A 69,786-nucleotide genomic window follows, 5' to 3' on the forward strand; every position below is an offset into this window, starting at 1 on the left:
AGCAGAAAATGGATTTTTCTCTTCAGGGTAATGGTTGTGGGGTGGGAAGTAGAAAGGCTGTCTGCATTGAGGGTATCCTAGGTCTGTGGTATCTGGCCTACGATGGGCATCATTCATCCATTCATTTAACAAATCTCCAGCTAGTTATCTGTTGGGTGCCCAGCACTGAATCAGATCGCCTTATTCAGCCTTGGATCCACAGGAAAGGAAGGAGAGAGAAAAGGGGGGAGGGGAATGAAGAAGGAGTAATCAATTGGAGGTAGGGAGAATAAGATTCTTCAGATGTTTTGGGACTTCCCAGGATGGACAGAAAGGGAACCGAGGTGTCAACGGATGGCACAACCCCCCACCGCGGCCTGGCATTTCTCCCAACACCTCCCACTGCTGCCCGGCACGTTCTCCTGTGAGAAGTCAGTCCTTTGAGGGTCAGGGGGGGAAGGGACCTAGCAGGAAATGGGCCTGGGATGGGGTGGGGTTTATTATTTTTTAAATTTATGTTTTAATTTTACATATTGAAAAATGAAACCTTTTTTGGTGTAAGTTCTTTGAGTTTTGGCAAACGCAGAGTCGCGGAACCACCATCATTGCCAAGATACTGAACAGTTCCGGGGAGTGGGAGAAGGAGGGTTAATAAGCTCCTCGCTTGTTAGCTGCTGTGGTCGTCCGCGATCCTACCGGCCGCCCTAATACAGTCCTTGCGCACCGCCGAGATAAATAACGGCGACAGGTGGAGCAGGTGAGATTAGCAGGACCCGGGTGGGGGGACGCGATCGGAGGCGCAGGGGAGGCCGCCCGCCTGGCTTCCCAGCCTACGCCCCCTCCCCGCTGGCGTTTGGGAGGAGCGCTCTCCCTACCCCTGCTCCGGGAGCCGGGGTGAGGTAGCGGAGTTCCGGAGTGCCTGACCCCCGCAGCTGGAACGGGCCGCGGGGCTTGGCTACCGGAAGAGAGTGCGCCCCTGGGGCGCTTGGGGGCGCCTGAGGTCCTAAGGAGAGGCAGGATGGGGGGAGAGACAGGGGCAAGCCGGGGAGAATGTGGGTGGCCTAGGGGAGCTCCGGCAGCGGGGTCCTGCGGACAAACCTGTTGGCAACCTGTGGGCCGAGGCAAGGGCAGGAGCTCCAAGCGCGCGCTCTCCTGCCCCGGCTCCACCAGCTGCCGTGCGGGTGGCCCCCACGCCCTAAGCAGGGAGAGGCCGCGGCTTCCTGGAAAGGGGCGGGGGCTCGGCCGGGGGCGGAGGGACTCCAGGGCCGCGCAGACAGCCCTGCAGACCGACAGCTGGCGGCCGGCTCGCGCGCCTGCAGGACCCCAAAAGACGCCGGCCCGTGGCCTTTACCTCCGAACCCCGCTTTAGTTCCGACCATCAAAAGTGCAAAACATTTACTAAGTGTGCACTGCCCCGCAGGCTTCGGTCCCCGGGGCGAACGGCCGTGCCTGCCCCGCGAGCATACTGGAATCCGTGCACCCGGCTCGGCAGCCAGTCTGTGTGTGCAAGGGCGGGCGAAGAGCGAGCGTGCGAGCGCGCGGCTGCAGAGCCCGCGCCGAAACCCACGTCCCTCCGCCACTGTCCTCGGGATAGATGGATCCATTTCTGCTTTCTGACATTTTCCTGCCGGGGGGGGGGGTGGGGGGCGGGAGAGAGGGAGAGAAGGGGGAGGGGCAGAGAGAGAGAGAGAGAGAGAAGAAAGCAGGCAGTCTGCTTCCCCAACCCTGTTTTGTTTTCTCTAATTGGTCCTGGGGGAGGCGAGGAAATTGGACAGAGGCTGGGCCGGGCGAGCTGGGCTGCCTTTAATTGGCTCCTTTTTTTAACTGGAGGGGAATCAAACGGGAGAGCGAGCGACAAAGGGTGGGAGAGCGAGAGACCGAACGAGGAGACGCGAGGAGGAGGGAGGAGGAAGGGAGGGAGGGAGGTGGGGGGAGCGCGGAATGAAAAGCTCCGAGGGGGGAAAAAGCAGCACAGCGAAGCCCAAGTTGCCGAGCGAACGGAGCGCTCCCGCGGCCCCGAGCCCAGCGGCCGCCGCGCCCGGGAGCCCGGCCCGGCCCCGCCCGCTCGGGGCCCCCGCCGGCCGAGGCCGCCGGGCGGGGGCGGGGACGACCAACTTGGGGCGCGGCGCAGCCCCGCTCTCCGGAGAGCATCGAGCCTGGGAGCGCCACGGCCGCGGCCAGACGACGGGAGCGAAGCGCGGCGAGCGGAGGCGGCGAGCGGCGCCCGCGCCGCAGCCCCGGCCTCGCCGAGAGCGCGAATATTTTTCAAACGACTCAAACTTTCCTCCTTTCCCCGCTTTCTGGGGTCTCTCTTGGCTGGAATTGCTCTCCTGATTCCCGCGGGGGCGCCGGGGTGCGATTCCTCCCCGGGGTTCCTCGGTGGCTCGGTTAACTTCGCGGACCTGGGGACCCGTGGCTCTCGCCCCTCGGCCGAACCCAGCCAGCGCTGCTCCCCCGCTCAGGAGGGCCGGGGGCCGGGGCTCCTTCGCCTCCGGGAGGGCGCCCAACCCGGCCCCCTTGGATCGGGCTACTGAGACCCCAGCACCCGCCGCAGGACTGGTGACAGCGGATTAACCCCGAGCGAAGCCCGGGCCTTCCCGTCCCCGCTCCGCGGAGGGGCGTCCCCTGGGCGAGGAAACGACAAGTTTGTCAGTCGTCGGTGGTCTGTTGGATCAAAGCGCCCCCGCCGCCGCAGAGGGGTCCCTGGCGCCCAGCACACGGAGCAGACAGCCCTGGGGGCCCCGGGCGCAGCGGCGGCGGGGCTCCTCGGGCCGGGGCGCTGGCTGCTGCGCCTGGCGCGCCAAGGCACCCGGGGCCGGGCCAGCGCCCCCTGCGTCCCCACGCGGGCAGCGGCCCCGCCAGAGGAGAAGCCCGGGTCGCCGCCGCCGCCTCCTCAGTCTCCTGGTCTCGGTCGCCGCCGCCGCCGTCCCCTCCGTCGCCTCTCGGGGGAAGGGGGGACGCAGGGGGCATCGCGGGGCCCCGGCGGATGCGCCCCCCGCCACCTCTCGGGCTGCGCCGCCTCGCGGGGATGAAGCACCGGCCGTGAAGATGGAGGTGACCTGCCTTCTACTTCTGGCGCTGATCCCCTTCCACTGCCGGGGACAAGGAGTCTACGGTAAGAGCCCGCGTCCCGCTCCACGCTGGCTTAGCACCGCGCGGAAACTTTGCAAGAGGCGCAAAGTGCGCGCTGCCGGGGTTTGGTGGGGGACCCCGGCTCGGACTCTGGAGAGGATGCCCGGGTCCCCGCCCTTTTCAGGGCGCGAGGAGATCGAGCTAGCTGTTTCGAAGCACGGAGACGGGTCGTAGGGTCTAGCGTGAAGCCGGGGATGCCAGGGGGAGGGACCCACTTCCTCAAACCTTGCCAGGGGCAGGAGTGACTCGGAACCCTTGAGAACACCCAGTCGGCTCGGGAGATCCCGACAGATCCAAACCTGGGCCTGGGGCAGCGACTTGCACGGAAACCTGGTCCTACCCTGGCTCGGCCGAAGTAGAAGCCGAGCGATGCACGATCCGGAGTTGCGCGTGGCTGGCGGGTGAGCTGGCTGCCGGCACCGCGGCCGGGCGGCGGGCTCGCCTTCCCGGCTCTCGCTGAAGCTTCGCTTTTTACTCGCTTCTTGACGGCCAGAGCGGATGCCAGCATCCCCCGGATTGGGTGCCTAAAACCCCGGCATCCGTTTTCGAACCTAGCCTGAGCCAGTTCCTCCTGTCCCCGGTTCTCAGCTACAAAACCCCAGCCCCACCTTCCTTCTCCCTGAGCGCACACACGGACACATTCAGCCACCGTCCCCAGGAAACGCGAACACGGCACGCACCCATCGGGCTACGTGTTCAAACTCTGCCTCCTGCCACGCAGCTCTGCTCCTGCGTCCCTACGCCGTGTTCTCCGGCGCTCAGGGGACTCTGGCCGGGTGTCCCTTCTCCTCACTCTCCAGAGGGTGTTCCCCGGGGAAAGGTCCCGAGAGCAGGTATCATCTGTGCACGATCGTCCAGAGCTCCCCCCTCTCAGGGACCCTCTCTCTGAGTTCTCACAGGCTTCAGTACCCTGCTCTGAGGGCGCGCAAAAGTCCGTCTGGGGGTCCAGTGGTCCTTACTCTGCCTTCTCCTGCCTGCAGGGTGGTCTGTGTGGGTCACTTTGTAATCGTGTGTAGCTGGGGTGGGGAGAGGTCCCTGTTCCTCTTGCCCTGGGCCCAGGGTCTGATTGTTCATCTTTAGATCAGAGGAGAGTTTGACCCGTTCTAGTGGGTGGGGAGGCAGAGGCATTGGCCCCCAGCTGCCCCCCACCATGGCGCCGGGCGTACAGCTGCCAGCCTCAAGTACAGATGCTAAATGCTCCCTTCTGGGGGTGGCTGGCCTTGCTGTGCCTCCCAAGAGGCAGGGATGTCCTGAGGGGGTGTCTGGGAGGTGACATGCTCCCCGCCCTACACAGTTAGCTGGCTTTGGCTTAATTCCCTGGGGAGGCAGGCCCAGGCATCTGGCCAAACTCTGCTTCTTAATTAGTTTGTGTGTCTCTTACTGCCTGGCCCTTTACAGAGGCCAGAAGAGGGAGGGGGAGGAGGAGCGCAGCAGAGACTGAGGGGGCGGGGCTTGTAGGGAGGAGGCCGCTGAGCCGGCCCCGAAGGCCTCCCCAGGGCAGAGGAAGACACGGGGCCGGGGGGCGGGGGGGGGGGGTTAGGGGACAGGGGTCCTCTTCTTTCTCCCCAAGGTTTCCTCGTAGCCTCACTGCCTCAAGAGCTGACCTAAGGGATGTCACTGAGGTCTTTGCCCCCTGCTCCCCACACCCCAGGGGCTCTGAGGGTGACAGAGACCTCGCATTATTCCCTGCTGTCTGTCCTCTCCCCTGCCCGTCCCTCCAAGTGTCCTTGGGAGATCTGGCCAACCCGTTTCCTGGCCATCTCTCTCCTCTATCCCCTGCAGCGTTTCCAGCCTTCTCCAGGGCTACACAGGGCACTCTGAGCCTAGCCTGGAAGCCCCAGCAATGAGGGCAGTGGGGGGGCGGGGTGGGGGAGATAGGGGCAGTGATGTCTGCGGGCTCTGATCTCAGAGGACTTGGGGCCAGGATTTAGCCATTGGCTTATCTGCCCCCTATTTTCTGTAGTTTCTCCTCCCTCGTGTGCCTGGGTCTCCCTTTTCGTTGCTCTCCATTTGGAGCAAATCAAGGTGAGCTGGGTGTCCTGGGGCCAGCCCCGGGCCCTGGGGTGACAGCGCCTTTGGGGTGTTGGCTCCAAAGAAGCCTGGGGCCTCAGAGGAATTGCAGAGTGGAGCGTCTTCGTTGAGGTTGATGGAGAGAAGTGACAATCTAGTAGGAGAAGGAGGATGGCAAGAGGCTGCTGAGTTCTTTGTGATGCTAGAAGCTTTGGCCAGAGACAGCAGAAGGGGGAACAATTGTAGGACTGTAGTCCTTCTGCCCTCCCAGTTTCCCTCTCCGTCCAAAGCGGATGAAGCAGCTCGAGAAAGAGTAGAGTGTAGGGGTGAGGGATGGTCACTTGTGTCCATCATTGTATCCTGGCATCCGACGTGGTACGGGGCACACAGCAGAAGCTGGGCAAACATTTGTTGTAGGAATGAAGGGCCATGGTTGGGGGGAGGTTGAGGAAATGTTTTTTGAAATTCTTTTCCTCCAATAAGTAGGTCTAGGATGTTTTCCAGCAAGGTAATGGGGCATACTCTGAGGGTCTCTGCTTAGGGAGAGTCACAGAGCCCTAGGCTGGCAGCCTAGGGGCCCTCAGGGAGAACAGAGAAGAGGCTCAAAGCCCAGGCACAAAAGAAAACAGTGTGTCCTGGGGAGGCAACTCCAGCCCCTTCCCCCTCTATCCCAGGCCTGTGTGGCTGAAGGAGTGGCAGATTAACCTGGAAGCTAAATTGAGGAGAGGGAGGAAGAACAGGAGGACGAGGAGGGCAAAGCCGGCGGGATCTAGCCTGGGCTGTGGGTCTCTATTAAGGCTGGTGGGAGGCAAGTACCCAGAACCCTATACGCCGCTTCCCTATGAGGGTCCTCTTGCCGGCCCTGAGCTCTGCTTGTCTGCAGTAGGGCTGGGGAGGTGTGCTCAGTCTGGCCAGGTGGCCTCCCTTCTTCTTTGGGGGCACAGATGCTATAGCAGCCGAGTACTGGACCAGATGGTCCATTTGGAGCCGATCCCCTCCTCCCTCCCTGCTTCCCAATCTCCTGGCCCAGTTTGTTGTGCTCCGTGGTGGATCCTGTAATTTGTTTTCTGGCTGGCAAGGGAGGTGGGCTGGCCCCAGAGTGATGGAGGAAGAGTCTCCTGCGTGTGGAGAGCATCAGAAAGCACCCCCTCCTCCATCCCGGCTTCCTTTCCTCCCCTAGCTGCTGGACTTCCAGCCAGGGCAGGTCTGTGGGATTCCTCTCCCTTACAAAACCACAGCAAACCCCTGGATTATTTAATATGCAGGAGTAGGAATTGACATTATCCTTAAGACAGGTTGTTTGCAACTTACTGGTGGAAGTCAAAATATTTCACCAAAGGTGTCATCAGAAACTACTATCCTATGCTAATTTTTGTGGGAACATGAAGACAGATGTTGAATAATTTGACAAGAGCAACATAGCTTACAGAATTATCACCAAGTCAGGTTTTTTTCCCTTCCTCTGAGGGGTGCAGAGAAGGAATTTCAGGAAGTGTGTCTCCCAGTGCCATCTTCTGGGTGTTGATCTGGGGGTGGGTACTCGGGATTTTTCACTGGAGTTTCTACCACGTGCCTTGAGACTGACTGTCCGTATCTAACTCTCCCCCTGGAGAAGGCATGGCATCAGAAAATTCTGGTGCCCTAGGGCTAACAGAAGGCTTGGGGTTTTCTAAATGTCCTCAAGAAGGTTCAAACCTCTGTTCCTTCTTCCTTCCCAGTTACAGAAACAGCATGAGGGAGAGACGGGGCCTTGTTCCACCAAAGCCGGCTGGTTTGTTTGCCTTGCCAGCACTGTATCCCTGCCCGCCCCCCCCCCCCACATTTTCCCGCTGAAGTTGATGTTGGCTGCTGAGCCAGCCGAGGGCTCCCCAGGCCCAGCAGCAGGCTGGAGAGCCCCACTTTGGGTCAAGATCGGCATGATGTCCCATCCTACACTGCAGGCTGGGAATCTGTTTCCTGGCTGGGTGGGGGCCCTGGTGAGGGGGTGGTTAGAATGTTATTAGCCAGGAAAGCACCCTTGAGTGGGTGTGCTGGGGCCACGCCAAGGGCCCACTTGTAATTTGCCAGGCTTGGCTGTGAGTTGCCAGGGCCGGGTGGCAAAGCCTCATTTAAAGCCTGGTATTAGCTCTGCTTTGCTAGAACAGGGAAGAACAGGCGGGTGGGTGGGGGTGGAGGTTGCTCCGGAGGGAGAATGGAGGGAGCTAATCACCGCCGCCAAGGCCCGGCAAATGAATGATGCAGGAAATCAATATCTGGGGGCGGGAGTGGAAATCTGGGCAGTGGGAGCAGCCCCAGCTTCTCCAGCTGCCCAGGAGGCATGGGTGGGCCTGGGAAGAGTGGAACAGGCCGAAGTATGGAGGACCCCTCTCGGCCACCTCCTCCTCCCCACCCCCCATGACTACTCTGCATCTCGCCCCCCCACCCTCGCCTACCTGCCACCTGCCTTCCATCTCCATGTTGGGTTAGGAGATGCCCCTGCAACACAGCGGGACTGGGAGATGAGACCTCCTGGCAGAGCCTTGCCCTGCCCTGCCCCCTATGTGCCTCTGGACACCTGAGCCTGACTTGGCCCCAGGTGCATGGAGTGTGTGTGTAGCAGCCTGGGGACGCTGCCCCCTGCTGCTGGCACTGCCACTCCAGATGTGGCCAGCAGGGGGAGGGCTTGGCCACCACATTGTCTTTCCTGGGCTCCCTGGGCCTCAAGCCTCCTGGTGGGCTGAGAGTTAGTCTAATTCCTCAGCCTGGGGCCCCATGGGGGCTCCCTAGGGCCGGCTGAAGCTCTGGGCCCCCTCCACCTCCCACGTACTCACCCCAGTGTCCCACGGCACTTGCCTGTGGCCAAAGCCACGCTTCCTGCACCCAGTGCCGCAGGAGAGCTCTGTGGTGGGTCTCAGCTCTGTGGGATCCTGCCCAGGTGGGGCTGTGTGCAGAGCAGGGACTGTTGCCCTTGCAGAGCTGCCTCTTTGTGAACCTGGGGTGTGGCCCTTGTTCTTCGTCTTCCTCCCCTTCTCAGAAGACTTTGCTTTGCAGGCACACATCTGCCCATGGCAGGAACTGGGTATGAAGGGGCCCGATTACATTTCAGTGCTGATACAGGAGGCAAGAGCAGTGCTTAACCCAGAGGAATCCTTTTTTAAACAATGAAATCTCTCTTTTCCCCAAGTCAATGAGTAACATGTAACAATTGGAGAATATATTAAATTATAAGGAGGAAAGTAAAACTCGACACCCCGCCATGCATTTAGTGAGGGTTCTTTCAGGCATCCTTTTGTGCAAAGAGGAATGAATCTTTCAGGGAGCCTCATTGGTTTTAACAACAATCCCTTATAGGCGTGTAAGTGTCGTGTGCCTTCCTCACTGTTTCAATGCCTCTGCCCCCACTCAGTCAGGCTGGAGGACAGGCTGAAAAGGAATGGGCAGTTAGAGTTGGAACCGCTAAGGAATGATAACAACCGTTCACGTTTCCTACAGAGGCTGAGATCACAAACGTGTATTGTCTTTAATCCTCACCACTGCCCCTTGAGTGAGTCATTGTCAGCCCCTCCTACCAAAAAGTAAACCGAGGGCTCAGGAAGATGAAGTCACTTGTCCGAGCGACAGAGCTGGGCTCAAACCCAGAGCTGACTACATAGCCTGTGATTGGGGGGAGTAGGCTGGAATCCTGGGTGTGGGAGAAGCTGCCAGGAAGTTCTCGAGCAGAGAAATGGGCTGACGTGAGCCATCTTTCAGGTCGCTGTGCAGCTGCGTGTTTTAAAAAGGATATGGCCAGGAGGAGGGAAACTGGGCAGGAGGTCCTGGAGTTGTCCAGGGAAGCCATAGGGAGAACTTGATCCAGGGTGGTGGCTGGGAGGATGGACAGGAGGGAGTGGGTACAAGGACTGTGGTCATTGAACAAACACCTAAGTGAAGGCTCTGGATGGAACACTGGAGATATCTGACGAGAGAAACAAGCTCTTACTCTTGGAGATTTTGCATTCAAACCGAGGAGAGATAGGCAGTAAACGATGAACAATATGATCATTAGCTTCCACAAGTGCTTCAGGAAGAGTGTAGGCAAGAGTTAGGCCTGCCAATGGCTCTGAGGTTTAGCATGCAATGGCGGTGAGGTACAGCAAAGGCCACGGAAGTCGGGCAGGTGTGGGGCAGTGGAGTGACGGAGTTAAGAGCCGGGACTTCTGGGTAAGAAACCGGGTCCGAACCCCAGCTCTGCCCTGCACCAGCCACGAGAGCCTGAGAAGTTACCTCAGCTGTGGAAGGCACGGCTTCTCTGCTTGTCGGATAGAGACAGTCGAATGCACAGCGTGGGTTTGTGATAAGCAGGCAGTGAGACAGCCTGGGAGGCCCTGAGCCCCGTGCTCGGCTCTCAGCCAGGGCTCAATGCATCGTTTTCTTTTAACAACAATGCCGGTGCAGTTTTGAAGTTCACGGGATCCCGGTGTAGGATGTCTGGGAGAGATGTTGGCGGGGTAAATGGACATAAGTGTTCATGCACAGGAGAGCGATCATAGTGAGAGGCAGATTTGCACACCTGGATTTATGTGCACAGAACGATGTGGGTTGAAATCGTGAATGGACTAAAACTGCCAGGGAGGAGAGAGTAGAATGAGGGGCACTGGACTGAGACCAGCACCCTGGGAGTGGGAGGCATGAAAAGAGACAGAGTAGGTGGCATCAGGGGGTTGGGAGGAGACCCAAGACGGGACAGGGACCAGAAACGAGGAGAAGGGACGGAGTCGGTGGGAGCTGAGGTGGAGGAGGAGACAGAGTAAGGGCCGTCTAGGGGCTGGGGGGTTGGCAGGGAGGCAGCTGCAGCCCCGAGCAGGGCTCCTCGAGAGCCAACAGGACTCCCCTGGGGCTTTTGTGAAAGCGCAGATGCTGATTCAGTGGGTCTGGGGCTAGGCAGAGATTCTGCATTTCTGACACACTCCTGGGTGCTGCCCGGGCTGCTGGTCTGCATCACTCTTCGAATACCAAGGGCACGCAGGAGAGACGCAGGACTCAAATGGCCGACTTGGGTTGGAGGGCCAAGTGGGTAACTTGCTGCCTGTGCGGGGCTCTGGCCCCAGAGCCTCGCTTCTGAGCCTCAGTTTCCCTCTCTGGAAGGCTGGTTCAGGCATGCCTGCCTCTTGGGATTACAGAGAAGCCCAGCAGTGATAACGCTTTGTAAACTCTCAGGTGAACTCTGGGGACTGTGTTTCCCGAGAGCAGAGGGGGTGGCAGGCAGATGGTAGGGAGCCCCAGGTGTGTGTGGGTGGCGTGTGGAGGCAGGAGGTGCAGGCTGCGCTTTTGAGAAACGTGGCCGGCTGGGGAGGGGCTGAACAGCAGTCCTTGCTCCCTGGACCCTGCCTCCTGCCCGTGGGAAGCTGGGGCCGCAGGGGCGGTGGTCTCCGTCAGTGGGTAGTGACTTGGGCGGGCAGGAGGGCGCTGCTTGGCCAGCTTTGCAGATTCCACCCCAGGCTCTTGTTGGTTCCTTTCCAGTGCCAGAAACTCAGCTGAAAAAGACTTTGATTATCTGGAGGGTTGGAAGCTGTGTAGAGAAGTGGTTCTCAACCCCAGGGGCATCTCAGAACCACCTGGAGAGCTTTTCCAACGAGAGATGCCTGGCTCCACCCCCAGACCTCCCGAATCAGAAGCTCTGCAGGTGGCATCAAGGCAGCTGTGTTCGTAAAGAGCTCTCCATTTGATTCTTGGGCACAGCTGGTGTAGACCATGCATCCGAATGAGTCAGGCCCAAACAGATGTCTTCTTCCCTTGGGCTTTCTGAGGGCATTTCTGGGTTTTCCAGGTCACCGCCCAAGCTTTGATTCAGCCAAGCTCATCTGGACCCTGGGGTCTTAAAAAAAAAAAAACCCACACTTATTATTTTGTAAATGATGAGCAGGGAGGCTTTCTAGTTTAATAGTTCTAACTGGCAAGTCCAGGTCACGGGCTTGGGAGACCAGCCCCTCCCCCTGCTTGGAACGGGGGGATTTCCAGTCCTGAACCTCAAGAGCCGGAAAGACACTGCCCCAGAAACTCTTTTCATTGATTTTCAGTAGGTAAATTCTGTTACCATTTTGAAATGTTGCCCTGTTGTTTATTCTTTTCTCTTTTTGGTTTAGAGAAAATGAAAATTTCAGAGCTGGGCCACGTCCCAGCCATTCAGCATAAACCAAGCAAATATTTAATAAGTATATGCTAAGTGTCTGAAAGGGTGGTGGGTGCTGTGGCTGCAGAGGGGGAGGGCACCTGCCTCCAAGGAGCTCACAAGGAAACGGGAGAATGCAGTCTTTTCCACAGCCCTCATTTTCCAGGTGGAGAAGCTTGCCTAAGTGACTTGCCTAAGGCTGTACGATTAATAGGTAGTGGAGTAAGGATTTGAACTCAAGCCGGCTCGTGCTAAGTCTAGGGTCTGCCTGCTGCCCCACGTGTGAGGTTCCTGAGGGTGGTATCTGGCCATTTTTTGTGGCCTGTGTTGTGGAGGATGGGCTGGCTGATGGGAGCAGCGTGAGGACCCTCGGTCCTATATCAGATAGACATCACATTCTGTTGCCAGAAACAAAGACCCAACTACAGAGCCTCCAATAAGTTAAAGTTGACCTTCTTAAGTCAAGAGGTAGGCTCTCCATGACTGCTATGGTGACTCCTTAGCCTTAGATCCAGACTCCTTAGATCCAGACTCCCTTCCATCTTATTGCTGTGCTCTCCTTAGAGTGGTGCTTCTCAAACTCTGCCACATGTTAGAATTACCTGGTGAATGTTTAAAAATCCCAATGCCTAGGTCATACCCCGTAGCAATTAAATCAGAATGTCTGGGAATAAGAACCAGGCATTGGGATATAAATGTATTTTTAAAGAACTCCAGCCATAGAGTGTTTTGCCTCAAAGTCTCCAAAGGGTTGCTGGGGCTCAGCCATCATGACACATTCCAGGCAGGAGGAAGGGAGGAACATCCAAAAGCGTGGACCTACCAGCTGAGTCAGCTTCTCTTAAAGAACTTTTCCAGGAGCCCCCTTCCAATGACTTCTGCGTACATCACACTGGCTAGTCTTAGCTGCAAGGGAGGCTGAGAAATGAAGTCTTTTATTTTATTTTATTTTATTTTATTATTTATTTATTTATTTATTTATTTATTTATTTATTTATTTATTTTTAAGAAGTCTTTTAGATGGGCACATTCTCACCTAAGAAAACATGAGGTTTGGTTAGAATAGGAGAATAGATATTGGGTAGGTAATGAGTAGTCTTAACCACAAATCCCCACCTCAGGGCCCGTTGGCATCTCTTAAAATGAGAAAGGATTTAGATGGATGTGAATGCTGTTATCACCCCTCCCTGCCAGGCTAGCTCAGGTGGGCTGGGCGGCTCTGAGCGCTCTGAGGATGCCCAGAGAGAAGACCGAGAGGCACAAGGAAGAGACAGACGTTCATGAGGGGTCCCACTTCTCATCTGCTCTTGCTCCCTCCCCCTCCTCCCACCACTCACGCTTGCCCAAATTTGTTCATTTCTGTTGCTTGGTACCTCTTTCCACTAGCCGGTGGCTCCTTTGAGTCATAGCCACAGGAGCGTTCTGAGGACCCTCCTGATTTTTAGACCAGAAACTGAGGGTCCATACTGGAATTCAGGGACTGCACTGTGGAAGTGATCTAGCTTATCTTTCTCCCTGTCAGACCCACAACCCACCCGAGACCAGGCTACTCCACTGCTGTTTGCTCAGTGTCTCTGGTCCTTGTTGCTGGGAACTTCTCATTGTCTGACCTTGTTTCAACTTGCCATAACATCATCTCTAATCAGTAAGATTCAGGAGCTGAGGCCTCTGAGCTGAACTTGAACATCTGTTTGGCCCTGAGATTTTTCCCCTATATGGTTCTTAAGAAACTCTGAGAGGGACATCAGGAGGTAGGAGGCTGGATTCCAGTGGCCTCATCTACCTGTGTTTGGTTCTGGGGTTTCAGTGAAATGCAGGGAGACCTTGGGGAGGTCAGTTTAACTTCCAGTAAAATACAGAGGCCCACAAGGCAGGTTGGAGGTGGCAAGGCCTGGCTCTTCTCTCCTTTTTGGAATAAGGCCACAGGGTAGGCAGAAGGAAGCCCATGAGTTGGCGCCAGAGGGTGTGGCAAGGAGTGAGCTCAGCTGCTAGACAGTAGCCTTAAGTGACCCAGAAGCAGATCCTTGAGATTCAGGGCAGGAAGAAACTGAGACCAGTGAAGGCAAGTGGCTTGTTGAGGTCACACAGCAATTGGGTACCAAGGCTGGAGTTAAAAGCCGTGCCAAGGGACTCTATAACTAGATCTTGCTCATTCTCCAGTATCACCTTATAGGTTCAGGAGAAGCCAGGACATGTCCGCATGGCATTTATAAGCTCTTTTATGTCCATAATTCCCCCTCACCCCCCTCTGAACCCTATTTCTTATTCCCAGGCCTCTTTGTATCTGGACTGTAGGATCTGGGGCTCGCTCCCAGTTCAAGACTCTGGCTTAGATTTTAGCAGCTGTTAATGAAAATCTCAAGGAGGTCCCCCTTGTGGGTAGAGGAGGCAGCTAGCTGGTTTGGCAGTGAGAACTGGAGGTTGCTGCCAGGCCCCACCAGGTCCAACATCTCTGTCATACTGCCTAAGCCCCACCTTAGAGTTATTAACAAGTGAGCCAGCAGAACCATAGACACTGTTACCAGAAGGTTGCTCTGGGAATACCTGGCAGCCCTCAGGCCTTTTGGTCTGTTGATCAGATGAGTTGGATCTTGAAGTGTTGGTACTCAGACAAGGAAGATTCTGAGGAAGTAATGGGTCGAGGTTGGGGACCATGGTCAGTTATGTGATGTTTGTGGGTGTGATGGTTAAGCAATATGAGGGTTCTGGGTCATAGCCATGTGAGAGATTTAATAGTGGACATCATGATGATCAGAACTGGCTTGGACTCTCAGTCTTCATTTGGGTGCCCCAGAAGCAGACCTTGAGATAAGAAGCCAAGTGAGGTAATTTATTTGGCAGGTGAGCCTGGGAAACTCTGGTAGGGAAATGGAGACGTAAGACAGGCAAGCAAAGGGAACCAAGAAAAGGTTGGCTTTTGTCAAGCCAGTCACCATGTCCCATTGGGGACCTCTGGGACACTGTAAACACACCAGAGTTCTCCCACTGTGGTGAGGGAGCTGGGGCATGTATATGCCAGCTCCAATCTGTCATTGGTTGAGGGCTGCTCCGGGGGTATTAATTTCCTGGTACTTATAGCCCCGTCCACATGCCGTGTAAGCTCCAGTGGCCAGAGACAGCCTCAGGCAGAGAGAAGCAGCTTCTGGCCAGTGTGCAATCAAGTGGTTAGGGGAAGGGGGTGGCGGCAGGCACCGACAGCTTGTACTACATCCTGTCTAAGCCATCCCCCTTGTTTTTTCAGATCCAGCCTGTTTTGCTGAGCTCTTTGTTCTTAGGTCTTGTCTTCTGGATGCACATGTAAGCCCTGACTCCAGGCTGAACACTCTCCCCTGCGGCCATCAGACCTGTGAGCTGCTCATTTACTTCCTTGGATTCTGTGAACAGAACCCCAGCACATCGATTTCCCCAAGACCTTCCTGATAGAATCCAGGCTGTCACTGAAGGATGGAGGGAGACTCACACTTGGGGAGGGCAGGGTTGGGGAATCATTGAGGACAAACTCAGAGTCTACAGGTCTTTTAGGCATTGCCATGAGAGGCATGATCTTTAGCTCCCCACCTGCTGAATTCAAAACTAAGAAAGAGGTGGGGACAACCTCTGAGACTAGCTCTCTGCAGGCAGAATTCCACGTGAGTAATAGAGTTGATTGTATTCTGTCTATTTCCTTCTCCAGGAACCAAACCTCCTCCCGTGGGCAATGACTAGGCTAGCCCGCACCCCTGAATATCCCTGGGACTTATAGATCCAGATCAGAGCACCTCCATCCTGTTGTGAATTTTTGTATCAGTTCATTATCCACCTGAGATTAATTAATTCATCAAATATTTATTGAGTACTTCCTATGTGCCAGACACTGTTCTAGGTGCTGAAGATACAGCAGAGAGCAAGACAAAGAGATGACCTAGAATTACCAGCTCCTGGAGTCAGAGCCAGGGGGGTTCTTAGGACAGAACCAGTCATTTGTCCGAAGAGAAGCCTGAGGCAGCGAAGGGGCAAGAGAAGCCCTCAGGCCACACAGCAAATAGGGAGCCCAGCTTGGAATCAAGGAAGCTAAGAGGTCAGCTGTCCCTAACTGGTCAGTTTTTAGAGGCAGAAACCAGTGGCCAGAGGCAGAGTCACACCAGACTAATGTGTGTGTGTGTGTGTGTGTGTGTGTGTGGCTTCCCATGGGCTAGGGCAGCCAGCAGGAGACATGAGTGGCTTTCTCGTGATCAAGCCATCCCACATCCTTCCAGGGCATTCAGAGGCTGCAGTGAGCTCTCCCCTCCCCTCTTGTCTCCCCTAGCTCCCCCATATGGCCATGGCCTCTGGCACTGCCTGTTGCCACAGTGGCCTCGGGCAGTGCCGGGAGGGTGCAGTACTGAGGGATGCCCTTATGTGCCTGAAGCATTCACACCCCTGTCTGACTCACTCCCTCACTTTCTCGGGCTGAAGGAGCGGGGGCTATGAGGCTGTCCGGGGCTCAGTGGGCTGCATCCCTCACAGTCTCCTTCCCCTCACTCTGTGGGAGTTGGGACAGGTGTAAGGAGTGGCTCTAGAGAGCCAGGCTGAGAGGCAAAAGGTGGTAATTGGGTGGGGAGCTCTGGTGATCAGTGTGTGTGTGTGTGTGTGTGTGTGCGTGCGCGCGTGCGTGTGTGACCACTGGCATGAGATAAACTGCTCCCACTGGGTACCTCGATAGGAGCTGAAATACATCCCCTTGGGTTCTCTCTATCCTGTGCATGTGTACTCAGTTTGTATTTTTGTGTGTACCTTAAATATACGAAGGCATACATGTGCTGAAGGTGTGTATATGCATGGTGATACACCCAAGAACGTGCATCTATGTGCAGGGGGCCAAGCGTGTACATGTTGGGAGACTGCAGACCTCTTTGGGGGACCTTCTCGGGGTCCACCTTTATCCCCCTGCCCCTCCAGACAGCCCTTGGTTCCCAGGCGGGGAGCAGGAATGGACATTCACCACTCTGGGCTGTCAGACAGTGCTTATGTCCAGCCTGGGTTATGGCTGGTCCCCGCCACCCCCCACTTCTAGGAGACCTGAAGTGGGGGCCAGGGGCAGGCCGAGGCTGGCCTGGAGCTCCCGGCTAATTTTCCCCGGCCTCCATCGATCCAGCAGCTTCTCCTGAGTCTATTAGCAGTCGGCGAGTGAAAATATCCCCCATTGCGAGGCCTGACCTGAGACAGGGAGGAATCCATAGCAATTTGTTCAAACAGAGGAAAGCGTTTCCCTCTGATTTGTATTCCAATTTATTCTAGGCAGGAAGGGGGTCAGGGTGGGGGGGGGACGGGCCCAGGCCTGTCTCCCTCGGCCCCCCATGCCAGCCAGGGTGGCAGCTGGTGCTCCCCATGGTTCCTGGGGTGGGGGCTGAGGCGGGGAGGGCGGGCCCCAGCAGGGGGACGGGAAGAGAGGCCCGTCAGCCTTCCCAGCAGGCCCGGCTTGGCTGGAGAGCTCAGTTGTGGATTTGGTTTTCACAAAATACAAAGCCGCCTGCTCGGAGCCTCTCTCCCGGGCACTGGGGCCTGTGCCAGGCGTGCGCTCACCCACTGCACCCATGCCAGGATGGGGGCTGGGCCGGGCCCATGGACAGTGGCCCCAGCTGGGCTGAGTGGCAGGAGGATCTATTCTTCTCCTGAAGCCCCCGCCAGCCGGCCTTGCAGGAGCAGAGCTGCTCAGGCTTGGAGGGGAGCTGACACTTTGGAAAAGCTGCTGTGCAGGGTGGAGAGCCCCTCGCCACAGGAGCCCCGAGTGCATCTTACTGGTGTTGTGCTCAGGCTTCGTTCCTGGTCTGGGCAAATGGGGGGCTCACCGCTCTCCGACCCAGGAAGTCTCTCTTGAGCACTTACAATAATGACAGCTCTGACTGACATTCATTAAGGACACACTATTTGCCAGGCACTGGGCTCATGCTATCAAGTATCCAGTCCTTGCAGGGTCCAGGCGTCCTTGGGTGCCTCAGTTTCCCCACCCTTCCAGATCCTTCTTGTCACCTCCCTGACACACCTCTGCCGATCTTTCTCACTTCCTCCTGAGAATCACTTCTCCCTTCTACCTGAGGGTGGCCCTAGTGACTGAGGGTCTCAGGACTGACGCCTCTGCGGCCCCCTTTTCCAGAGGGACCCCATGAACAGGCTAGCTCCTTTTTTTCCAGGTAGCTTCCTTTGGCCCCACCTCACCCTCACCGCCAGGGCGCAGGCCTCTGCAGAGGTGACGCCATGGCAACGGGAGAGGAGGATTCTGGGAAGGGTCAGCCAAATGGTCCTACAGCTACACCAGCCCCCTCCCCCCCCACTGTTTCTTTCTTTCTTGCGCCAGTCCCCGCAGGGAGGGAAGTAACCAGAGACGTTCTTCACACTCAGGTGTCAGTGACTAGCAGCTCTGAGGTCAGCTGTTGCACATGATTTGCCAGGCTCCATGACACCACCAAGGTCTAATTTCAGAAGCCAGCAACTAAATATATCAAAGTGGATGAATAATCATCTCTCCCAGGTGGGAGAATGTGGCGTGAAGGAGCAGAGGCTTTGGACACAGATTTGGGTTCAGGTTCTGCCTCAGCCACTCCCTGGCTGTGTGATCTCGGGCAGGTTATACCCTGTGCCTCACGCATAAGCTTCAAGATGGCGGTCACAGCGCCTTCCCCGGGGGCTGTGGTGAATGGGCAGTGGGAGCGCGTGGAAAGCCATTCTTAGCCCGATGCCTGGCACACGGGGGGTCAGTGATGGCGGCTGTTCAGAGGTGGCCCTGCTAAGTGAGTGATGCCCATGCCTGGGCCTGGCTCGGGAAGCTAGTGAGTCACAGAGACTGCCACCAGGGAAGCTGCACGTGAGGCTCTATGTACCAGCGTGTGACACATTATTAGGGGGAAGAGGGAGCAAGACAGAGACCCTGGTCGGGGAGAAAGGGTGGCAGAATTCCAGCCCTCCTCCCATCTTCCTCTTGGGGAAATTTATAGCCAGAATGTTCCCTTAGAGCCACTTTGTAGGTTGGGAGACAGGTGTGTTTTGCACCCAGGCCTTTACTGCACCACTGCCTCCCCCAGACCTCATTTTCCTCCTAAGAGGCAGCCCCTCCCGCCCCCACCTCCTCAGCCCCTAGGAGCTTCCTAAGGGCAATGACTTTTCTGTCTCTGGCTGTGATTGAACTCTGGTCCAATTGGCCTCCCCCCTCCCCAAGTCCTTCACTTTTCTCCCCCCGAACTACTGGGTTCCAAATCATTTATAGGTTGTTCGGAGGCTCAGCATTATAATCAGATCCTACGGTGCATGCCACTTATGTGGTTTCTAAAGTTTTAGCCAAAAAAGGAGTGAAACTGTTCAGTGATGTAGAAAAAAATAATGAGAATACTTAACAGGAGGGCAGGTATGGCATTTCTTGATTTATAAATGTACCCAATGCTAAAGAAAATGTGTTCCCCAACTTGATGCTTCCTGCATTGACTCTTGGAAAGAAAAGATTGCTCATCCTTTTCAGGGATTTAACATGCTTTCCCTCCCAGGGATGTTTACCTTTTGAAAGGGACACAGGTAAAGAATGAACAAGTGACTGTTTAATATGCAGGTGTTGATGAGTGTTAGGAGGAACACACAAAGTAGGGAAAGGGATTGAAAGTAGTAGAAGTGGGGGCACGCAAGCTGTCTGAAATAGGGTGGTCAGGGAAGGCCTCCCTGAAAACACAGCTGAAGGAGGTGAGGGAGTGAGCTCTGGAAATCTGGGGAAGAATAATCCGGCAGCGGAAGCTGCAAGTGCAAAGGCCCTGAGGTAGGAGTGGTTTTGGCCTGCTTGAAGAACAACAGATCTGAGAGCAGTGTGACCACAGTGCCAGGGGGCAGTAAAACATAAGTGGGGATGGGAGCAGATGACAGGGGATGTGACAGCCTATTAAAAAAGTGTTGCCTTTCGACTGCATGTGAGGTGGGAGCCGTGGCAGGGTTTTGAGCAGAGGAAGGACAGGGCCTGACTTAGTGCTATAAAGGGATCCCTTTGGTTTCTTGTGGAGAACAGACTGTACTGGGCAAAGGAGGAAGCAGAGTAGACCTATCAGGAGGCTGCTGTCGAAATCCAGGCAGAAGATGGTAATGGCTAAAAGTAGGGTGGTATAGCAGGGGTCAGACTGGGGATCCGTTTTGAAGGCAGCTGAGAGGGCTTGCTGGTGGGTTGGGTGTGGGGTGTAAGAGAAGGGGCGAGGACTGTTTCCAGCTGATGGCAGGGGATAGTGTGTTTTCACTAATGGGAATGGGGTGAGGAATGGCTCAGGCCGTGGGGTGCTGGGGGATGGTAACTGCTGTCCTCCTGAGGTCACTGGATGCAGAGAGAGGCATACAGCAAATCAGGCCCTTACATCTCTGCTCCCTGATTTTTAAACCTCAGAGCTAATCCTCCTGCCACCTCCTGAGCTGGGTGGGGTGAAGGCCAGTCTGGAGAACTGTGGGGAGGTGGCTTTAAGACGTTTCACGCAGGCAGGTCATGGCACCTCTAACTCCACCCCACCCTGGGGTAGGGGACAAGTCCCCGAAACCCACAGTGCCTGGGGGTGGGACCCTTGGAGGCTCTCCAGAAACTCTGTCCTCCCCTCCCCTGCCCTTCCGTCCTGGGGTCTAAGGCCCCACGTGCTCTCAAGCCACAGGATTGATTTTGCTTTCAGGGTTGTATTGTTATTATTACCCACTTAAACAACCTCATGGAAAAAAAAAAAGAAAAAAAAGGAACCCAATGACCATCAAACAACCGTTCTTTCTAAATTCCCTGCCCATACCTGTCAATACATTTTTACATAGCGGTAAACAGTCGTCCGTTCTGCGCTGTCGGCTGACTTTATCTCCCACGCATGTCTCGCAGTATTGACTGAGCTCTCAGCCCTGTCACTTTAATGGCTGCAGGGCACCCCCTGCATCGATGTGCTGGAGTTGGGTCACCATTTCTCTGTGGCGGAGAGTTTGGGCAGGTGCTAGTTTCCCCTGCTTCTAGAGAGCTCTGCCGTGAATATCCTTATGTGAATTACTTTTTCCTTTTAAATTATTTCCTTGGGGCCTATTCCCCAAAGTGAGATTGCCTAATAGGTCATAGGATAGGCATAGTTTTATGGTTCTCATTTTGCTCTGCTGGGTCGCACTACAAAAACTAAGCCAGCTTTGTGCACAGCCCAGCCACAGTGGTTTTATCCTCCGAATTTATTTCCCCGGGTTTAATAGATGCATTATGGCTTGTTTCTTAACTTCCAGTGTTTGCTTCCCGAAGCCACATTTGGGTCTCTCGGCGCCTAATAAGTACCTGATCTGGGCAAAACTTTACAGTTTACGTGGAGCTTTCTGGTATGCCGTCTCAGTGAGGCACTGTGAGCATAATATTATTGGCCTCTTTTATACAGCAGAATGGGAGTTTAGTCACGTTAAGTGCTGGAGTGAGGACTCCAACCAGTTCTTACAGGTTTGGTTAGAAAGGATTCCCATCCACCTGCCACCATCCCATTCTCTCTGTGGGCCCAGGGTCCCCAGATGCCCAGTTCAGCCCCAATTCAGTGCCCTTAGCCCTGTTGTCTCCCCTCTGCTCCCACAGCCAGCTGGTGCCAGGCCCCGGCCGGTGCCCTATCCTCCCAGGTTGGGCCTCAGCTCTGTGGGGCTCGGAGGAAGCCACTGGGCTTGGGGGTCAGGTGGGGCTTTGGGGGTTCTTTGCTTTAGCAAAGCCATGACACTTTCCATTTCCTGGCCTAGGACTGGCCCAGGCTCTATGTCCTGGGTGGGGAGCCCAGACCTAGCAGGTTTTATTCTGCTCCCTTCGAACCACACTTCTTCTTTTTTTTTTTTTAAGATTTTATTTATTTGACAGAAAGAGAGAGACACAGTGAGAGAGGGAACACAAGCAGGGGGAGTGGGAGAGGGAGAAGCAGGCTTCCTGTGGAGCAGGGAGCCCGATGCGGGGCTCGATCCCAGGACCCCAGGATCATGACCTGAGCCGAAGGCAGACGCTTAACGACTGAGCCACCCAGGCGCCCCTTGAACCATACTTCTTGAGTATCACCTAGGCAGTGTGCACTGTGCTTGGTGGATTTGGTTTTTACTGTATTTAACATTCACAATAGGGAGCGCACGTATGCCCATTTTATAGTCAGGAGACTGAGGCTCTGGGCTAGAGAGTTAAAAGATTTGCCCCAGGCCACCAGAGCAATTGCTGCAACTTCCTGGACAAGAACCCCATGCCCAGGCTGTGTCTACACTAGACCTGTGCCTCCCATGGGTTTGGGTCAATAGTTACGCTTTAGCATGTGGGTGTAGGCTGGGGGCTTGGTCATATCTAGTGTCTGGGCTGCTGCCAGGGTGCAGGGCCAAGGGAATGGCAGTGACTGGTCCCCAGGACTGGTAGAGCTTGGCAGGGCTAGGCAAATGGGATCCAAGCAGGAAAATCTACATGAGTGACCCCATGTCCATGGACTTCACATCCCTGGGCCAGGCAGGCTCAGGTCCTACGTTCTAGAAGCCATTCTCTGCCCTGATGGGTGGCAGCCTCTTCTTCCACCATCATCCAGTGTGTTCTCTTGGGGAGATCTTTCCTTCCCACGACTACCTCCTTTAGCCCACCTTGCTGTTCTGGTCTCTCAAGATTACGGCTCGTGGCGTTCCCCCCAAAATAGACCTCCGCATCCAGTGTTACATTTTCTCCTTGCAGGACCTTTGAACAGGTTCCCACAGGGTCCCAGCCTATATTATCAAATGGAAAAGGGTCTAGAATTTATTAAGTACCTACTTTGATACCAGTCCTTGTGTTATGTACCCGATGCGTGTGATCTCATTTAATTCTCACAACCCAGAAGTTACTTCCCCTACTGTCTGAGATGTCTTTTCTCCATTTGCAGATTGAGGAAACTGAGGCTTCAGGAGGCTGAAGGACTTGCCCAATAGTAAGGAGATGAGTGGTAGAGTCCTGCCTCCTGCCTCTTGTCCCACAACATCTGGGCAGCTCCTCAGGCTTACATGTACAGCCTCAGGTCAAGCGGTGCCGGATTTAGGGCATGTGACTCTCTGCTTTCTTTCCTGAGTGTCCTGCCTGCATTTATTAGAGCTGCCCTAGGTCCCCTCACTGTTGAGACTTTTGATCTTGGTCTTCTGCGACCCAGGGAGAAAGTCCCTTACAGCTTCTCCCAGGGCACCTCAGAGTCCCCATATAGGGGGCTTTCCCGGTGGCCTGTCCCGACATCCTGGAGTTCCATTAGTGGGGTGCCCATTAGACTTCCATTGATCCACAGTCCATGAGTATCACCTGGCACTCTCAACCCCCTGTGTGCCTTCCAGTGAGGCCAGGATGTGGGTGCAAGGGTGCTGGACATTCCCTGGGACTGGGGCACAGTTGGACCGGCCACCACTTCCAGCAGAGGAAATTTGTCAAGAGGGCCAGGGTCTGCCCAAAGTGTCGGGTTCTGCTCACGGTACTAGGCAGTGCAAACAGTATCCGCTCCTGCAGATAGGAGCAGGCTCTGCAGGCAGTAGCAGGCCCTGCCTCCGAGCGTGGAAGCAGAGATTTTATGCTCGGTCGTGGTGATAAGGTGGCAGGCTGAGCACTCATCCCTTCTGCTGTGGCTGCTCTCATATTCAGTGACAGCACCTTGTACTTGGAGGTCAGAGACATACGCGCTCAGGTTGGGGAGAGATTCTTGTGGCCCAAAAGGAAGATGGCTGAAGACGGGTTAGGTTGTGATGAGCCAAAAAAGGACCCTGGGGTGGAGAGCAAACTCTAGTGGGATCTGCAGCCAAGTGAGGACAGAGGTTCTTCACTGAGGATGGCTCTGCCTTTATGGCTCTGCATCCCAGTGCTGAGGGCAGGACAGTTCACACAATAGGAGCTTAGAACGAATCGATGAATCAATGGCAAATAAACAGGCAATTGTGTGTGTCCTCTGAAGGGTTGGGAGCCCAGGAGCGAGAGGGAGGATGGAGAGGAAATCAGCTTGCACTGAGGTCTAATGACCCAAGAGAATGTCCAGAGGGGTGCAGGGCAGAGTGTGATGGCGCTTCCCCTCAAGATGACTGGCATTTTTTTTTAATTTGTTTATTTATTTGAGAGAGAGATAGTGTGCGCACATGTGAGCAGGGGGAGGGGCAGAAGGAGAGAGAGAATCCCAAGCAGGTTTCCCACTAAGTGCGGAGCCTGGTGCAGGACTTGATCCTGCAATCCTGAGATCATGACCCAAGCCAAAACCAAGAGTCAAATGATCAACTGGCTAAGCCAGGCCAGACGCCCCTCAAGATGACCAGCATTAAGGTGAAATCAGAGGCGATGGTGTGGGCTGGGCGAGACTGTTTCAGGCTGGTTTTCCTAGCATTGAATTGGAGACTCCCCTAGACTTGGAGAAGTCCCCTGGTCCATCCTGGGTGGTGAACAGAGGATAGGTGTTAGCCAGCTCCGCAACCAGCCAAGGCCAAGGGGGAGCTAGGGCAAAGCCTTGCTGTAGACAGCATAGAAGGGTGAATTTTCCCAAGAGGTCTATGTTTGATGGCCCACGGTTTGTTGGAGAGGTGTGTAGCATCATTCCTGGCAGAAGGATGCCCAGGTGGAGCTGGCCAGGTGCCTGCCCCATGAACCTCCTCCCAGACCCTGGCCGCCATTCTCTCAGCAGCTAATTAAAAGAGAAAAGCCTGTTAATATTTCAGCACTGTTAACTCTGCTAAATTATTAAGTGTCCATTTGCATTACATGTATAAAAGGATCAATAAACATGTGTGTACCAGGAGCTGGGAGGGCCACGGCAAGATGGTTTCTAAGGATGCTGCATGGGACTGGCCTAACTAGCGACTTGGAGACTATGTCGTGCATCCTGAGCCCTGAGTCCTCAGCACTGTTGCCAGGCACTCGGGAGCTGGAAATGCACAGGGCTTAGCCTAAGTCAGAGAGTCAGACTCTAAATCAGCAGGGCATCCTTGGGCAACTTAATAACCTTGCTGAGCCTCAGCTTCCTGATCTGACAAATGGGAGTAATAGGCTTGTTATGAGCAATACATGAGATAATGGACATAAAACACTTGACACAATGCTGGCACAGAGTAAATTGTTATTGTTATGTATAAATCGTGGTGTTATTGTTATGTTAGGGGGGTGGGTCAGGGGACACAGGAGCCTTAACTCCAGCTCATGGCCAGTCTCTCCCTGCCGCTCAGCAGGCCTTTATAGACATTGTCGTTATCCCAGCTCTTCCGGACTGCACACTTCTCTAGTACCCCTCAGCACCAAGCTCAGCACCTCATGCTCATAAGGATGTGTTGACTGATGGAAGTCAGGACTAGAACACAGATCCTGATTCCATATTGCCTGGCCCAGAACACTCAGTGATACTTGTGGGAGGCTGTGAGGATGGTGGCACTTGCCCTGCTGTCTGCTAATGGGGCAGATTAGAACTGACTTCAGGTGGAGAAGTCTGCAGCCCCCTTCTCTTCCCCCTCCCCAGAAGTTTCCCAGCCACACACACCTTCCCAGAAAGAATCAGGAGTTGGAAGCAGGACAACAGCCCCCAGTTGACGGTGATTAACTTTTTTTTTCCTCAAAGATTTTATTTATTTATTTGACAGAGAGAGACACAGCGAGAGAGGGAACACAAGCAGGGGGAGTGGGAGAGGGAGAAGCAGGCTTCCCGCGGAGCAGGGAGCCCGATGCGGGGCTCGATCCCAGGACCCCCAGGACCCTGGCATCATGACCTGAGCCGAAAGCAGACACCTTAACGAGCCACCCATGTGCCCTTATGATTAACCTTTTTAAATGCAGCGTGGCGAAGAAACCTGAAGGAAAGCTGATGGAGCTTCAAACTAAGGGTTTCCATTCATTACACTGCCTGCCTGCCTGCCTTATTTGGTTCTACATCTTACTGCCGCATCCTTGTGCATTTAACAGCACCTCCTACACTTTGGCTAGTGCCCGGGAGGAGATTCTCTTATGAGGGATGGGGGTCTTTGAGGAAATTTCCCCCCCAGGTTCCAGTGAGAATTCTCTTCTGAAGCCTGGTGGGCGAGTTGAATTTGCTTTAACATGAATCCTTGAGAGTTTGTGGCTTCCTTACTGGGCTTGCTGGGTGCTGGCTGTCCCGACCCCCACCTATAATTTGGGGTGTGTGCTTTCTGGAGGAAAAAGGAGTGAGCCGGTAGGCCAGAAGCATTCTACCAGGGACCCACTATTTCTGCCTCAGCTGTACTCCTTATGATGCTGCCCTGTGGGTGACATCTCTCATGCCGTTTGGCTATGCTCAGCCACAGGGCTGGGGAAGGCCGTGATGCTTGACTCGACAGCCATTAGTTTTATAATGAGCTTTGGATCAGCATTTCTCCACTTGTTTTCCACAACACTTCTCTCTCTCAAGATGCTAAGAGTTCCTCTGTGAAGAAGGGGCTTTATGGTCAAATACATTTGGAAAGCACTGGCTTAAACTAAGTTACATAGGTGTGTTTACTGCAGGACTTTTCAGAGCCTTTAATAATCTACCTTTGGGTGCCGAGACACTCTGTGAAGGAGAGAGAAGACACAGCATCAGCATCCTGACTTGGCAGAGGACTATCAATGAACACTTTATGGCACCACGGGTTGGGAGATACCGTTTTCCTTTTCCACGGGGCTTCATTGAAAGATCTCAGGAGAGTGAAATCGGAAAAGTCTCATAGACCAGAGGCAGGGAAACATACACGGTTCCAAACTCCTGTCGTATCTTCTATCCACCAATGTGGTGTCAAGCAGAGATGATCAAATCCAGCCTCCAGAATTCCCAGGGAGCTTGTTACAAATACAAACTCTGACAGCCTTGGGGTTGGCATGGCAACAGCCTCCCTGGTGACACAAGGAGGGGGTAGGGGAGTCGTGGTGGACTGGGACAGCGACCAGAGTTCCAAGCTAGCAGGTGAAAGGCCTGGGTTCAAGCCCCCACTCTGCTCCTGTCCTGTGTCAGTGAGTGACACGGACAGGGCATTACCTTCTCTGGGCTTCTGTCTTCTCTGCCAAAAGAGGCTAAATCAGACTTACTCTTTTTGCCTCTCAGAACAAGGCAAGGAGCTGGGAAATATATACAGTGGACCCCAGGAAGGTATCATTCATCACCATCTGTGGCAGATAAGGCCCTGCAGGTCCTTTCATGCAAAGGACTTGCAGCCGCCCAGGGAGGTGGGTTCTTGAGAGGAGCGCGGGATCGTTTATAGAATAATGACGCTAGCTACCATGTTTAGATGGCTTACCGTGTACCAGGCACTGTTTTCAGCGCTTGACGTGCATTTACTTACGTATTCCTCACAACAAGCCCATTTTACAAGCGAGCAAATGAAGGCTTAAGTAACTTGCTAAAGTCACGAAGTAACTTGCTGAGAGCTGAGTGTGCTGGAAAGTTGAGAGGGATGCTCAGAAGGGGCCCCATCCCTCCCTCCTGTTCCCAGATCCTCTGAAGCCTTGTACCGCCCTCAACATGAATTTTAACATGTCCCTACTGGCTTAATGTCCACTTTGAGCATCTCTGACGCTGGGATTTTGAGGGGGCCCCAGGGGGCGCTCTCCTGCCCCCATCTCTTGTTTCTACTTAATCATCTCAGGAACTGTTACTTATTGAGAGAGCACATATTGTTTGGCCAGATGTTTTGTTTTTTTGTTTTGTTTTGTTTTTTTAAGATTTTATTTATTTATCTGACAGAGACACAGCGAGAGAGGGAACACAAGCAGGGGGAGTGGGAGAGGGAGAAGGAGGCTTCCCGCGGAGCAGGGAGCCCGATGCACGGCTCAATCCCAGGACCCTGGGATCATGACCTGAGCCGAAGGCAGACGCTTAACGACTGAGCAACCCAGGTGCCCCTGGCCAGATGTTTTATAGATGTTGTCTTAAACCCTCATGCCAGCCCCGGGAGAAGGCATTATTGTTCCCATTTTACGAAGGAAGAGGCTGAGGCTCAGAGAAGTTAAGTAACTTGCCTAATGTCTCCCAGCTAGTGGGTAGCAGAGCCAGGCATTAGTCCCAGATTGTCTGCTTTTCCCATTTCTCTAAGGCATATCTCTCCTCTGTTCGCTGTTCCTTGACGAATCCCCTGCCCTAGAGTAGTCTTAGCACTTAGAGCACTCTGAAGCCATCCTGTTCATTTCTGTTCCCTTGTTTGCTATCCATCTCCCCAACAGTGCTCCTTTGTTGTTTGCTTTTCCTGATAGTCTCTCCAGCACCCACGCAGCAGCGGCCGGCTCGAAGCATTTGTTGTTTGACAGACTGAATGAAGGGATTATGATGTCATGGTGCCTCTTGACACAGGTCCTGGCCTGGTTGCCTTTGGAACAGAAGATGCTGCGGCTGGCCTTGCCTTCCCAGGGCGTGTGGAACAGGAGGCTGAGGTTAAGTGAGGCAGAGCCTTTGGGGGCCTGCGACTTGGTGGGGACTCTGTTGGTTCAGGGTCCAAAACACAGTTCTAGCCATTCCAGGGGTGAGCAGAGTGGAGGAGGCTGATTCACGTTAGCAAAGCTCAGTGGGAAGCCATGGGCATTTTCCCTTTGTTCCAGAGGGAAAATCTACACCTCAAAGAAGTCAGCCGTGAGAAGCAGCAAATCAAATAGGAATCAGAGTAAAGGGAGTAGGTAGTTGTAATGGTTAGTGTCAACCAAAGAAACCTGATAACCTCAATGGGCAATTTTTAAAAATTGAAGTGTAGCTTAGGTATAGCCAAATCTTAAGCAAATAACCCGATGCATTTTTGCATATATGTCCACTCATATAACTACCACTCAGATTAAGATGTAGACATTTCCACCGCACCAGATGGGATCCCACCTTCTCCCCAGAAACTTCTGGTGTGCTCTTCCCAGTAAATAATCCCTATCCCCACCCAAGGGCAACCACTGTTACTTTAAAATCGGTTTTTCCAGTTTTGAATTTCAGACACATGAAATCACATACTATTTACTCTTTTGTGTCTGAGTTCTTCCACCCAGATTGTCCATGTGAGATTCAACAGTGCCATTGTATCTGTTAGGAGTTCTTTTTATTTTATTTTATTTTATTTTTTATTTTTGTGTAATATTCCATTATATGAATATACCAAAATTTATTTACCCACGCTAGTCTTGATGGACATATGGGTGGTTTCTTGTTTTTAGCCAAAATGAGTAAAGCTGCTGTGAATATTCTTGGACTTACTGTTTTGTTGTCATAAGCACTCATTTCCACTGGGTACTACCCAGGAGTGGAATTGCTGTGTCATGAGCTATACCCTCGTCTAGCTCAAGTAGGTACTGCCAAAATCTCTTCCACAGTGGTTCTATCATTTTAGAGTTTGATACTCTTAAGAGTTAATGTCATCAAAGGGAGTTAGATCATCTTAATGATGTCATCATTCATGATGCCTGGTCTCCAGTGAGGAAACATGGCTGGTGGCCAGAGGCCTTGTGTCTGCTGGCCAGGTCCTGTGTTTTCTGGCCTGTGCTGGCCAGACCCTGAGAATGTCAGGCTCTCCAGCTCCTTTTCAGTATTCCTTATCAGTCACCGAACCTTCTGTTGTTACAACACTATTTGGCTACGGGCAAGCCACAGTGTCCAAGATTACAGCTTATCTTCCACTGAAGTCTGTTATATCAATGTCTTCCTTGTGGAGAGGCACCCCAGGCCTCTTGTAGACATCCATGGGACCTTCTGGTCTTATCAGCAACTGGCATGCACATCATGCATGGCGGGGGTTGTTTCCTGATGAGATTTCCTGGGGTCCTTGGCCACAGATGACTCTCTGCCATGGTATGGTGATGCTCATACATTTTCATCGCAGAGTGTGAGTCTCAGACCCATTCCCCGGATTCCAGGGTGCCTCTTATATATGGACTACATGCTGATTACCGAATGTATAGAAAGTGTGAGTTGAGAAGGATCTCAGAGGGTCTTCTAACCTGCTCCCCTGCTATAGGAGGGGAACTGAGGCCCATGAGGTCAGACTTGCCCAAGGTTGCATAGCTTGTCTCTGACAACTAGCCTCAGTTCATTCCTCTATGGCAGCCAGGCAGGCAGGATGGTTGTCTGGACACTCAGACTCTAGGCTGCTGGTAGCTGTTACTGTTTGCAGAGACTCTCATGGTTCAACATGTGCTGCCCCCAGTCGCTGCCCCACACTTTTTGACCTACAGCTCGGCTGCCTCTGGGGACTCACCTCTGTAATTAGTTCATGACTGTCCCATCCATGTTGGTTGGAGAGGCTCCGGTAAGGTGCTACTTGTAGTAACTGCAGGACACATCAGGGTTTACCTCAGCACGTCTCATCTAGCCTGTGTTACTGTCACACCCACCCTTGTGAGTTCTCAGGGCTGGCAGCATTCTCTCTGTTTTAGAGATGAGAAAATAAAGGTCCAAAGATCACTCATGGTTTACTCCAGGTAATATATATTATATAGGACTTTCTCCTTCACCCAGCACAAAGCTCCCCTATTCTCTGAGGCCTGGTGAGAAAGCTGCCTTTTCTAGAACCTTCTGTGATCCTTCCTCTAGCAGACTCTCTCTCTCTCTCCTCTGACCTCCTAGGGCCTTCTGTACCTCTTTTATGATGCTTAGCAACATCACCATGGGATAGTTTTGTAAATTCATCCATTCAACGTTCACTGAGTGCCCACTGTACTCAAGGCCTTGTGCTGGGGATAACAAGACGGAACTCATGGTTTGGTAGACAGAAGGAGAAGAGCCCTGGATCTGGCAGACAGGCAGAATGATGCTCTGCTGTTGCACTGGGGGAGTGATGGGTACAGAAGGAGGGAGGGTGCCGGTCAGTCAGGGGATGCTTCCTGGAGGAAGTTACACATTTTATGTATAGGTTTTACCTCATCTTTGTGCACCTCTTTAGGGCAAGGACTCTGTTTTCAGTCCCTTGTGCCCCTGGTGCCCACCTCCACTTTCTCCATCCTCAGCTGTGAGCAGACAGGTATGAACTCAGGGGCCTTACCCTCCTTTTCAGAGCCCAAACATTGCTGGGCTGGGGCTGGACACTTAGGGAGGGGCTGTGTACTTCTCCCAGTCAGTCATCTTCCCTTTGGGTGTTGCAGCTGTGGTCCCCTGGCCCAGGTCACTGTGAGAAAGGCCAGGGAGGAGCCAGTCTTTTGAGAGCTTCCAAGCCCCTGGAGAGAGCTTCCATCCGTTAAAGACATTGGCCCAGGCTCAGGGAGCAATGAGGGAAGAGTAACAGGCCTTTGGGTGAGGGGAATGAGCAGTCTGTGGGACTGGGAGATAACTTAGTCAAGCTCTCTAAAAGTAAAGCCTGGGATGGTTTAGAGGGTGCAGGTCAGGCACGGGATTTGTGAGAAAGTGCTCTCAGGAGACACTGGAAGGGGAAGCAGCCAGGCAAAACTGTGGTTCAGTTGCTTTAGGCTCAACCTGTTCCCAGGGGGGACTCTGGAGAGTAAATGGCACCATAGTCATCCCACCAGTGGCGTGGGCGGGGGGGCTAGCTAGCAGTCACTGGGCTCCATGTGTGCGTATTGGGAAAAAGGGTGATCTTGTGGGCATTTCTGGCCCAGGCAGCTCCCACTGGCGAAGGGCAATTCCCAGGGGAAGGGGAGCTCTGTGCACCTAGCCTCTAACACTCAGCAGCTGTGGGGTGGACGCCCCCGCCAGGTATAGGGAGCTGGGGGGGCACCGGCAGCTTCCACTACAGGGCCTGCTAAGACGGTGGTACTCACTGAGTGATAACCAGTCCGTATAGATACTGAGCCCCTCATGCTCATCAGCTCACTGAGAACACAGATCTCCTGCAAGGAGAGTGGGATGAGGAGGAACTGATCCGGAGTCCTTGACCTTTCTGGTTCTGGCCTGGGGCCCTGGGAGTGTCCTTTCCAGAGCTCAGCAGGTCAGGCCTCTGAGGAATGGCCTGGGGAGGTCTGGGCTTCCTCCTCCCACTAACGTACTCAGAGGAGGGAGCCTTAGACCCCCTCTGGCCTTGGTGCCTCTTGCCTAAACCTGTGTCTCCCCCCTCCTCCCCCCCGCCCAGCTCCCGCCCAGGCTCAGATTGTCCACGCTGGCCAGGCATGTGTGGTGAAGGAGGACAACATCAGCGAGCGTGTCTATACCATCCGGGAGGGGGACACCCTCGTGCTGCAGTGCCTCGTCACGGGGCACCCTCGGCCCCAGGTAAGTCCCCCCCGCCCCCCCGCCCGACGGCCTCGCCTCCTCACTCCCCACCCTGCCCTGGGATCAGAGCCGCAGAAGAGGCAGTGGGAGCTGGGAACAAGAGGCACACGAAGTTGGCAAGCCAACACAAGACAGAAGACTGGGGCTGGGAGAGAGCTAGAAAATGAACTCTGTGGGGAAGGGCTGGAGGCCGTGAGCTTATTCTCCTGAAAACATGGATGACTGAGGGGACAAATTAAATGGCAGTTGTTCAATTCCACTTCCTTCCTGTTGTATCTGCTGGGCAGACGCTTCCTCGGATGCACCTTCCACCTCTGTCTGAGGGCAGACCTCACATGCCAACACTGTGTTGGTGCTTCCTCCAGCTTCTTCTCTTTGGAGCCTCACAACCGGGCTGTGGGGGAGACATGAGGGCTTCTGTTACACAGCTGAGCAAATCAAAGCTTGGGGGGGTTGAGTGAACTCCCAAGATCACACAGCTCCTGGGAGGGTGGAGGCCGAATTTGAATCCAGAACCGGTGTTCTCTGTAGCTTAGCACACTTCCCCCCAGTGTGTCCATCTTTGGGTTGGGGGGTTCCGGGAGCCTCTTCAGAAGGCTTCAGGTAGGTAAGCCCCACACCCTTGAGGTTAAAAGACTGAAAGCAGTTAGAAAGCAACAGAAGAGGAGTACCTGGAAATGCCAGGTACGTTTTTGTCACGGACCAAGTATGTGGTTTAGTCAGAAGGGTTGTCCAGTTATCACTGAAGCTGATGGGAAGAGGCAGGAGGCGGGCTGGAGGGGTGGCTGGAAATTGCTGGTGAGCTGCTGTGGCATTTAAGAGCAGCAGAAAATTTTTCATTGGCTCCTAGGGAGGACAATGAAATGCAGAAACATTTTGGGGATAATTTTGGGCACAGAGATGGCTTTGGTAGGTTTAGCCTGGAGATAAGCAAAGGGACAAGGAAACCCCTGAGGACTCAATCTGAAACCATCATCACTGCTTGCTTCTTCTCAAAGTTTTGTTTCAAAATGATAGTGATGCTGCGAGGCTTCAGGTTGCTGTTTGCATCGGGCATGATGTCAGGATGGTCCTCCCTGGCCAGGGAGGCCGCTGGGCCATCTCTCGCTCAGGCTGCACTGGCCACCTGTGTGTGTCCCCTTGTACATTACATTCATGAGTGGTTTATGGCAGGGGCTCAGTGTGTGTGCGCACACACTCTCTTCTACTTCCATCCACAGTGTCATTGTTCTTCCTGCTACCTAGGCTCAAACCCTTGGGCTACAGTATGGCTCTGTACCATCTCATTCCCCACATCTAGCCAGCCTCTGAGGCTTCTGTTTTTATGTCTCTTGCATGGGTCTTCTGTTTCTATTCCTATTACCTCTGGAGGTCAGACCTGCAATCCTAGCCCTTGGACCACTGCAGTAGGCTAACTGGCCCCCCTCCACGTTCCCCCCTCCAATTCGCTTCTGTACCCTGCTCCCAGAATTGTAATCTTCAAACCTGCTCTATCATAGCACTCCCCTGCTCAGAAACCTCCAATGGTTTACCTATTAACTTCCACACCCTGTTCAGGCTGCTAGGGGTGGAAGGGAAGACCCACCCTCCCCCCACAGTCTGGCCCCACCTGCCTTTCCTGTCTGACCTCCACTGCCATCCTCCTTATACCCATATTGTGCTCCATTCACACTTGCCCAAGTATACCCTGTTCATTCCTATGTTAGCCACTGCTGCTCACCTCTCCTGCCATCTACCTCGTTTGCTCATTTCACTAAACATGTATTTATTGAGCACCTGCTATGTGCCCAGCACTGTGATGGGCCCTGAAGATATAGTTACAGTTCCCGTTGTCATGGAGCATCCAATCTAGCAGGAGAACAGGGAAGGAGCATCTCAGGGCCCACTTTGAGGTCAGGATGGGGGATGGAATGGGCATGTAATTCCCCAGTCCAAACAAATAGCAAGAGAGTGGGAATCTCAAGGGCCAAAATGAAGAAAGAATCTGGAGCAATGGCAGTGAGCAGAGGTGAAGAACATGGTCCTTGGAGGGGCTTGAACTACATACTCACCTCAGGGATAATAGTATGAATACACGCACGTGGGGTATGAGCTGAGGCCACAGGTCCATCTGTGGTTGGAGGCTAGACTTAGACTCTCTGCCTAAAGCAGGAAGCTTGACAAGGGCACCCCCTGTGAATGGGGACCAGAAGCTCTCTGTCCCACAGCCCAGAGTCACAGCAGGGAGCAGACTCTGCTTCAGGGCATGTGTACAAACGGTTGCCTCTAAAGGAGCACACTCCGTGGGCTGTCTGTTTCTTACACCGTCCAAGTGGTGAGGACACCCAAAGCTGAGAAACTAATATAAAAACTAGTTGGAACCTGTGAACCCATGGGTCTTGGGCATAGGCAACCATAGAGCTACACCACAGACAGGCATGTGAGGGCCCACGTGGAACTTCTGTGGAAGAAAACTCCCACGGACTACAAGCCTGTGGAGTAAAATTTTAAAACACATTTAAAAATACAGTGCCAGCAGGGCCAGTCCAGAGACTCAAAGAATTGAACAAGTCACATCTGAGGAAACAGAGAAAACAGAGCCATCTGAAAGGATCTCAAGAATAAATATGTTTAAAGTGTTTACAGAGATAACAAAAGATTATACAACCCGATCAGTTAGATATGGGGGGAAGAAACCAAATAGAAATCCTAGAAATAAAAATAATACGGTCTTTTGAAAAATTTGGCCTCAATACCATAGAGATAGCTAAAGAGAAAATTAGCTAATTGGATGATAGATCCGAGGAAATCAACTACAAAACAGTCCGGAGAAGAGAAAGAGATGGGAAATGTGAAAAGGAAGTGGGGAGACATGGAGGATAGAATGACAAGCTACAACATAAACTTAGGGCAGACTAGAGAAAACTGAGAGAAGACAACATCTAAAGAGATAAAGGCTGAGAATTTTGTAGAATTGAAGGAAAGTACAAACCCTGGAGTGGCTGCTCTCTGCATGAGAAAGTTGCCTTTCACCCACTTCTCCCCAGCCTTGTTGTTTTCATGGCCTACAGCCTGACCTCTTCACCGGGATCAGGGGCCTTGCCCTGTCTCAGTAATAAGCAATCCTCCCCAACTTTAAGTGGGAAGCTTCCCTACCCCATCCTCCAATCCTTAAGACTTAATCACCTGGAACTGACCTATTTTTCTTAAGCCTGTGCTACTCTGAGCAGTAGCTCCAGTGTCTTGTGTGATCCTTGCTAGCTCCCCACAATCTAGGGCAATGTTGATAACAATGGAAATTTGTTGAGTGACTAATATAAACCAGGGGCTACATTTAGGTGCTTTATACACTTTGTTTCTAAACCTCTGCAAAGCGGAAATTATGCTATGTCATAGTTATAGTTATCTACTGCTGCGTAACAAATGCTCTAAAACTCAGCAGCTCAAAACAACAAACACGTATTGCCTCACCATTCCTGTGGGACCAGAATCCAGGAGCAGCTTAGCTGGCTGGTTCTGGCCCATGGTCTCTCAGGAGGCTGCAGCCATTTGAGAACTGACTGGGGTGGGAGGAGCCGCTTGCAGGCTACCTCCTGTGGCTGTTGACCCGAGGTTTCCCTTCTTCCCCTGTGGATCCCTCCCTCCGGAGGGCTGCTCATGACAAGCCAGATGGCTTTCCCCAAGATGGAAATCACAGTCCTTCATAACCTGATCTTGGAAGTGACATACCATCATGCCCACTGTGTTATATTGGTCACACAGCCCATCCCTGGTACAAAGTGGGAGGACACCCCAGGAAAAGGACTAGAGGTCGGGATCGCTGGGGACCATCTTGGAGGCTGGCTACCCCATAGACCTCTTCTGCAGATGAAAAATCTGAAGCTGAGAGAGGAGTAAGCTACCCAAGGACACTAAAAACTTTATCAAATTCTTAGTCTTACAGGCACTAAGGCACATTTAGTCCTCCCAGGAGGCCTAGGCGGCATATTCTCCATTTTCCCAATGAGAAAAGGAAGGCAGGAAAGGTGGGATAACTTGCCCCAGTCCGACTTGCCTCTTAACCACTGCACTGTACTGCCTTCTTTAAAGCCTCCTCCCTCTGACCCCAGATTCCCCAGATTCTTTCCCGAGGCACCCTACCCCATCTGTGTATTCCCCTGGGGGAATTAGTTTCCCAGGCCGGGGTGGTCCCCACGGGCACTCCGGAAAAGCAGTGGGGGCCGGGGGGAGGGAAGGCACGGTCGCCTGGCCTTCAGCCCGGAACCCTCCCCCCACCCCCCACGGCCGCGGCTCACTCGGCCCACCCCGCGGGCCCAGGTGCGCTGGACCAAGACTGCGGGCAGCGCCTCGGACAAGTTCCAGGAGACATCGGTGTTCAACGAGACGCTGCGCATCGAGCGCATCGCGCGCACGCAGGGCGGCCGCTACTACTGCAAGGCGGAGAACGGCGTGGGCGTGCCCGCCATCAAGTCTATCCGCGTGGACGTGCAGTGTGAGTCTCAGCCGGGGGTGCCCCCGGGGCACTCAGGCTGGGCGGGAGGAGGGGGTGGAAAGGAGGCTGGAGAAGCGACACCTCCGTGGAAGAGCACAGTAGAGACTTCATCTTTCCCGGACTAAAGGGGTTTACCTGCTGTTCCTCCAGTGTGTCTACCCTCTACCCTTCACACGTTTCCCTCCACGATCCATACGTATCTGGCAACAGCCCTCTCAAGTGATCAGGGAGGGTGGGACAGGTTGAATTGTACTTTTTTCACAGATGAAATTGTGGTACCGGGGGTTTGTGACTTGTTCACCCGCAAAGGTTCCCTGGACTCTGCTGTGGTGCCCTTCCCATAGTACCTCATGTCTCTGCTTTTGCCCCAGGGGCTGTTCTGAAACTTCCCTACTCCCACCACTTACAGGACCAAGCACCCCTCAATCCTGGCTGCTGGTTGAATGGGAAGCCCCTAGTCCCCCTACCTGCCTGCCATAGAGATACCCCCCTTAGTCCCAAGAGTCTATTTCACTGCTTGCACAGGCTGATCCTAGTTACCCAGAAGCCATAGGGCCAAGCCAAGGGGCCTGTCTGACACCATCTTAATGTCTACAATGAACCTACCCATTAAATATGCCCATGCCCCCCGGCAAGTGAGACCCCCAAGTGGTGAGCAATGGAACCTTAGACCCTTCTGTCCCCTTTCAGTCAACGACAGACCTGCCAAATCCTGGGACTGGGGGTCATTTCTTGATTTATTGGTGCTGGAAGGGGCCTGGGTATCACCAATGCTCTACCTCCACCTCTGGTCTTTGTTATGAGTTCTGTCCAAGTGGGCTGTACGAGGACAGAATGATGAGACACCTGTCGAAGGATGTTAGGCTGTAGAATGTGGGTGCCTTTGGTTCACAACGCTGGCTGCCCATTAGAATGTCTAGGGGGGGTCTTTAGAAGAAACTACCGATGCCTGGGTTCCACTTCCAGCGATTCTGATAATTGGGGATGGGGCCCTGGCATCAGGATTTTTCTTAAACTCTTTTTTTTTAATTGAGGATTAAGCTACACCCGATAGAATACACTAATCTTAAATGTACAGTTCAGTGAATTCTTATGTCTATGCATGTGTAAACACCATCCAGTTCAAGAGCATTTCCAGGACCAGAAAGTTTCCTCCTGCTCCCTCCCAGTCAATAATCTCCTTAGAGGCAATCATTCTTCTGACTTCTGACACCATCAATGAGCTCTGCCAGGCAGTGGTATTAGAAAGTCTCCATGTGATTCTGTCGTGCAAACAGAGGTGAGAACCACCAATCTAGTCCAATTTACCAGCGAGGAAACAAGCCCAGAGAGAGAAGAGACTTAGGCAGGTCACACTGCAAATTAACAGCTAACCTGGGATTTGAACCCGTGTCCTGATTTCCAGTCTGCAGCTGCTTCTTCCATCCCATGATGGGAGGGTGAAGATAGACACCCGCATGCAGGGCCGGGGGGAGGGACAGCTGGGAAGCCGTTAAGTCCATTCCCCTGCCTCCAATGGGTGGTCAAGCTTGTGGGCTGGGAGAGCATCTGGCTCTCTGGAAGCATCCCTTGAGGGTGGCTTAGCTTTCCCTGGTGGCTGCCAGAAAACCCAGCCCCCCACCTTGGGGTGAGCCGGCCCTGACTCCACTGGGGCTGTGTCCTTGCAGACCTGGACGAGCCCGTGCTGACGGTGCACCAGACGGTGAGCGATGTTCGAGGCAATTTCTACCAGGAGAAGACGGTGTTCCTGCGCTGTACTGTCAACTCCAACCCACCTGCCCGCTTCATCTGGAAGCGGGGCTCCGACACCCTGTCTCACAGCCAGGACAATGGGGTCGACATCTATGAGCCCCTCTACACCCAGGTCAGGATGGACAGCAGCCAGCCTGGTCTCCTCATGGCTCGCCCCACACTCTTCCTTCTGCACCCAGCAAGGGAGGGGGACGCAGAGACCTAGGCCCTGTGATCCTGTGTTCCGGGGACTATGCCCTGACTCCTGTAATTCTGTCCTGACGTCAGAAGCATGCATTCTGATTGGGCTTCAGACAGCCCTTGCCAAATGAAATCAGGACAGAAAGGTCAGGGAGGACGGGAGAGTCCCCCAGGCACCAGTCCTCCGGGGACATTGCTAGTTAGGAAAGGCACCCTCCAGGGGCAGGCATGTGATCCCTGCGTGCGGCTGACTGGCAGAGTATTGGGAACTCTTGGGCAGGCGCAGTAGCAGTTGGGGGCAGAGAGATGACTGCACTTCCCATGGGACCCCTACAGTCCCGGGAGGTGGTGATGCAGCTGTCCTACCAGGAGCGTCTTTCAGAGGTTGGCTATCCTAGGTGGCAAAGCTCCACATGAGGCCATGGCCTGCGGGCCAGCCCCACGTTTGTATGGGTTGTAAGACAGAGCAGGAGTCCTTCCTTACCCTCCATTTCCCAGAGTGGGAAAACTGAGGCCTGGTCCCGGCCGGTGTGTCCCAGGACAGCACCAGATGCAGAGAAGCCCAAGGTTTGGAGACTGCAGTATCCACCCCAGTTTCCGGCTCCCTGAGCCTAAATGGTGTGGAGGTTGAAAAGATAGGAATTAAAGTAGGAATTTGCTTCCGCCTCGGGTGCTGGGTGAATGTGTGTGGGATCCCTAGAGACCCAAGCAGGCCCCTCACCCCAGTGCTCTGCTGCTGCCTAGGGGGAGACCAAGGTCCTGAAGCTGAAGAACCTGCGGCCCCAGGACTATGCCAGCTACACCTGCCAGGTGTCCGTACGCAACGTGTGCGGCATCCCGGACAAGGCCATCACCTTCCGGCTCACCAACACCACGGGTACAGGCCTTCCCTGCCCGTCCCCCACCCCCCACTGCCCGCCTGGGGCTGACTCCCCAGCTAGGAGACGGCGCCCCGCCCCACACAGGACTCTAGGCCCCTCACCGTGAGCATGTCCCCACCCTGCCCCTCCGCCTGCTCCCTGCCCTCTCCCTCCAGGCCTTCCCCAAGCCCATGGCTTCTCCTCCCCGCTTCAGCTCCCCCAGCGCTGCCTCACGGTCCCCTAAGACCCCACCACCTTGTCCTTATAGCACCACCAGCCCTGAAGCTGTCTGTGAATGAAACTCTGGTGGTCAACCCGGGGGAGAATGTGACAGTACAGTGTCTGCTGGCAGGCGGCGATCCCTTACCCCAGCTGCAATGGTCCCACGGGCAGGGCCCGCTGCCCCTGGGTGCTGTGGCCCAGAGTGGCACCCTCAGCATCCCCTCAGTGCAGGCCCGGGACTCTGGCTACTACAACTGCACGGCCACCAACAATGTGGGCAACCCTGCCAAGAAGACGGTCAACCTGCTGGTGCGATGTACGTGGGTCCGGAGGGGCGGGAGGGGACTCAGGAGGCGGGCGGGGGCCCTGCCCTCCAGGAACCGCCGGGGAACTGGGAAAGGAGCCTGTCCGCTTCCTTTTGTCTGTCTGCCGGCGGCTGGACTACAATTTGTATAAAGTTTTATTTATAATCTACATTTCCAAATGTCATCTTGACAATGGAAGAAGTGGGAAGGGCTGGCATTGATTTCCCAATATATTTTTTTAAGATTTTATTTATTCATGAGAGAGAGAGGCAGAGGGAGAGGGAGAAGCAGACTCCTCACTGAGCAGGGAGCCCAATGCGGGACTCGATCCCAAGACCCTGGGATCACGACCTGAGCCAAAGGCAGACGCTTAACTGACTGAGCCACTCAGGCACCCCAATTACCGACATCTTTCTTAGATTGGGAAACTGAGGCTGCCAAAAGCTAAATGTGGACGTTCCACTCTTTAAGAGAAATTTCCTGACTCTTCCCATACAATGGTTTCTACATTTGTCACAGAATTAAAATGAAAATAACATGGATTTGTACATACCTCATATGCAAATCTTTATTAGCAAAGCGTGTCGGTGAGTCTGAAGGTAATTACTAAATGTAAAAATGATACAAAACTTGGGGCACAATTAAAGAAGTATAAACACCCTACTTACTAAACCTCAGCCTCATTAGCTTCTCAGTATGATCTTGATTTTGCTACTGTGCTTGAAGGAGAAAGCTTTTTTTTTTTTTAAGTTTTATTTATTTAAGTAATCTCTATACCCAACATGGGGCTCGAACTCACGACCCTGAGATCAAGAGTCACATGCTCTACTGACTGAGCCAGCTGGGCGCCCCTAAAGAGAAAACTTTAAATTCTTCTGACTGAGGAGTAACTTTAGGTTGTTGTTTGGTTGTTGTTTATTTACTTGAAAATTTTAAAGATCCAGGCTTGTTTGCAGCTCTTTAGCCCTTGAAAATAAAGTACAGCTTCTGTCAAATCCAGTGGAGAGTCTTCTGATGAAATGGTCCCTCCTTTTTGTTCTTCCCTCACCAACCAGTCTCTCTCTGACTCTTATCCCAAAAAGAAGCTAGCTCTTGGTGACTTTTTACTTAATCAGAGCAAGAAAGACAGTAGCAAGATTGTTGCTGATGACTACTTTTTCCTTTGATGGTACTTTTCTTGTCAGATTACTCTTTTCCACCTAATTCCATTTGGCCTTTAAAACCTAGGTTCCTGAGATTTCAGTTTACATCAAATACTTACGGTCACCTCTTAGGGTGACATCCAGCCTGCTCTGCCCAGCCCAGTCCTAGTTCATGGCCGTTGTACCAGGGACCTGTCAAATTAGCAGCCACTATTGAGAATGCCGTCTTGGGGCACCTGGGTGGCTCAGTCAGTTAAGTGTCCAACTCTTGATTTCAGCTCAGGTCTTGATCTCAGGGTCATGCGTTCAAGCCCTGCTTTGGGCTCCATGGTAGATGTGGAGCCTACTTAAAAAAAGAAGAAGAAAAATTCTCTCTAACTCTTGGCTACGTCAGACAATATTCAGATTTTTCAAAGAGGCTAGACCTTTTTCCTAAACTCTGTGTTTTGTGTAATTTCACATAAAATAATTGTATTTGGCTTTTATTATAAAAATTGCACAAACTTGTTGCAAAGAAGCAAACAGTACAAAAGGATAAAATTTCCCCTCAGCCCCACTCTCTAGACAGAAGCACTAGTACATTCTGGTGCCTCTTTCCAAAAATTGTACTTTGCATATTCAAGGTTTAAAACAAGAATAAAAATAAAGCAGTGCAGCCTTTAAGAGTGCAGGCTGAGTCTGAATTCAAGGTTGGCTATTTCTTTGGGCAAGTTACTTAAGCTGTCTGAGCCTCAGTTCTCTCCTTTGTAAAATGGGGACAGCAGAGTGCCCCACTCCAAGGTTGTGGGATGGGTGAGGTGAGTAAACCGTGTCAAGCGCTTGGGGCGGTGCCTCTCACGTAACGGACGTTCGGTCAACAGCGGCTATAACAATTCCTAAACCCACTTTTCTACAGCCAGCTTTTTTGGATTTTTAAAAATGCATCTGAGCAAGCAGAATGATTTCCAAGCAAAGTGATGGTTTCTCTTGGGGGGGGGTGGTGGTGTGGGAAGGCCAGTTCAAGGAGAGAAACTGGGTCTGGACAGGGGTGGGAGGGACATAGACCCTTGGCTTTGGGCCAGCCCCAGCCACCTCTCCCTCCCCATCCACCCATAGCCATGAAGAATGCTACGTTCCAGATCACCCCAGATGTGATCAAAGAGAGTGAGAACATACAGCTGGGCCAGGACCTGAAGCTGTCGTGCCATGTGGATGCAGTACCCCAGGAGAAGGTGACCTACCAGTGGTTCAAGAATGGCAAGCCGGCACGCATGTCCAAGAGGCTGCTGGTGACCCGAAATGACCCCGAGTTGCCTGCCGTCACGAGCAGCCTAGAGCTCATTGACCTGCACTTCAGCGACTATGGCACCTACTTGTGTGTGGCTTCCTTCCCAGGAGCACCTGTGCCTGACCTCAGCGTCGAGGTCAACATCTCCTCTGAGACAGGTGGGCAGCTGAAGCGGCATGGGTGTTTGTGTGTGTGTGTGAGGAAACTGGAGAGGCCCACAGAGGGGAGGTGGGCACAGTAGCTTGGGGGAAAGGAGACCAGAGTGAGGGGGACATGATTTGTGTTTCCTCTGTGTCCATACCCATTTATTAAGCATCTGTTGTATGCCAGGCATTTGTGCTAGGCTCTGGGGTAGAGTGGTGGGCAAAATGAGCTCGGCTGGCATTGAACGAAGCAGGAAGGCAAACGTTTTTCAGATAGTCTCACAAATAAATATATCACTGCAAACTCTGATACATGAGAGTCGGGAAAGAGTTTCCTAAGATAGAATGTTTGATCTGAGATCTGAGGGAGGGGCAGGATTTTGCTAGGCAAAAGAGAGCAAGGGAGGGTAGAAGAAAAGGGAGGCCAAAGAAGCAGCATGTGCAAAGGCCCTACGGCAGGTAAGTGCATGGGCCATTTGGAGCACTTTTGAAGGGAGGAAAGTGGAGCTGAGAGAATGGCGTGAGATGGGAGAGAGCAGGGGGTGAGCGGGGGCCAGATTATGTAGGGATTTGGGTCTTTATTCCAATAATAATAAATAACAACAATAAGATAATGACTAACATTTATTGAGTGTTTACTCTGTGTTCTGATGATTTCATATTTAGCTCATTCACCTTCATGGTTTACCTTATGTGGTAGTTTATCATCAGTGTTTAGAGGTGAAGAAACAGGCTCAGAGAGTTTAAGAAACTCACCTAAGTTAACAAACAGTAAGTGGGGTAGCTGGGATTTGAACCCAGGCAGTCTGACTGTAGAGCCACCCCTGAAGGGTTTACATTTTAAGAATGACAGGACTTTAGAGGGGATGATTTTGGAGAGAGTCTCTAGAATCTCATCTCCAGTCCTTAGCCCCTTGCACGGAGGAGCTGGCTGACTTTGGCTAAGCCTCTTTGACTCTCTGGGCCTCAGTTTCTCCTCTGTGAGATATTGAACCAGATGGCCTCAGAGGCCCCTTCCATCCTGACTTCTGCACAGAGAAAAGACTTCGTAGCCAGGGAGTGTGTCCCTTACAAGCCTTATAAGTGGATCCCATAGCCGGGACACAGGATGGGAGAGGGAAGATGAGCCTGGGGAGTGGCAGAGGCTGGAGCACGAGGGTCTTGTTTGTAGGGCCAAGGAACTGGAGCCTTAACCTGAGGGCAGTGCAGCCTCAAAGGAAGGAGACAGCCCTTTAACCTGTGGGGGCAGAGCAAGGTTGGGAGCTGGGACGTTTTGGAAACAGGGAAATCAATAGGGCACTGGGCCATTTCCTCCATTTGGCTCATTAGCCTGATGCCTAGGGCATGGAAGCTTTTTAAGGGCCTGTGGAAATAATTTAGACCTGGAAAAGCAAATTAATTGGCTGCAAAATACAAAGAGAAAACTGTAAAATTAAAGCCGATGCATTTGTATAAATGTTTACAAGAGTATGAATGATCCTAACTAGATAACTGGACCTCAGCTTGCCTTGTGGAGTTATTTACAATTTATATTTAATGTAGGACATTTTAATTTGTTTGATGGGATGTGGGATGGGACCCATGGGAGTCTTTAAAAGACCCTCCAGTTGGGCGATGTGTTGGGTTGGATTAGGTTTGGCTGTGTGTAACAGAAAATCCCGAATACTACTAGTGGCTTAAATGAGCTAGATGTGTATTTTTTTTTCCTCATAAAAGTGAGCAGTCCAGGCTGGAATAATGGCTCAGCTCCACCTAGTCCTCAGGGCCCCAGGCTCCATCTTGTCTTGCTATTCTGTTATCACTAGTGTGGGCCACCTTGTCCACAATGGCAGTTCCAGCTGCAGCCATCAGTCTGCATTCCAGCCCGCAGGAAGGAGGAGAAGAGGGGCACAGCTTCGCCTTTTACAGACCCTTATTTCCTGTCACATCCCACTGGCCAGAATTTAGTCACATGGTCACAGCTAGCTAGCACTAAGACAGGCTGGGAGACATAATGGTTATTCTGGCTGTGTGCCCTGCTAAACTCCAGATATCCTATTACTTTGGAAGAAAGGGTAAGCATGTTGAGGGACAGCCTAGGGATCTGGGATAACACTCCAGAAGGCAAGATGTTGTGCTAACACTCCAGAAGGCAGGATGTTGTGATAACACTCCAGAAGGCAGGATGTTGTGATAACACTCCAGAAGGCAAGATGGAAGCTTTAACTAGATCGGGGTCAGTGGGCAGGAGAGAGGGGGTTGAGGGAGGAAGTCACTGAGTAGAACTGTTTACAAGGTGGAACCCCCTTTCCTTGGGCTAAACGAAAAGAAGGAATAGGCCAGGAGGACTTCAGGTCTCTTTCTGAGTTGGGAGACCCTGAGGTAGAGACCCCAGGAGGTAGAGAGAACTGGGGGAGGTGAGCTGTGTTTTGGAGATACTGAGGGGTCTTTGGGACATCTGGGATGGGGAAGGGAGGCTCAAACCTAGGGAGAGAGAAGCCGAAGCCCGAAAGCAGGGGCCAGCGGGAGCTCTAACCCTGCTCCTGCCCACCTCCCCACCGCAGTGCCTCCCACCATCAGCGTGCCCAAGGGCAGGGCCGTGGTCACAGTGCGGGAGGGCTCGCCCGCCGAGCTGCAGTGTGAGGTTCGAGGCAAGCCGCGGCCGCCGGTGCTCTGGTCCCGCGTGGACAAGGAGGCTGCGCTGCTGCCCTCGGGGCTGCCCCTGGAGGAGACCCCGGACGGGAAGCTGCGACTGGAGCACGTGAGCCGCGACATGAGTGGGACCTACCGCTGCCAGACGGCTCGGTATAATGGCTTCAACGTGCGCCCCCGCGAGGCCCAGGTGCAGCTGAATGTGCAGTGTGAGTCTCATCGCCCCACCTGGACTCCCTTCTGGGCTGTCCCTCCCGGTTCTCAGCCTGACCTGCCCCTTCTCCACCCCTCATTCACTCCAGGTCAACCAACCCCCTCCACGTACTGCCCATATCCCCGAAACCTTACCAACCCCGTGTTCTAAGGCGGGAGGTCTGTGACCCTTGGCACATTGCCATTATCGAGTGCCGCCCCCCTCGCCCCCATCTTCATTCCCAGGGACCCAGTGAGCAAAGAAATAACTGATAGAACATAACAGGTAGACATGGGAGTTTGAAAGACCTTCACGGGAGTACGTTGTGTCTGATAGTATAACGATGAGAGTTAACTCACGTCGTGCCAAGCACTGTTCTAAGAGCATTTTAATGCATGAACTCATTTAACCCTTCACAGCCCTATAAATAGACGCTATTATTTCCTTATTTTTACAAACCGAGAAGCCGAGTCACAGGATAAGTCACTTGCCTAAGGTCTTACCAGCTAGTGTGAGGCAGGGTTGAGATTTGAACCTAAGGCGTCTAGCTCTGGGGATCTTGCTCTGAGCTCCGATGTTATGCTGCTTTTCACTACGTGGGGGAGGGGGCGGGGAGAGGAGTGTGAGGGGACCATCTGAGGCAAAGACTAGAGGCCCAGTCTGGGAAGCATGGCTGGAAGAATTGGCCGGGATGGGGTGGGTATTTGCTCAGAGCGCGGCTGTTGTGTATGTTACGAGTGTGTATCCGCTCTGAGAACCCTCCAGGCTGGGGGGTGCGGGAGCAGAGTCGAGTGCGTCGCCTCCGATGGGGCCGCTCCTCCAACCCCACCCGGCCCCGCTGACCGCCGCCCCCGTCCCCAGTCCCGCCGGAGGTGGAGCCCAGCTCGCAGGATGTGCGCCAAGCGCTGGGCCGGCCCGTGCTGCTGCGCTGCTCGCTGCTGCGGGGCAGCCCCCAGCGTATCGCCTCGGCCGTGTGGCGCTTCAAAGGGCAGCTGCTGCCTCCGCCGCCCGCTGTCCCCGTCGCCGCCGAGGCCCCCGACCACTCCGAACTGCGCCTCGACGCCGTCACCCGCGACAGCAGCGGCAGCTACGAGTGCAGCATCTCGAACGACGTTGGCTCGGCTGCCTGCCTTTTTCAGGTCTCGGGTGAGCGTCCCGTGGGTCCCGCCCCACCCAACAGCGCTCACCTGGGGCCAGGCTCCGCCCCAACCCCGCCCACAGTCGGCCTGGGCCCCGCCCCTTTCCTGCGTCCCTTCACTAAGTTTAGGTCCCTGCCTTTCCAAGACTCGCCCATGCCAGGTCTAAGCCCCGCCCACGCCGCTCGGAGCAAACTGTGACATCTTTTAGGGCCCCTCTAGACCCGGCTATACCGCTTCACTCACGCCCTCTCCAGGTGTAGGAACTTCTCAAGTCCCACTTATACGTGCCCTAAGCCCCGCCCGTTTTAGCTAAGCCTCCCTCCCCTTGGCCTCGGACAGCCCTGCCGCTTTCAAACCCCTACTTCCCCGGGCTTAGGCTTCGCCCCTCTAGCCCCGCGAGCACCAAGTATGGGCCTTTCCCTTTAAAGACCCATCCACACCGCGCCTGGGCTCCAATTACGAGGCATAGGCCCCACCCCTTCCAGCCTCGTCCAATCCCAGCTCTCCGTTTCCTCCTTTCCGGGTAGCAGGTGCGCTCCAGCTCCGCCCACACCAGGTTTAAACCCGCCTACTCAGGCCCTGGGCACCGCCCCATCCCAGCCATCACATTTCAAGCCCCTCCTCCTTCGTCCTGGGCCGCGGAGGCTGCGGACGGAGGACCCCTTCTTTTCGTAACTGCAGGCCCAATGTGAGGGGCCTGAGCTGTAGCTAAGAGGAGAGAAGACGACCCTCAACAGCTTCTCTGGAACGTCGTGGGTGGCTCTGGGCCAGCCAGCGCACATTTCCTGAGCCGTCACCCCAGAGATTCAGGCCCCTTGGTGCCCAGAAATCCCTCTCAGCCTATCTCGCCATCAAGTCCTTCCTGGGTGGGCTGTTTGGGGCTGCAGGCGGGCATGGGTGATTCAGAAAGGGGTGGAGGTCGTGGTGAAGGCTGAGGAGAACGCATAGGGGCCGAAGGGGTTTCTGATGCCCTTTCTCTTCTTTGAGGGAGAGCTGGTTCCCTGTCAGAGCTGGTGGCAGCGCCCCTGGAGGAGAGCCCCAGGTGTGCCTGTCCCCTTCTACTGCACCTCCAGCTCTCTCAGCAGCCCCCAACTGACCGGGTGCCCCTTTAGCTCCTGTTTGGATCTCTTCACTCAAAAGCAGGGGGCCAGGACCACAGGTCACTCCCTAGCCCTTCCCCACCCCACCCCGCCCTGCCAGCCAGAGGCCCCTATGACATTTCCCACCTCCTTCCCCCTCCCCTGTTCTCCCACACTTCCCCTGTCTCCCCACCTTTTTGCCTCTCTCTCTCCCTCTCCTTTCTCTTCCTTCCACCTCAAAATCCTTGACCCTTCTTCGTGTCTTTCCCCCCACTCTCTTTCCCTGTGACTTCTCTAATATCCCTCCTGTGTGTCTCCCCAAATTTCTCTTTTCTCTGGGTTTTCCTTGACCTTTCCTCTCTGTTCTCACCAATACCACGTCTTGGAATTCCCAATCTCCCTTTTCTCCACTTCCCACTTTCCCTCATACCCCACCCTCGCTCCCCCAATCTCCTCCTCTCCCACTGTCTCCTCTCTTCACTGTATTCCCTTTCTCTTTGTCTCCCCGTACCCTGTCTCTGTTCCTTGCCATCTTCTTCCTTCTCCCTCTCCCGTGCCTCCTCTCTCTCTGTCTCTCCCCACCCCCCACCCTTCACGGCCCCACGCCCCCCTCCCCGCCCTCTCAGCCAAAGCCTACAGCCCGGAGTTTTACTTCGACACCCCCAACCCCACCCGCAGCCACAAGCTGTCCAAGAACTACTCCTATGTGCTGCAGTGGACCCAGAGGGAGCCCGATGCTGTCGACCCCCTGCTCAACTACAGACTCAGTGTCCGCCAGGTGGGCCGGGAGGGACAGGGGCCCGGGGGCAGGCTGACCCTGGGAGTGTCCCTCAAGCCATGGGAAGGGGTTGGAGGCAGGGCTTGGACATATTTGACCCCCTTACAGACCACTCTTTAGAGCCAGAGAGAAAGTATTCCGGACACAGCAGCAGAAGCTGGGAGGTTCTAGGGACCTGCCCCCTCTGACCCCATGCTTTGGGCCCAGCTCTGAGAACTGGGCTGGATCTGCTGGGGATCTTGGACAGGGGAAAGGGGACAGAGCTAGCTCTGCTCACAAAACACAGAATCTACTTGTGAGTCAGGAGCTTAGAGTGGGGTAGGGGGGCAGTCTCATCCACAGGGTCTCTAGAATGCAAAGCTGGAGCTATGCTGTTCTTGTGTCCAGTCTAATTCCATGTGGTTCTCCCCAAGGGGCAGGGGCTGTGGAGGGTAAAAGTGTGGCTCTGGGGCAGACCGCCTAGGCTAGAATCTAGCTCTGTGTGAGCTAGGGCAAATGACATCTCTTTGGCCTCAGTTTCTTTATCTGTAAAATGGGAGTCATTATAATGTTCCACCTCAGAGGATTGTTATTTTGAGGATTAAGTGAGTTAATAATGGCAAATCACTTTGAACAGTGCCCAGCATCATGTATTATTAAGGACAGCCCTAGGAGGGAGGCGTGGTAGGAGTGATTGCTCTCTCTCACAGAGGGGGAAACTGAGGGTCTGGCTTCCTAGTCCTTTATTCTTTCTGCTCCCTGACACTGCCCCCCACCCCACCCTCCAAGTCACACCAGGGCCTGGGCCGGTGCTCTGGTGGAGGGTGTGGCCTGCTGGGCATCTGGGAACACCCTGTATCTGCAGTTGAATCAGCACAACGCCATGGTGAAGGCCATCCCAGTGCGGCGCGTGGAGAAGGGGCAGCTGCTGGAGTACATCCTGACTGACCTCCGTGTGCCCCACAGCTACGAGGTCCGCCTCACACCCTACACCACCTTCGGGGCTGGTGACATGGCCTCCCGCATCATCCACTACACAGAGCGTAGGTGGTGGTGGTGGGGTAGGGGTGGTGGGAAGGGTGGGCTCATCTCCTCCCCAGGGGACCCCCCCTTCAACCTCCCCACATGGTTCCAGAGCTTGGGGCTCCCCACTGTGCAGTGTGCTACTTTGTCACCGCAGGCTAGGCCCCTCTGGCCCCCAGTCCTGGTTTCGGGAACCCTGTCCCCTGGTCCAAAGCCTGGGCACCCTCTGTATGGTCCCACACCTCAGTTCTGACTTGGTTTTCCCGCTTGCTTTCTCAGCCATCAACTCTCCCAACCTGTCAGGTGAGACATCTCCCTCCCACTTCCCCTTCCCTTTGGGAACACAAAGACTCCCTTGGTGGGAGGAGAGGACCCTGAGAGATACCCAGAGAGAAAATGGGGTGGAGGCCAGCCGCTGGAAGGAGAAGCCAAAGGGGACAAGGCTGGGCTTGGAGACACGTGCATCCAGGATTGATTCTGGGGCTTAAAGGTGGAGCGGGGCAGAGGTAGGGGACGTCTGTAACTCAGGGCCTCCCCCCCTCAGTCAGCACCCTGATCCTGTCCCCTAGAATCACTGTCCGTAAAAGAAAAGTGGAGAGACCAGACTTATCCACATCCCCTGTTCTCTGCTGCAGGGGTCCTTAACCTGAGATCCAGGAAGCCCTCCCTCCCCCCAAAGGATCTGTGTGTAGAATTCAGGGGGTCTGTGAACCTGGAACGTGGAAGCGCATACAGTTACTTCTTTATCTTCCCCTAACTTCTAGCAGAAGTTTAACATCTTCAGGGACGAATGTAGGCAACGGACCACACTAGTATAATCACTACCTGTGACCCTGTCATCAGGACAAAGCCCCGGTTTGCACATGATCTTAAAGTTGTTGCAGCCTCTCCTGAGTATCATTTACATTCATCAGGGCTTCAAAACCACAGCAGTTATTAGAGCTAACACTAGATCTTGTTATTTAATTAGATAATAAAGAAGCCCACCTATTGTTATCTCACAAATGTGTTTTTTAAATATTTTGACAGCTGTATCTCCATATAAGTGATTTTCCTTTGTGACCCTGTGTATTTCATTTTGTGCATCTAAAATTATTATTCTGAGATGGAGCCCTTAGACTTCACTAGATGTCAGAGGGTCTGCGGTGTACAAAGGTTAGGAAGTCCCGTTCTGGGAACGGATTTCTCAGGGACCCTGTTGCCTGGTTTCTCAAGCCCTGAGATCCTAGGCCTACGGCTTGGATGTGTGGCACCTGCCTCGGGGTGGCCAGGGAGGGTGAAACTAGACCAGGCCGCCTCCTGACCCTCTTTGTCCCCTTCCCCTGCCCCCTTGGCCCAATGCAGACAACACCTGCCACTTTGAAGATGAGAAGATCTGTGGCTACACCCAGGACCTGACAGACAACTTTGACTGGACACGGCAGAATGCCCTCAACCAGAATCCCAAGCGCTCCCCCAACACTGGTCCCCCCACTGACATCAGTGGCACCCCTGAGGGTGAGGACATGGACTGCGACAAGAACAGCTTCAGGGAGGGGTCTAGCACTAGGGAGCCCCAGTCCAAGGGGGGAGACACAGCCCTGCCCTCAGGGAGCCCCAGTCTGAGGGGAGACACAGCCCTGCCCTCAGGGAGCCCTAATTTGAGGGGGAGGCACAACTCTGTCTTCATGGGGACTCAGAAGAAGAGAAACTGCAGTAGAGCTCGGAACTCCTGGCCTAGACTCCTGTGCCGGCCGGTGAGGCAGGGAGGTGGAGGTGGGATGGGTGAGGCCCCTGGGGTCAGATGAAGTTAAGGCAGTGAAGGAAGCAGGTGGAAAGTGGCCTGTGTGGGGTGAGGAGGAGGCTGTTGGTGCATCTCCCCCTCCCCAACAGGCTACTACATGTTCATCGAGACGTCAAGGCCCCGGGAGCTGGGGGACCGAGCCCGTTTGGTGAGTCCCTTGTACAATGCCAGCGCTAAGTTCTACTGCGTCTCCTTTTTCTACCACATGTACGGGAAGCACATCGGTGAGTCGGGGGCCCGGTAGTCTGCCCAAGGGTTGCTGGGGCGGGGAGGAGAGAGGGAGTCCACAGGAGGCTGGGCATGGCCCATGCGAGGCCTGGGCTTCCCAACTTGGCTGAATCACAAATCCTTGGAGGGGGTGTAGGCAGAATCTGGGCAAGGGAGGAAGCCAGAGCCAGCTTGTCTGAGGTTGTCCTGAGTCTGCAAAGAAGATGGCTCCAGCAGGACAAGACGGAAGCCTTGGAGGAGAGAGCGAAAAAGGCTAAGAGGGTGTCTGTATTGAGCACCTGTCAAGTGCCCGGTGACTTCCTGGGTGCTCTGCCTCTGTAGTCCCATTATCTCTCACAAGCACCAGGTGAGGGAGGTACTACCATATAAATCAGAGAGGTTCAGCCTTTTCCCCAGGATCACACAGCAACCCAAGTTGTCTGACTCCCCCAAGCGCTGAACACAGGATTGGGAGGGTGCCGCTTTGTGAGCACTGAGGGGCAGTCCGGCTTCCTAAGGGTGGGCGTGCATTTGCCCTCTGGGAAGTCACGTGAATCAATGAACTTATTTCCCGAGCTCCTGCTCTGTGCCAGGCATCAGGTACTGCGATGAACAGGGCAGAGCAGTTCCCCGCGCTCCTGGCACCTACGGTCAAGTGGGAGAGACAGACGTTAAACAGCTAATGGCACCAGATAAGACTGAGGTGCCATTGTGACACGTGTCCACGTGGCCAAGACAGCTGGGAATAGGGACCAGCGCTGGGGGCTTGATTATGGAAGACTCTGCTGAGGAAGTGACAAGTTTTTAAATTTTTTATTTATTTGTTTGTTTACTTCTTTACTAAGACAGGCCATGTATTTTGCATGGGTCAGAAGGTACAAAGGGCGCATAATGAGAGTCCCCCTCCCATCCCAGCCCTCCTGCTACCTAGAGCCCTTCCCCAAAGGCAATCACTGCGCTAGATTTGGGGGCAGGTTTCCGGAAACACTGTGTACACATAGAAGCCAGAGGCAGATTTGAATTTGACCGGAGGAAGACCCCGTAAGCATCAGATCTGGACAGGAAGGCTTTCTAGCAGGGATGCTGTGGAGGGGCCCCCTGTCCCATCACATTACTCCCCTGCTCTGCCCCTTTCATCACCATCTCGCCTAGGCCTCCAGTATCTGATCCAGCCCCTGCCTCCTTCTCTGACCTCATTTTCTACCACTTTCGCCTTGGCTCCCACTCAGCTCGCGAGCACACTGGTCTCCTTGCTTTTCTTGAAATACCTGAGGTGGGGTCCTGCCAAAGAGGACTTTGCTCATGATGTTGCCTGGCCTGGAACATTCTCCCCCTTCCCTCATTCAGGTCTCCTCAGAGAGGTCCCTGACAGTCCCACCTCAATACCTCTTTATTCCTTTCCCTGCATTATTAGCTTTATAATGCTTATCACCAATAGAAGGTAAGCTCTAGGAGGGTAGGGGTCTTTGCCTTATTCACTGACGTACCTCTCATGTATAGAACAGTGCTTGGTACATAGTGGGGCTCAGTTAGTTGAACGAATGAATGATAGGGAGGCCTAAGGTTCCCGAACCCCAAAGAAACTTCTAACCATGAGGTTCTCTGAAAGTCCTCTTTCAGTTGTGAGGACCATCATAAACAGTTCATTCAGCATTTAATGGTTTAGAACCCATAGCAACTTGCTGCAGACCTTCCCTCAAAGGGTCAGACGGGGAGGAGAAGATGTGAATCCCCGCTAACTGTCACACCCCGGAGCAGAGAGTGATCTGGGGCCTGGAGGGCTGCAGTGGAAGGACTCGGGCTTCACAGGAAGCACAGAGGACTCCCAACTCAAGCCTAGGAAGATTTCTCGGGGGAGATGGCATTTCAGAGAGGCCTCGAATCACAGGAAGGATTTGGCCAGGGCAAAAGGTGGTAGGGGAGGGAGTCTCCAGCAGTGGGAAAAGCCTGAGCAGAAGCCCAAAGGCTGGGAAGCTGCAGTCTGTCTGTCCAGGCTCTGGCACAGATTTCACTCTGGCTTTGCAGGTGGCAAGGGAGGTAGGGAAGACAGTAGTGAGCAGGCCCACCCTTCAGGGATGTTGCAGGTCTTGGACCCTGGCTGACCCCTTTGAAAGGCTGTCAGGAAGCCCCTGAGCAGGGGAGATCCTAGAGCTGATGGGGTACTTAGGAAAGGGGGCAGAAATTCAATTTTTGGTTGAGGCGTGAAAAGGAGGGGTCCCCCCATTAGTGGCCTTGGGGCAGGGTGGTGGAAGAGGGAGAAAAGATGTGGGAATTGAGGGGGATAAGAACGGGGGCGGGGTAGAAGAGCCCCAGGCGGGGGAAGAGAGAGGGTCCCTTTGGGGCTGGTGAGGAGCCTGAAAGGTATTGGGGCTTGGGCCTACTGAAGCCTGTGTGGCACCTCCTGGCCCACTGGGAGCTGGCCATAGCCGTCTGATGGGTCCATCTGCTGGCGAGGGCCCCCACCTAGGCCTGGCCCTGCTGCTGGGGAACGGGGTGTGTCTTGCTGTCCTGTTACCTCCTCTTCCCTCCCCTCCTAGCCCACCTGGCAGCTCTGAGCACCAGCTGTCCCCAGACCTTGTGTCTTTTGGGCCAACTCCTTTCAGCTCAGGCAGGTAACATTTGGTGACTCTCCCCCACCGGGGGTCTGCTATCTGGTGTCACAGATGGTGTGGCTCTGTCTCTGGACAGCGCCATGGAAACGCCAGCCACCAGGTGCTAAGATTCATTCCCCCTTTCCCTCTGAGCCAGATCCTCCATATCACTGGGGGCTCGAGGCGGGCTGGACAAGCCAAGAAGGGGCCATGACATGGCCTGGGCGCTCTTCGCCAAGCCACGATCGCTTCCCTCTTTTCCAGGGCCCCCAGCACCTCCAGAATTCCAGGCCCCTGTGGCCGTGGGCACACGAGCTCAGCACCCACAGGCAAATGCCCTCAGCATTTCACTTCCTCTGCTTTTCCCGTGGCTATGTGGCACAAACACCAACATCTCTCTTTAAAGCAACTCCCTCTCTTTTTCTTAGCTTTGTCCGAAGCGTCAATATTAGAGAAATTGTGAGTTTGAAGGACTCGCTTCATTTATTTCTCAAAACATACATCTAAGTATCAAAAGTTTTAAAGTCCATTCCTGTGCTTCCAGAAAAATCATCCCACGCCAGGGGTGTGCACTGTGTGCTTTGGGAATCCTGCTCTGTGCTCAGTCATAGGCCCCACTGCCTGGGACAACTCCACTGTTTAGAGGAAGGAGGATGGTGTGTGTGTGTGTGTGTGTGTGTGTGTGTGTGTGTCTTGGGGGATCAGCTGATCAGAAAGGAAGGCAAGGAATGAAGGAAAATTGCAGGCATCCTGATGAATTGAAGCCTGCTGCTGTCCTGTCTGTCTCATGTTGAAGGTGCCCCCCACCCAGGGATAACGGGATGTGAACCAGTCTGGGCTGGTGTTGTGGGCAGTGGCGGGGGAGGGGGGCCTTGTCCAGACCCTCACTGCCCCCCTCTCTTCATCCCCACCACAGGCTCCCTCAACCTCCTGGTGCGGTCCCGGAACAAAGGGGGCCTCGACACGCACGCCTGGTCCCTCAGCGGCAATAAGGGCAATGTGTGGCAGCAGGTGCATGTGCCCATCAACCCCAGCGGGCCCTTCCAGGTGAGTCTAGCGGGCCCGGGGGCCCCTCACAGGCTCCCCCAGCCCTCAGGCCGGCACTCTGGCCAGGGAGCACTTAGGACGACTCCGGGCTCCCTCTGGGGAGCTGGGGAGAAACCCAGGCGGGGGTATGGGGGCTTCCAAGTGGACTGAGGGGAAGGAAGGGGTTGGGGGTTCTCTCGGGAAGAATCCCCTAATCCCTGCTCTCTGACCCCACCCCAGATTATTTTTGAGGGGGTTCGAGGCTCTGGCTACCTGGGGGATATCGCCATAGATGATGTCACACTGAAGAAGGGAGAGTGTCCCCGGAAGCAGATGGATCCCAATAAAGGTGCAAGATGGGCAGGGAGGGAGGGAGGAGCCGAATGTAGGGGGGCGGTGTGGGTAGGCACCTATCTGTGTCAGGGCTGAATGGGGGTTCAGAGTGACTGGGTGATGGCATGCGTGTGTCAGGGATGACATGAACAGGTGCTGGTGTGTTTGGGCCCCAACTTGGGCCCCACCCTGGCTCAGGTTATGGGGCGTTTGTAGGGCAATGAGAACAGTGCCCTCCCGTGAACTTACTGAGTTATTACAGTACCCAGATGCCGCCTCTGTCTGCGTCTGGGTATGTCTGTCGGGGGGGGGGGCAGATGTGAACGTGTGCCCCACCCCCCAGGGCCAGGTGTTTGCAGTTGTAACAGCTGGATTTACTGAGTGATTACCATGCACCAGGCAGGGTGCAAAACCCTGCATATGCACGATCTCATGTCGTGAGGACAGCAGCCCCCTGGGGTGGCACTGACTATTGGACTCATTTTACAGACGAGGAAACTGAGGCCCACGGAGGTCAGGTGAATTGCTCCGTGTCTTAGTGAGATGCAGAGCCAGGATTTGGACCCTGGCAGGCTTAAGTTAAGCCCCACACCACCCAACCTCACATCTGTGCTTACGGGTGTGTCTGTGTGCAGTGAGGGCAACGTCCCCCTTTAGGTCCCCCCGAGAGAGGGGGCAGCTTGCTAGGCCCCGGCCCTGCCGAGCTGACCGGGGCCCCGGTCTGTGTCCCTTCTCTCTCCTGTCGCAGTGGTGGTGATGCCGGGCAGTGGAGCCCCCCGCCAGCCCCACCCACAGCTCTGGGGGCCCATGATCATCTTCCTCTTGGCATTGCAGAGATGATGAGAGCTGCGTGCCCCCCCCACCCCGCCCCCGGCACACCAAAGTGTCCACATCGTACCAAAGACTGACCCCCGCCAGCCGGGGTGCCCAGGGGCAGGGCCGGCCCGCCAGGGAGGGGGCCTGCGTTGGCTGCGAGGATGAGCAGAGAAACAAGGACAGAGACCCGGCGCTGAGACCCTGGAGCCGGTCGTTTGACACATGCACACACGCACACACTCACACGCACACACACACATATATTAAAGCACAAGTTTCTATCCGACCGGCCAGCACCTTCTTTTCTGCGGAGACAAGGGACTCGCCGGAATGGTGTCTACCACCCCAGGGACCTTGGCGCCACATGGGCATTGTCCTGGCTGCACCTGTTCCTAACTGGTGACCTTCCGTCGTTCCTAACTCAGTCCAGTGGCTTTACCAGAAGGGAGCCAGAAGGGGAGCCGGCTCGAGAGCCCCAACCTTGGCTGGATTCTGGGACTCCCTGGGATGAGGGAGGCTGGGGTCAAAGGAGGCCCGGGAGGCACCTGCCACACGCCCTCTGTTTTCAGGGCAAGGGCTGGAAGGTGGAGACCCCAGGTCACCTTGATCCCTTGACCTGTTTGTTCTTGGACTTCATATCCTCCCCACACTGTGCCCCTTTGGAGGGACGCAGCACAGGGTCTTGGGCCTGGGCAGTCTGAAGTCTGACACCTTCCCTCCTGCCCCAGCTGTCCCTACCCCACCCCACGAGGAGCTGGATTCCTGAGAGCACAATCTCCACCCTAGTCAGCTGGCTTAACATCAGCACCCACCTGCGTTTCGAGGGAGCGGGCTGGGGGGGTGGGGGGTGGGGTGCTGGCCAGCCATTTTCTGGGCTGAGGCTTGACTTTGAGAGGAGCAGAGGAGAAGGCCTGTTTTTTGCGAGTTTGTGCCCCCATGGCATTTGGGAGTAGAGCGGAGCCTTCATTTCTTCTATACTTGGCAGGAAGGGGTGCTCTGGATAAGAGGGTATGTGTTAAGGGGGTGCCCCTGCTCCCCTTCCACTGCAAAGGACCATCTCGTTGGCTGATCCCTTCCCGGCCCAGTGGGGGAAGGAGGGGTTTGCAGAGCTGGGGCAGGGGGCAGGCCAGTTGCTGGCCTCCTGTTGCCCTGGAGCTGAGCTCATGCCCGGAACCAAAAGGGCTCCCTGTCCTCAGGCTCTGGGTTGGGAGCCTCGGTGGGCACAGTGGAATCTAGCCCTCTCCTCCTGAATGTCACCCTCAAGACCCCACTCCACCATCCATGGGAGAGAGGAGGCCCAGCCCCTTCCAGGGTGAGTCTTCATGCATGTGTGCATGTGGCCGTGTGTGTGTGTGTGTGTGTGTGTGTGTGTGTGTGTGTGTGTGTGCGCGCGCGCATGCACTTGTCTGTGTCTGTGTAGCACTGTGGGTACATCTCTGGGCAGGAGTATGTGCAAATGTGAGTCTGCACATGCAATTACACATATCCGTCTGTGAGGCGGGCCTAACCCCTGGTTTGGTGTGTGCCTGCGGGATGTTGGCATGCATGCCCCCCTCCACGAGTGACATGAATGTGTGTGGGGTGCTGGCCAAATATACCACTTGCAGCCCTATTCTGTAGCCTCAAGCTGCCTGCCACCACCTGAATTTCTACCTTTCATCCCCTATGGATGACAAAGAGCTTACAGACGACCCTATTGAAATGCGAGCACCTTTGGTGGGGTGTGTTACAGGGCTTGGCCTGGAGCATTCGGAGGGGACAGCTAACAGAGCAGGGGGAGCAGGGCAGTGCCAAGAGGCAGGCGGGGCACCGACGCAAAGGCGGCCCCTCTCACTGCTCCGTGGCCTGTGCTGTCATCATCACCAACAGCTGGGGTGGCTGGGCCAGGCCTGGAGCGGGGCCTTCTGATCCCCCCACCAGCCTGGCTGCCTTGCTGGCTCAGCCGAGGGCTCTCTCCAAAATGAGTGGCTCCGGGTTCCCAGAACACACTTCCATCCCGTCTGCTGAGTATTGTTCCTTAATTGTCCCGTCTGTTGCCCCCAACTAGACTGTGAGCTCCTCCTCCGAGCCTTCCAACCTTCTCCCCCAGCCCATCCCAACCTCATGCCCAGCACAGGTGGGCCCGATAGGGGAATCACTGTGGGCTTTGCCAAGTGGAACGGATTCTATAAATCAGTGCTTCCCAGCCCTGGCTGCAGAATCGAACAACCAGAGGGTCTTTTAGAAAGCACGGATGCTTGGGTCCTATCCCCAGAGGTTCTGATTTCACTGGACTGGTGGGCAGCCTGGCATCAGAAATGTTTAACAGCTCCTCGGAAGAACCCAGGAATGCGAACCACTGGCCTGCCAGGGGCTTCCTCTGCGCCCTTGCTGGGGTGGGTATGGAGGTGCAGAGAGGAATGGCACCAGGCACCACCTCCTTGGGGCACCGAGGTCCTTGGTCCTCCTGTGTGGAAGGGCGAGGCTGGTGCCTGTGTGTGTGTGTGTGTGTGTGTGTGTGTGTGTGTGTGTGTGTGCGCGTGCGCGCAGGTCTGCAGGGAGTGTGTGTGTCTATGCGTACTAGCACTAACAGTGTGTGATGGGAGTGCCCAGGGTGTGCCGGTCTGTCTGTGGGAGGATGGGGTCTGCAAGGAAGAAGTGTCTTTGTGTGTCCCAGTGTTCGTGTGTCTGTGTCTGCCTGTGAGTCAGCACCTCTGTGTCAGTGTCACCTGTGCCGTGGGTGTCAGCGTCTGTGTGCTGGTAGGTGGCCCGTGAAGACCCGCAGCCCAGGGGAGACCAGGCTGGCTGGATCCGGCGCATCTCCCCTGTGACAGTCTCGCCCTCTGGGTCAGGGTGGCTGAGGCATTTTGTGGCCTTAAAACAGGGAGTCCGGGGTCAGCTCTCAAGATGTTGGGGTTTGTTCACTCCAGTTGCCCCCCCCGTTTGATGTCTCGGGGAGACCCCTGGGGCCAGGTGCTGTACAGGCAGAAGAGGGGGAGTCTCAGCTGGGCTGTGCTGCCCCTGGGACCACAGGCAGCCACCCGGGGTGCCCAGCTAAGCCTGCAGACCGAGCCCCCGCCTCCCAGGATGCTCCTCCCACCTTGCCTTCTCTGGGATACCCTGCCGCCTCTTTCCCTTTCCCGTTCATTCTCCTTTCTCCCTGTGCTTGGTGGAAGCCCCGGGCTCAGGCTCTCACTGGTGGAATGGGCCTCAGAGGGCCAAACCCCTCCTTGTGTAAATGAGAAAGGTGCAGGGGGCGGATTGGCCCAAGGTCACACAGCCGGTTGGGGTGGAGCCAGCCTTGGAAGCCCGGTGCTCCCACCCTGGGGCTGTCACACTGCTGGCCAAGGCCTCCTATCAGGCGGCAGCACCGAGCTTGGTCCACCCGCCCTGGCTTCTGGGCGCTGGTACAGAAGTTACAGATGTTACTGGGCACCTGCTCTAGGAGCGGTGCTGTCTCCCTGCCCCAAATTCTGGCCTCTCATCCCAGGCCACTGCTCCTCCCACACCAGATCAGGCCTGGGTGCCATGCGGACGCTGCCTCCCCCTGCCCACACTGGCTTTAGCTACTGCCCAGGCTCCCAGAGAGAAAGGACTGTTTCCCCTCCCTGGCCCTCTGTCTTCACGTGAGCCTGGGCTCTGAAGGAAGATCGGTGTGTCCTGGTGTCCTCGTCCTACGGGCTTCCCCCTATGGACCAAGAGGGATGGGGTGAGAGGGTACAAAGTTTTGTGTTTGCCCTTCCCTGGACTCAGAGGGCTTGACATATTTCCAAGGTCTGTCCCAAGGAATGGGGTGGATGAACCTGCTCTGGAGAGTCCCTGTAGGGCCACGGGTTGAGGTTCTGGGCTCGGGGGAGCCCTCCCCACTTCCAAAGGCAAGATAGCATGCCCCTCTCTGTTGAATCAGTGCTGAGTGTGAGAGTGTGTGTCTGTGAGGGTGAAGGGGTTTGTGTGGGGGTGTGAATATGTGTGTGTATGTGTGTGAGGGTGTGTGCTGGGGCAGAAGGACCACTCCTTCCTAGGGAGCCCTTGACCCTGAGAGCTGGAAGGGACCTTAGAGACCATCTAATCCAGTGCCCCCATGGTACAGGGGAGAAAGCTGAGGTCAGAGACATGGCACTTGCCCACCATCACCCCTCCCTCGTGTCCCCTGCATTCATTTCCCAGAGGCCCCACTAGGAGGGCCCTCCCTCCCGGTACCTCCCCACCCCCTTCCAGCCACCCCCATCATCACCGTCTCAGCTCAACTCTGCTGGCCCCTCTGCCCCAGCGGTCTCCAAGCATCCTTCCTGCCCCAGGTGGCCAGCTCACCAAGGCCTTTATCCCCAACCTAGGAGAAGGGGCAGGGGAAGGAGGGGACTGCTCCAGCCTTGAGGCCTCCCAGACTTGAGAGAAAAGCCAACCCCTCCATGCCCAGGCCCACCCCACCACCAAGGTAAAAGCACAACAGGAGACCCTCATTCATGGGTGAAAGGTCTTGGGGTTGTTTTAGTCAGACGACCCCATCCTCACCCCTTTGCCTTGCTCTCTGTCTCCACCCCAACCTCTTTGTCCTTTTTTCACCCCCAAGCCTCCCAAATGTAACCTCTAGTTGCGGACGCGGTTGTTTCAATAAATAAAGCTGCAGTGTTCTAGTGCTCCGGGTCCGGCTGTGTGTGTGGGCAGCAGGTGGGCCAGGAGGGGGCACGGGTGAGTGGCTAGGGGGTCTTTTCAGACCTCTGGGGAGAGCCCTCCTCTTTGGCACCTGCTATCATGGGTCCTGCTCTGCCCCCCGGACAGTGGGGACCTGCATTCTGGTCTCCAGCCCAAGGAGCCTGGTGTCCTCATTCATTTGTTCCTTGAAGAAATACTAGCCAAATACCGCCTTTGTGGATGCTCCTGCTTTAGTGGGGGAGACAGACACCAAGCTCATAATTACACCAGGAAACACATCATTATGAATACAATTAGTGCTGTAAGAGCAGGTTCTCATTTGGGCTAGAGATTCAGGGACAACTTCTCTAAAGAAGAGGCATTTAGGATGAAAGACCTCAATGTCAGACAGAAATCCATCAAAATCCTAGGGGAGAACATAGGCATTAACCTCTTTGACATCAGCCACAGCAACCGTCTTTCAAGACACATCTCCAAAGACAAGGGAAACAATAACAAAAATGAACTTCTGGGACTTCATCAAGGTGAAAAGCTTCGGCACAGCAGAGGAAACAGTCAACAAAACTAAGAGGCAGCCCACGGAATGGGAGAAGATATTTGCAAATGACACTACAGATAAAGGGCTGGTGTCCAAGATCTATAAAGAACTTCTCAAACTCAACACCCAAAAAACAAATAATCGAGTCAAAAAATGGGCAGAAGACATGAACAGACACTTCTCCAAAGACATACAAATGGCTACCAGACACATGAAAAAATGTTCATCATCATTAGCCATCAGGGAAATTCAAATCAAAACCACATTGAGATACCACCTTACACCAGTTAGAATGGCAAAAATTAACAAGGCAGAAAACAACAGATGTTGGCGAGGATGTGGAGAAAGGGGAACCCTCTTACGCTGTTGATGGGAATGCAAGCTGGTACAGCTACTCTCGAAAACAGTATGGAGGTTCCTCAAGATGTTAAAAATAGAGCTCCCCTATGACCCAGCAATTGCATTACTAGGTATTTACCCCAAAGACACAGATGTAGTGAGAAAAGGGGGCACATGCACCCCAATGTTCATAGCAGCAATGTCCACAATAGCCAAACTGTGGAAGGAGAACAGATGAATGGATAGAGAAGATGTGGTCCATATACACAATGGAATATTACTCAGCCATCAGAAAGGATGAACACCCATCATTTGCATCGACATGGATGGGACTGGAGGGGATTACGCTAAGTGAGATAAGTCAAGCAGAGAAAGTCAATTATCATATGGTTTCACTTATATGTGGAACGTAAGGAATAGCGTGGAGGACACTAGGGGAAGGGAGGGAAAACTGAAGGGGGAGAAATCAGAGAGGGAGACAGACCACGAGAGACTCCGGACTCTGGGAAACAAACTGAGGGTTTCAGAGGGGAGGGTGCCGGGGGATGGAGTAGCTGCGTGATGGGTATTAAGTGTTGTGAAGAGCACCGGATGTTATACGCAACTAATGAATCACTGAACACTACATCAAAAAACTAATGATGCACTGTATGTGGCTAACTTAACATAATAATAATAAAAAAGAGGCATTTAGGGGAGACCTAAAGAATGATTGGAGTTAGCCTAGCAGGGCAGAGGGAGGCTTCCAAGCAGAGGGAGCAGAACTTACAAAGGCCCAGAGGGATGAAAAACCATAGAAGGCTCAAGGAAGGGGAAGAAGGATGAAGAAGGAGGAATAAAGTTGGTCAACCACTGTACCAACTTGGCCTTTCCCTTCTCAGCCCTCCAGCCCCCCATCCCTCCTCCACTCCCCGACTCCCCTCACAGGCTCTGGGTTCCTTCCTGGCCCCATAAGCCCCACTATAGCCACTCCAATGGGGGCTGCCTCCATCATTCACCACCAATGAGCTGTCCCCTCCTGTCCCCAAAGAGTTTTGTACCAACATTTTCCTTTTTCCCAGAACCCTCCCAGAATCCTAGAACTTCAGAGCTGCGAGGTCCTTAAAGGTCACTTATTTCAACCACCTACTACTGTTTTCCTTAGGAGAAACAGCTTGCCAAGGTCATGGGGGTGGGCAGTAATGAGGAAAATTCACTCTCCTGTGCACATTTGCTCAGTGGCCCCAAACTAAGGCATGGGTGTCATGATACGAACTAGGGTGAGATCAAGCAGATTGTCGACAAAAAGAGTCTCACATTACTTGGTTACAATGATTCAGGTAGGTAGAGCAGATAGTTTCATTGCCATGCTCCCGATGGATAAACTGAGGCTCTGAAAGGTGACAAGACTAGGGGTTCCCTACCCCAGGTTAATCAGCTCACATCTTGGTAACTTTTTGCTGCCACACTTGGGATTCTTCTTCCAAGAGCTTAGGACCATCACTTCTTTAGGTTGGCTCATTGTGTATAAGGAAGAGAGACCCACTCAAGCTCACTCACTCAAGTATAGGAACATTATTGCAAGGATATACGTAGTGAGGGGGACAGCCACTCTCAGAAACCCAAACACAAGAGGAACAGGGATGGGATTCTTGAACCAGATGGCGTTCTGGATTTAAGGTAGCTCTAGGAGATGATGGCCCCTCACCTGTAACAGTGGTCGCAAATCCTTTGTTATCCTACCTATAGAGGGGAAGTCTAATTCCCTTCTCCCTGAATCTGGATTCATCTTAGTGACTTATTTGGCCAGTAGAATATGACATTCTGAGATGAAAATGCCTTGAAGCTTCAGCTAAGGTCCCTGGGACATTCTCTCTGGGAGCCCGGAACTACTGTGTAGGATATCTACTCCCCGGAGACCACCATACTGGAGAGGCCACGTGAAGGGCTCCAGTGGACTGCCCCAGCTGAGCTCAGACTTCCAACCGCACCCCATCCCCCCAAGCACCGGGTATGGGAGTAGAGCTGCCTTAAACCATCCAGATCAGCCCATCCACTGGCTGACTACCTTTGCCAAATGCCACATGGGACAGAAGAATCGCCCAGCCAAGGTTTGCCCAAATTCCTTACTCACAAAATCAAGGGATCTAATAAAATAATTATTATTTAAAGCCCATGAGGTTGGGGAGTTTGCTACAACAGCAATAGATAAGCACCCTGGAATGATTCAGCCACTTTCCCTTTTTCACTTTTCTCTTTGCCCACACAGTTCCTCTCCGGATTTACGGTGTCTGCTCCTTTCCTGGCTCCAACTCTCCCTCATGACCTTCCAATGGCAGCTCCCATTCACTCCTATTCACTGACTCAGCCTCTCTAGAGAAAGGGCCGATTGGACTGGCCCGCCATTTTGTGCCTAATCATATACACATCATTGGGCAACCTGTTGACCAGCCACTGTTGGGTCAGGTATCACTCCAATCCAATCAGCTGGGTAGGAGGAAGTGGTCATGCATGTAAAACATGGCTGCCTGTGGCCTGCTGCTTCTAGAAAGGCTGTGAGTGGGCCCACTTTGGAGGGGCAGTGGCTGGCAGGCACCATAAATGTACCTCCTTAGTTCCCTCCCCTCTTTCATCCTTCCTCTAATGACCATCTGTTCCCAGGGGCACAGTTGTGCAGTGTGTACACCCTGAAGGGGACCCCCATTCAAGGGCAAGTCCCAGTGTAAACTACACAGGGAGGTCAGGTAACTTACAGGAACAGTGTCTGTATTAAACTTATGATCATGCAGATATTTTTATTTTCATGTTTATAGATGAGGAAGCTGAGGCTCACAAAGGTGCTGTGGTTACCCGAGCTCATAAAATTAGGAAGGGGAAGAACCTGGAGACAAGTCAAGACTGTGTGTCCATTTACGTCAACCAGATCGCCTCCTCTCCGTCCTCCCCTTTGGGGTCATTCTGCTTTTCTCACCAGCTCATCCCCAGGGGCTGGGAGAAGCTGGGCCCTTTTCGGGCAGCCCTCTACTTCAGATGGAAATGGTTCCTGGCCCTGATTTTCTATTTCTGGCTGCCTGACCTTTTTGCATATGTCCTCTGTGGAAAGCTACTATAACACCTTTTTAGAAAGAGATTGGGTATAAATAAATCCAAGAAAAAAGTCGAAACTCTTCTCCTTGAAGTCACCCCAACCCCAAGTGGAAGGCTTTCCATACTGCTTCCCAAACCCCCTGCTCCTAAATTCATCTTTCCTGTGCTTGCGGCCCTGTCAGCACCCAGCAGGTCTCCCTGCTCTGAGGTCAGCTTGGCAAGCCCCCCAAATGCAAATCCTACCACTGAATCCATCACACTGTCTCTTTAGCAGTTTTGGTCTTTAAACATGTTTTGAGCCTTCCATTTCCCTCAGGGCCCGTGAGACCAGCCAAAGCTCAGCCGAGTGGACTCAGCACTTTGCAAGGCCTCATTCCATCTCCACACGCTGCCCTAAGTAACAACCTGCTCTCGGCGGTGGGGAGGGGGGCATCCCCCCAAGAACCACCCACCAGTCAACTCTCCTCTTGGAGGCAGTGAGAAGTAGAGTGAAACATGAGTCAGAGAGGTCGAGAGTGCCAAATGTCCACAAATGTCTCTGTTGCCATTTAGAGATGTCCATAATATATTGCTGAGACAGAAGAGCAGAGAAGGAAAAAGTCTGCCAGGTACGATTGCATTTCTTTATATAAAAATATCTGTATGTATAAGTGTGTGCATTTAAGTCTAGAAGAACAGTCATTGGATTATCTGTAGTTGCCTCAGTGATGAAATTGCAGTTGCTCCTGACACATTTTTAGACTTTTCTGTATTGTCTGATTATTTTTACATGAACATGTCTGATTTTTAATAACCAGGAAAAAATAGATTTTCTTGAGAAATGTCAGAAGCCATCAAGGACTACGGATTAGAAATAAGGATCATTTTCCGTTCTTTGCCTTATTTTTATAACCATACATCACAGAGATGGGGAAACGGCTTTGAACTTAGGCCTTGAAATCTTTGCCTGCTGATTTATTCAAATAAAAATACTCGGATAATTGGGAGGTGAAGGAGAAGAACTGGTTTGCCTTGACCAAGGCTGAGGAGGTGGGGCTGTCAAGCCAAACTGTGAACAAGAGAAATCCCAGGGAGAATAACACTACCCAGCCGCAAATACTAGCGTTTGCAATGTGCCCGACACCTGACCCTGGTGCATTTGTGAGGGACACCTGTCCCATGCGTGGGGCTTGCGTATGTGTGTGTTTGTGTATGCTCTCTTTGGGACACCTGTGTCATTGGTAGCCCCTATGCAGTACTGCGGTCGCCCTCCCTCTCATGATTTTAACAAGGCCTCACTCCAGCAAAGGTGAGTGTGTGGGCAGACACGCCACCCAGTGGGAAGCAGGAGGGCTGTCTTCTGCAGTCAGGGGAGGGCCTGGAGGAGAGGGGGCAAGATCTCTGGTTGGGCCATTTTCAGACTCCTCTGAGCTTGCCACTCCCCGCCCCCAGCAGGCAGACAGCCCCCTTGGAAACTCAGACCCTTGACTAGATGTATCCAGGCCTCGGCTGATCTCTGCCTCGAGGCAAGGGTCAGAGAAGGGGTCCTGCTTCCACTGGTGAGAGGCAGAGAGAGGGGAAATACACAGAGATGGAGCCCAGTGGAAGGAGCCCTCTAAGGAGAGGCAGGGACGCCTGGACCCAAAATCTGGCTTGTGGCCTCGAATAAGCAGCCCCATCTGGGTCTCAGTTTCCCTGTAGAATGGGGGAGGGGTGGGAGGTTTGAACTTGAAGGTTCTTCCAGCTCCAGGCTTCAGTGAAATGAGGGGGTGGATATTCCTAAGCAATGCAGAGAAAGGGGGTCCCACAAAAGAAATGGACTCCTCAGTGACATAGCCCTGTTTCTGTTTGTGGGACTGAGCATCTGTCTGTCTCTGTCCTCCTCCCCAGCACTGTCCCCCCTACCCCCCCCCACTCAGGCCTAGGCGAAAGCTGGTCAGTCTGCGTCCCCTCCACACCCCAGTCCCTGAACTGGGCCGCACTGCCGGCATGAGGCGGGCAGGCGGCAGGAACCAGCACAGCCGGAGTCCGGGAGTCCTGGCCGGGCGCCTGGCGGGTGTGGGCGCAGAGCGGGATGATGGCGGGGGAGGGACGGTGGCAGGGGAGGGAGCACTGGGCTTGGTTCCCCGGGGCCGGCAGCCTGCTAAGTGCCAGCAGCACCGGCCTGGCCAGAGATGGGCAGGACTGCCGGGGCAGAGCGGTCTTGGCAGGGTCAGGTGGATGTCAGGATCCATGGAAGCTGAGCCAAAGACCGAGGAGGAGAGACCCACAGTCTGCAAGGCGGATGGCCTGGATGGTCAGGGGTGGCAGCTACTAGGTAGGATAAGATGAGCGGGAGAGTCCTGCTCTCTCCATGGCTCCCAGAGGCATCAGAAAAGTCCTGTTCAATCTGGCCCAGGTTGGGGGTCGGGGGCAGCCCAGGAAATCTAGAAGGTTCCCAGGTCACTGGCCAGCCCCAGACATCCTCTCCTGGAGTGAAGGGTAGAGGCAGTGGGAGGCGAGGTCTCAGAGACGCCAGGGTAAGGGTCCAGAGATGGGAAGAGATGGGGTGCAGTGGGGATGGAAAACCCCATTTCCCTCCCTCTAGGATGGGAATTTGAGGTCCTTTTCTTTGTACAAAATTTGAAGAGCAGAGTGGTTTCTGCCTGCTATTTTCCTGGGGACTTTGGCAGGATGTGTGTGCCGCATTCTAGTGATTTCTGGCCTGTGGAATGGTGATGGTGGGGTGGGGGGTCCAGGTCTCTTCTTTCAGTTCAGATCCTCAGCCTCTGGTGAGCAGGCCTGGCTCTGAGGAATCGGCAGCCCCTCCTCTGCTGGCTTTGACCGCCCCCTGCCCCAGGGCCTGCTGGGCACAGGGCCACACCCTTAGAGGCCTCGGGACATCTGTCTTCTTGCCTCTCTCTCACCGACCTGTCATCATGGGAACGGCCTCCAGGGCTGGCAGAGGTGTCTGTTATCTTCAGACCCAGGCAGGGCCCGGCCCCCTCTGGCTAGTGAAAGCTGAATCAGCCTGGAGATAGACGTTGCTGAGGGCTTCAACATCGAACACAACCTCTGGCCACCCTCTCCAACGGCCAGCCAGAGTCCTCCCTACAATATCCCCCAGCCTGCTTGAAGGGGGCCACTGACCAGGAACTCTGCACCTTGCAGGCAGGTCATTCCCTACTGGCCACCCAGCCCCTGCATCCTGTGTGACTGTGGTGGGGAAGGCGGTGGCAGAATGGGGGTGGGGGGCTCTGTTCTGCAGCCCCAGCATTCCAGAATGGGTTAGGGAATTCCATGCTGTCTGCCTCAAGTCACGCCATGGAGGCCTGGCTCTATCATGAGAAATAATGTAATGTCCCGTGGGAAGGGCAGACACTGGGGTCCCGGAGTCTGGGTTCTGGTTCAGACTCTACCATGGACTTTCTTTTGTTCCTCATGTATGGGCTTGGATCTTCTCATCTGCAAAATGGAAGGAATTTGGATTGAATGATTTCTTTAGGGCCCTTAAGCTCCAACTTTCAGGGTTCTGTGTTTTACGTGCTATTAGTGTAAAGGATGGGTCATAAAGCACCATCGCTAATAGCCAAAATCAGTTTTTGGTTGTATTTCTGGTTTAGCCAAGGATGGAGTCCTGTAACACACATTTAATCTGAGGGCCACTGCCCGCAAGCGGGACCCAGCACCCATGCCTGTCCCACGGGCCCTATCTAGGTTCTTAGGTTTGACTGACCCCTATGCCCTTTTCCAAAACTCACATCCTCTGCAGGCCGAGGTGGATTTATTTTTCTCTGATATTGCCCTGTCAGCCACCCCTGCCCAGCTTCCGGGTACCCTCTCCATCCTGGACCCATGCTCCCTCACCACCCACCCTGACCCCTGCAACTCTGATCTCCTTGCCCCTAAACCCCAGGAGAATCACCATCCCTTTCCCTTCATTGTCTGCCTCTCCCTTCCTGGATCCTGACCCTGGGAGTTCTCCCAACTACCAGGGCTGGAGAGGATACAGTTGTATTTTTACCATCTAGTGTTTGTTCCTTCATTGTTTGTTTGTTTGTTTTTTAAGATTTTATTTATTTATTTGTCAGCGAGAGAGGGAACACAAACAGAGGGAGTGGGAAAGGGAGAAGCAGGCTCCCTGCGGAGCAGGGAGCCCGATGTGGGGGCTCGATCCCAGGACTCTGAGATCATGACCTGAGCCGAAGGCAGACGCTTAATGACTGAGCCACCCAGGCGCCCCGTTTGTTCCTTCATTGATTCATTCACCCACTTAGTCACTGTGGCAGACACTGTTGGTTACGAATGCCACAGTCACTCCCTTCTTTTTTGCCCCTCTCCCACTATAGAGCTTGGAAAACTGAGGCACTCATTTCTTAGCCTCTCTTGCAGCTAAAGTTGGTCCATGTGAGCCAGTTTTGACCAATAAGATATAAGAGGAAGTCTGAGGGGGGTTTTGGGAAAGTTTTTCCTCCCTGTTGAAAGAAGGAAACTCAGGAAGGTAATCCTACCTCACCGCTCTGTCCTTTGCCCTGCTTCCTGCCCATGGGCCTGATTAAGTGAGGTTGTGATGCCCGGAATAGTGGTAGCCATCTTGTGACCACGAGGCACCAAGCCCAAGGATAAAAACCAGCACTCTGAAGATGGTGGAGCAAAAATGGTAGAACGAGCCTGGGGTCCTTGATGACTATTGAGCTGTCGAATCAAGCCTGAAACCACACTTCTCCACACTTCTCATCGAGTTAATAAATTTCATAGAAACAGTGCAAGCTTTATTGGTGAGGTATTATGGGGTATTTTTGCTGTCACCATAACAGCAACAATTTAGACATTCACTCAACTGATCATTCACTTACTCATGCACGTATATATTCAACTTCTTGCTGTATTGATAGAATAGAGGTTCAGATGTTCTGACAAAAACCCCACATGACAGTTGCTAAATTAAATAGGAAATTTCTTTCTTTCTCACATAACAGTCTGAATATAAGTAAGCGGTCAAGGGCAGTGCCAAGATCCTGGGTCAGGGGCCCAGGATCCTTCTAGTTTGTGGCTTCACCACTCCTGGGCTGTTCTCTTGTCTACAACCTCCAACATGTCCTCACCACATCACATCTCAGCAGGAGGGAAGGGGAAAAGGCAAGAGAGGGCCCGGTTCTCTCTTTTATTTTTATTTTTTAAAGATTTTATTTATTTATTTGACAGAGAGGGACACAGCAAGAGAGGGAACACAAGCAGGGGGAGTGAGGGAGAGAGAAGCAGGCTTCCCGCCGAGCAAGGAGCCCGATGAGGGACTCAATCCCAGGACTCTGGGATCATGACCTGAGCCGAAGGCAGACACTCAACGACTGAGCCGCCCAGGTGCCCCCCGGTTCTCTCTTTTAAAGATATGATCTGGAAGTTACTTACCCCACACTTTTGTTCACATCTTATTGGCCAGAACTTAGTTATATGACCACTCCCAGCTATAAGCAAGGCTGGAAAATGCATGCTTCATTCTAAGTTGCCATGTGCCTAGCTATAAATTATATATACATGAAAGTGAGAAGAGATATGGGGTGCAATTGGCACTAAGTTTTGGGGTGGTTTGTTATGTAATGATAGGTCACCTTAACCGTATGATAGATTTTAAATGGCCACACATTCTTTGCAACTCTTCCCACCAAGAGATGGAGTCTACTTCCCCAGCCCTCAAATCTGGGCTGGCTTTGACCAGCAGAACAGAGCGGAAGTGATTGCCAAGCCTACACCTCAAGGGCATTGCAACTTCCGTTGGCACATTCTTGCTGGCCCGAGGCTGCCATGTGGAGGAATGGGCTCTCCTCCTAGACACTGGAGACACGAGCTCCAGCCAACAGCCGGCACTGACCTCAAGACATGTGTGTGAATTCATCTTAACCCTTCCTGACCGCCGCCACCTCAGGGGTCCCAGACAAGAACCCAGCCCAAATCACTGACCCCTAGGATTGGGGGTGAATAAAATGGTCCTTGTTTTATCAGTAGA

General features: G+C 53.9%; 1 protein-coding gene across 2 annotated transcripts; it reads left to right on the forward strand.

The window, feature by feature from the left end:
* The first annotated feature begins 2,834 nt into the window (after positions 1–2,834).
* Positions 2,835–59,848, forward strand: MDGA1 (MAM domain containing glycosylphosphatidylinositol anchor 1). 2 transcript variants are annotated; one of them, XM_025862444.2, is made up of 17 exons: positions 2,835–3,094; positions 31,190–31,329; positions 35,626–35,800; positions 37,468–37,664; positions 38,477–38,609; positions 38,861–39,130; positions 41,357–41,686; positions 44,215–44,511; positions 45,357–45,641; positions 47,340–47,491; positions 48,336–48,513; positions 48,773–48,796; positions 49,838–49,990; positions 50,366–50,500; positions 53,991–54,121; positions 54,341–54,449; positions 55,182–59,848. In XM_025862444.2, the coding sequence occupies exons 1-17, from the start codon at positions 3,028–3,030 to the stop codon at positions 55,271–55,273; spliced, it is 2,868 nt and encodes a 955-aa protein (XP_025718229.1). In that variant the 5' UTR covers positions 2,835–3,027; the 3' UTR covers positions 55,274–59,848. The 2 variants fall into 2 exon arrangements, with proteins under 2 accessions (XP_025718229.1, XP_073740970.1); XM_073884869.1 differs by lacking the exons at positions 2,835–3,094; positions 35,626–35,800 and adding exons at positions 27,516–27,569; positions 30,050–30,127.
* Positions 59,849–69,786: the final 9,938 nt, after the last annotated feature.

This window comes from Callorhinus ursinus, unplaced genomic scaffold (assembly GCF_003265705.2).
Source record: "Callorhinus ursinus isolate GAN/ISIS: 27379988/994484 unplaced genomic scaffold, GSC_fseal_2.0 scaffold59, whole genome shotgun sequence".
In the NCBI taxonomy this organism is placed as follows: Eukaryota; Metazoa; Chordata; class Mammalia; order Carnivora; family Otariidae; genus Callorhinus; species Callorhinus ursinus.

Coding starts and splice junctions, on each gene's coding strand:
- MDGA1 (XM_025862444.2), top strand. CDS start 3,028: ATGGAGGTGACCTGCCTTCTACTTCTGGCGCTGATCCCCTTCCACTGC. Junction 48,797..49,837: donor CAACTCTCCCAACCTGTCAG/GTGAGACATCTC, acceptor GGCCCAATGCAG/ACAACACCTGCCACTTTGAA. Junction 50,501..53,990: donor CATGTACGGGAAGCACATCG/GTGAGTCGGGGG, acceptor TCCCCACCACAG/GCTCCCTCAACCTCCTGGTG.